General features: G+C 50.5%; 2 protein-coding genes and 1 pseudogene across 4 annotated transcripts; 2 read left to right on the forward strand and 1 right to left on the reverse strand.

The window, feature by feature from the left end:
• Window positions 1–24,414: 24,414 nt before the first annotated feature.
• On the forward strand, window positions 24,415–39,614 carry PHF24 (PHD finger protein 24). The gene is made up of 7 exons (XM_075560073.1): window positions 24,415–24,792; window positions 25,379–25,564; window positions 33,653–33,731; window positions 34,049–34,254; window positions 34,685–34,845; window positions 35,112–35,210; window positions 35,529–39,614. The coding sequence occupies exons 1-7, from the start codon at window positions 24,415–24,417 to the stop codon at window positions 35,623–35,625; spliced, it is 1,206 nt and encodes a 401-aa protein (XP_075416188.1). The 3' UTR covers window positions 35,626–39,614.
• On the reverse strand, window positions 28,545–30,790 carry LOC142460173 (WD repeat-containing protein 1 pseudogene; annotated as a pseudogene).
• A 9,587-nt stretch (window positions 39,615–49,201) lies between the features above and the next one.
• Window positions 49,202–58,662, forward strand: DNAJB5 (DnaJ heat shock protein family (Hsp40) member B5). 3 transcript variants are annotated; one of them, XM_075560076.1, is made up of 4 exons: window positions 49,202–49,324; window positions 52,583–52,827; window positions 56,164–56,765; window positions 56,930–58,651. In XM_075560076.1, the coding sequence occupies exons 2-4, from the start codon at window positions 52,617–52,619 to the stop codon at window positions 57,161–57,163; spliced, it is 1,047 nt and encodes a 348-aa protein (XP_075416191.1). In that variant the 5' UTR covers window positions 49,202–49,324; window positions 52,583–52,616; the 3' UTR covers window positions 57,164–58,651. The 3 variants fall into 3 exon arrangements, with proteins under 3 accessions (XP_075416191.1, XP_075416192.1, XP_075416189.1); XM_075560077.1 differs by lacking the exon at window positions 49,202–49,324 and adding an exon at window positions 49,454–50,106 and having other exon boundaries at window positions 56,930–58,653; XM_075560074.1 differs by lacking the exon at window positions 49,202–49,324 and adding an exon at window positions 50,121–50,310 and having other exon boundaries at window positions 56,930–58,662.
• Window positions 58,663–60,948: the final 2,286 nt, after the last annotated feature.

Here is a 60,948-nt window from a genome sequence, read left to right on the forward strand (position 1 = left end):
AGGATTGAGATTGAGATCAGGAAAGCTGCAGTCAAAATCAAGGAAAATATTCAAAATAAAAAACTTAAGAATCAGGAAAACACTACAAGAACAAACTGACAAAACAGAAGAAAAATCAGAAACAATACAAAAGCCGCAAATAGAAATCCAGAAGACTAATACAAAGCTTTCATAAATAGATAATGCATTGAACGAGCAAAGGAGCTGAACTGAATCAATGAAAGGCCAAATCTGTCCATTTGAAGACAAATCTCTAAATACTAGCCTGCCAGAGGAACAATCAGAAAAACAAAAGAAAAAAAATGAAGAAAGTATAGGAATTATGTAGGACACCATCAAGAATACCTTACATTTGACTGGAATTCCACAACATAAAAATGGTGGGGGTTTTTTAATGCAGAGTAGGCCAAAACAAGGCCAGAGGTCAACAGTGGAACAGATTATACGTTTAGACTGTAAGTTCAGGTTGAAGTTGAAGATAATTCAAACAAAGCCACGAAAGCCAAAAGATGACCTTGCGTATGTTCTACCTGAATTTTATAAAAAAAATAATTCAAGCATAGATCTGACACATTGAATACAAATGACAGAAGACCAGACAAGCTGTGGGGTATCATCAAGAAGATCATACATGAGGAAGCTGATGGTGCCTGGCTATCAAAAGATATAGCATCTACGGTCTTAAAGGTTTGAAGGTAAACAAGCGGCCATCTAGCTCAGAAGCAACAAAGCCCACACAGAAGCACACCAGTCTGTGTGATCACGAGGTGCCGAAGGGATCAGTTATCAGACATCAAAGAACAAAAAAATCATATCATTGTGTGCTTACCTCCCCAATATGATTGCTGAAGACAAAGCTGGTGCGTAAGCAAATGTGGTGAAGAAAGTTGATGGTGCCTGGCTATCAAAAGATATAGCATCTGGAGTCTTAAAGGCTTGAAGGTAAACAAGCAGCCATCTAGCTCAAAAGCAACAAAGCCCACATGGAAGAAGCACACCAGCCTGTGTGATCATGAGGTTTTGTAGAGATCAGGTATCAGGCATCAAAGAACTAAATGTCAAATCATTGTGAAAGAGGGGGAATGCAGATTGGGGACTCAAGACCCATCTGTAGGCAACTGGACATCCCCTTATAGAAGGGTCGCGGGGAGGAGACAAACCAGTCAGGGTGCAATGTAGCAATGATGAAACACAACTTTCCTCCAGTTCCTAAGTGCTCCCTCACCCCCCCCCCACTATCATGATCCCAATTCTACCTTACAAATCTGGCTAGACCAGAGGATGTACACTGGTACAGATAGGAACTGGAAACACAGGGAATCCAGGACAGATGACCCCTTCAGGATCAGTGCTGAGAGTGGCGATACTGGGAGGGTTGAGGGAAGGTGGAGTAGAAGGGGGAAACCAATTATAAAGATCCACATACAACCTCCTCCCTGGGGGGGATGGACAACAGGAAAGTGAGTGAAGGGAGATATCAGACAGTGTAAGATATGACAAAATAATAAAAATGTATAAATTATCAAGAGTTCATGAGGGAGCGGGGAGGGAGGGGGAAAATGAGGAGCTGATGCCAGGGGCTTACATGGAGAGCAATTGTTTTGAGAATGTTGAGGACAACAAATGTACAAATGAACTTTACACAATTGATATATGTATGGATTGTGATAAGAGTTGTATGAGCCCCCAATAAAATGATTTCTTAAAATAGAACATCGTTCATAAAGAAAGGCACCATTGAAGGAGCCAATAATCAACATAAGGAGGAGGATTACCTTGTCCTGTGAGGCTTGAGGAAAGGAGAAAAATATGAGTAAATACAAATAAAACTTAAATACACTTTTTAGGATAAAGAAAGATTTCCAAACAGTAACCCATGAACTTTTAAATGAAATCTGTGATTCTTTGATGTTTATCATACCAGTCTTAGCTTCAAGATAATCAAATGCCAATCCTAATAAATCAGCAGCCCCGGGCATATGCTTCTTGGGCAGAAGGGGTATTAAAAGTTTGTTGCCATGAAGATATAAGCTCTGATTAGATGTAATATCAGTTTAGCTGTTTGTTACATCAGGAAATTCCAATTAGCCCGATTCCTCATCTGAACAGTTTGATGGCCTCAGTTAAACCCTGGACAGAAGGCCATTAAGATCCCTTCAAGTATAAGCACTAGAAACCCACAAACAGGCTGAAGTATGAGGACGAGAGATAGCTGGAAGAGGCAAACAGCAAGGATTCGTGAATCATGGATCCATGCAGCTCTGTGGTCTGAGCAGCAGGAGGGAGCGGGTCTTCTCTCCAGGACACATTCTCACCAATTCCTAGGTTCTGTGCTGCTTCATCCTGAGTTTCGAGTTTCTCAGAGAGAGACTCTGACCAGACCAATTTTAGTTGGACGTCTGCCTCCGAATCAATTGGCAGCAACCAAGGACCATGTTGTATAAGTCTGAGAAGGCCACCAGGGCCTTGTCGCCGAGCAGTGGCGCCATCCACAGAGAAGGGGGGATGGAGTGTAGGCTGAGTAACCACCTCAAGAGGCAATCAAGCACAGATGTTTGCACGGATTCTCTTCTCCATGAGGCAACATCCGGATAGGACAAGGATAAAGCCTGGTTCAAAGGAATTCTGATTCTTTTTCCTCCATCAAGCCCATTGTTGTTGCATCAATTCCAATTCAGCAGTTCAAACTCACCAGCAGCTCCTCAGGAGAAAGATGAGGCTCTCTACTCTCATAAATGCATACAGCCTTGTAAACTTACAGAGGATCCCTCTGAGTCAGATCAACTCCGTGGCAATGCGGGTTTGGGTATGGAGCCTAAATAAGGGTTCCTGGCTGACAGTAATTAAGCTAACAGAAAGACCAATGGTTCAAATCCCCCAGCTACGCCGCAGGAAAGAAGATGTGGGCATCTGTTTCTCTATAGATTACAGACTGTAAATCCTATGGGGCAGTTTTACTCTATCTTCTAGAACCACTATAAGTCAGAATCAAATCAATGACAATGAATTTGGCTTTTGAGCATAACTTGTTTTCTGTCTTGTAGTCAATAGATGCTTGTCTCCATGCTGAGATTATAGCTCCTTTAGGTAAGGTACTGTTTTACTCTTATTTGTACCCTTTCTAATACTCTACTGATAGGGACCCTGGTGGCATAGTGGTTATGCATTGGTCTGCTAACCAAAAGGTCAGCAGTTCAAGGTCAGTGGCCACCAGCCACCCAATGGGAGAAAGATGAGGCTTTTTAGTTCCATGAAAAGTTACACTCTCAGAAACCCAAAGAGGCAGTGAAGCAACTCAGGGGCAGTAAATACTCAGCTCAATGGCCTGACACAGTATAGGGACACAATTCACATTTTTTGAATGAAGGAATTGATTCAAAGAGAATTCTATGACGCTAATATACAGATTCCTTTTCTATATAAGTTTGTCAAACAGCTTAGAAATAAAACATGCACTAAAAGCACTTCCAAGAATCTGCTTTCAGAATTATTGGTATGACCGGATACTTGTGCCTCTGTGTACCATTGAGGCTGCTGGAACTTGTGCCTCGACGTCAACTCTACACTGCTGCACTTGCGAATCCTGGGCTTGGGTTCGCCTGTTAGATCTCTTTCTTCTCTTCCTGACCCTCCTTCTCCTTCCAGAAGCCAGTCCCCTCCCAATTCTGCCGCCAGTGCAAGAGGCTCAGAGCAACTTTATGACCTTACTAAGTTATTGATGCATCTGACGTCATCTCCAGTGTTGGTGCACACATCTAGTAAAGGTGACTAAAAAACACTTCAACAAAATAAAAATAAATAAATTCATTAAAAATGTGAAGAAAAAAAGAATTATTGGTATGATAAAATTCTAAGAACTCGGGTGACACACCGGCACCCCCCACACCAGCCTGTGTGGAAAGCTGCTCTTTAATGTTCGTTTCTCAACAAACAAAAAAAGAGCTCCTGAGAAAGAAGTACTAATTTTAGAAATACATATATTAAGAGTGACAGGTTCTCACCTCTCTCCTCTCTCAATGCTCCAAGCACCTTGTTCTAACTCTTAATTATATAGCACCTGATTAAATAGACAAGCAGCCCTGGTGATCTAGTGGGTCACTCTTGGGCTAAGCACAAGGTCAGTGGTTTGAACCCACTATCCTCTGAGAGGGGTGAAGCTGTCTGCTCTTCTAAAGATTTAAAGTCTCAGAAACCCAAAGGAGCCCTTCTGCTCTAGCCTATACGGTTGTGAGAAACCGGACATGGCATGCCAGTGAGTTTGATTTGGGTTTATATGTCAAGCGTTTAGAATAGACCTAGTGTTTTGTTTAGTGGTGACAGAATGAACACAAGTCGTATAAACCCAAAAGAGCCCTTGAGGTGATTTGAGTCCAATTCATAGTGAGCCTATAGGATAGAGCCCAGGGAATGGCTGGTGGGTTTGAACCACTGACCTTCCTTCAGATTGGCAGCTGAGCTCTTGGCCACGTGGCCCTCCACGGTCACCTTATATTCCCTATTGGTTAAGTCCCATGATGAATGACTTTCTCTGTTTCTCCCACAGCACTTAGCACGGTGTGTAATAAATACTAGACGCTCAAAAATGACATGAAATTGAAGGCACAGGAAATGAAGGTATGTTTAAAAAGTGAATTCAATTAGTTCAAATGAGTGGGTTCCCAGCATGTTGTTTGCATGTCTTCGGGTATTGCTTTATATTTCCTCGTTAGGTGCGTTATGACCTGTTCTTGTTCGAGCCCCCCCTCAAAGCATCCAGCCTGGTCGGTCAGGTGCGGCACTGGTCACAGCCCTCGGAGCGGAGGGCCGCCTGACAAGCTCACTGTTTGAATAGTTGGAGGCTGCGGTCGCTGCAGCAAAAGTGGCTTGTGTTATTAGCTTGGCTGCTGAGGATGGAAGACCAATAGTTTTTTAAACAGAGCGCAGGGAGGGTAGGGACCGCCAAGTGGACGCTGGAGCCCGGCGGGATACTGCAAAGGTGGGCGCCCTAATGCCACGGCCAAAGGTCCGGGAGCGGGGAGCGGGGTGGTGGGAGAAAGAAGGAGGCCCCGTTCCCGGGCCAAAGAGTCACTCTCGCCCCAGGCAGGTACCCTACCACGCAGACCCCACCGGGGCTGCCTTCGCTCCGGCGCTGCCAACCCCCTCGTGTCTTGGGCCACCTCCTCCGGACGCCACTGACCTTGCTGCGCGCGGGCGGGCGGGCGGGCTGGCGCAGTCCCCACGCCGCAGTGCCGGGCGCTGGCGGGGACGCCCACTGGCACCCCCGCGGGCAACTGGTGGGAGGCGGAGGCCGAGCCCCGCCCGCGCGCAGAGCCCCCTGCCCGGCGCCCCGGGCCGCGGGGCGGGGCGTGGAGGAGAGGGGCGGGGCCGCGCGGAGGGGCGGGGCCGCGGGGCGGGGCGGGCGCCCACCGGCCCGGGGCGGGTGTCAGGCGCGGGCGCGCGCCGCAGTCGCGCGCGGCAGGGGGCGGGGAGGGTGGGTGTGCTCCGGGCGCGCGCGCCGCCGCCGCCTCAGCCTGCCGCGCCGCCCGCGCCGCCTGCTCCCGGCGCTCTGCCCCAGCACGCCGGCCCGCGAGCGGCCGAGGGTGGCCCGGGCCCTCGCGGGAGAGCCCGCCAGCCGCGGACCCGCGTCCGGCACCCGGACGGTCCCGGTAAGCGGGGGCGGGGGCGACAGGGACCTGGCGGGCGTCCCAAGGGGCGGGGCTGCGGGCGGCCCACGGGGGACTCCGAGGTGTTTGTGTGGGAGCCGCCCCCAAGGTGGCCTCGGTGTCGGAGATGGAGCCTGAGCGGCCGCTTGAGAAAGGAGTCCCTGAGGGGGCGTGGGGAGCCGCCCCCTTGCAGCACCCCTGTGTGCGGGAGCCTCCCCAAGACTCCCCGCGCCTAGGGGTCCCAGTGGAACCACAGTCAAAAGGGAGTCCGACTTGCGTCTGTGGAAGACCTTAGTGGCACCCCGAGCGCAGTGGGGATGACCCCCCAGGAAAGACCCCTTTCCTAAAAGAGGACCCTGCACTGCGCCCTAGAACTGCCCAAGGACCAGCATATTAGGGAGAGGGATCCTGCAGGGGTGCCCTTATGCACGAAGACTCTGGCCTTCACCCCCTGTGGTCTCACTTGTGAGCCCCCACCCCCATGGTGGAGAGTGGGGGGCCCCTGTGTGCCTATCACCTTTGCCTGTTGCCTCCTGTTAGGATGTCTTTGCACCCTGGTTACCCCCAAGCCGGTTTGGTGCATGCAAAAAATGCAATAAGAGCTCAGCTTCCAAGAGAGGGGCAGGACCAGAGAGACCTCTGAGGCCGGGCAGGAGATGGGAGGCCCTGGGTGCCACTGGCCGGAAGGAAGCCGTGGAATCAGGTGCTACCACTGAGGCTGGCAGGTCTTGGAAGAGAAAGGCCTTGGAAGGGAGAAAGGATGGGTAGGACTGGGGAGCACCAGCGTGCCAGCCAGGTATACGATTAACCATCTCATACAACCCTTCCAGCAGCCTTGGGAGAGTGCTTCTTTGGAGCATTAGGAACCGCAGCCTGGGAGCCTAAGTGATTCGCCCAAGGTCACAAAGCATAGAATGGTGACTGTTTGGGGGGATTTTATTTGGGAAGGATTATTAAGGGGAGACGGAAGCAATGGACGTTTGTTGATAGGTTGCATGACGGTGCCAACAGAGGGCTTGAGGAATGCTAGCTGCTCAGTAGCTGTGATGATTAAACAAATGGCTGAGGACCAGGGCTTGAGGAATTGACTTCCACCGAATCCCCAGATTTCAGGGTGTGGCTCTCATGCTTGGCAGCCCCGCTGTCATACTGCCTTGGGGTGGATCTTGACCTAATTGGGCCTGGAAGAGGGCTCTGGATGTGGGCTTTGCCCACGATTTGCTCTGGGGAACCAGGGGGAAGCTTCAGGAAATGCAGTCTCCTGAGGCCACACTCTCTGCTGCAGAGTCCTTGAAGGGGGGAGGGAAGGGGAGGGTAGGATCACACGCTCCTTGTGGCCCTTTCACTGTGCACCAGCAAGCATTGGTCCTGACACTCCTCAGAAGGCTCTTTGGCCTCCAGTGCTTCTGCATGAAGAGGGCAGTAAACACACAGAGCCAAGGAATGCTTATTGGGAGGTGTTTGTCCAGGGGGGAGTGGGGAGGGTACAAAGGTTCTGCATCTATGCTTGCTGCGCCCCCCAACCCCCAACGCCTGGATCTGGTAGCAGTTTCATTCTAGCTGAATCCCAAGGATGTGACTCTGAGCTCAAGGATAGATAGACTCGTGTCACTTATTGTCCAGAATGGAGTGGTGAGGGGTTAAGCCATGGAATTCTCCAGAGAGCAGTTCAGGCAAGATTTTCTTCCCTTCTTCCACACCATCAAATCGAGTGACAGCTTTCTTTAATAGAAGTGGCTTCCTTGGGCTCCTGGGCTTTCACAGTGAGGAGAGACCAAGCAAGTGAGAAAACCGAACAAACTGTCTTACCACTTCTTAGGTGTTGGGTTTTTGTTGCTGTTTTTAACTCATTGATGGCTGCCCGAAGCATGGGTGTGGCACTTCATGCACAGCTTAAAGGAGGACATTCTGAAAATTGCTTATAGTGAGTACTCCTCCCCTGGCAAAGTTGTGTAGAATGCTGTCAGTTCGAACCCTTTAGTTAAAAGTCATCGGGCATTTTTGAGAAAACCGGGAGCAGCATACCTTCAAATCATATCATCTTTGCTCCAATTCCGATATTTTGGGTTGTAGGTTTATTCATTAATTGATATTTAACAGAGTGCTCTTGGCTTCATATCTACTTAAGGTCCTGGAAAAGCCACCTGGTAGAGCAGATGCTCCCCAAATCTTGGACCTTGGATATAACCTCCTCAATCCTCCAGCACTGGGTGAACATTAACATTGTGAAAATCTGAAGAATCATGCCTAACTCCCGCTATTACAAAAAGGAGTCTGTGACTCAAATCACTCCAGATGGGCCTAAGAACGTTACCAGGTCTTAGGGGTAGGGGTGAGCGTGGGCTGGCGAGGGGAGGAGGATTTCCAAAGGGAAATGAAACGGTAGGGAATGGATCCCCTCAGGTTCATTTGAGCATCCCCAAAATGTGTCTGGATTTTACTGCCTAGATTTCTCCGTCTAATCTTCCACGTATTCTCTGGCCACATTCTTGGGATTTTCTTCCTCCCACATTTGCCAGTTTTTTTTCCTTGTTCTTCTCCTTCTTCAGATGGTGCTGCTTTTCCTCAAGCGCAGATAGGAGGACCTTCCCAGGTCCATTTCCTGCACCCCTCACATTTTGTTTCCAGTAACACACCTGTTCCTAAGTGGATCTTATTCATGCAAATAGTTCCCTTTCACTTGAGCTACAGAATCTATTATCTTCAGCCCCACATGCTTCTCCACAGCAGTGCTGTTTGGTTTCTGCTGTCTTCATTTCCCAAATTGATTTATTCGTTTCTGATGGGAAATCATTACCCGTTCCACCCCTCAATCTTAATGGCCACGTTCTGACAGGAACTGCGTATCAACTTTGGACCAAGAAACCAAGACCATCAAGGTCCAGCTGGAGACACGATTCTTTTCCCCATTATAAATTCCCACTCCATCCCCACCCCGCCTTTCCAGCAATCCCTTCAGAGACCCACATGCATTCACTGAGTGCTACCCACTTGCCAAAGCACTATGATAAATACATATGAGAGTTCTTTGTCCTTGAGGAGTTGAGTAGAATCAGCCTGCATTTCTCTAAACATCGTAAGAAACCTGAGGGAGAAATTACAGCTTTACAGAGAGCACCTACAGGAATTAATGTAGAATATTCCTTTTCCAAGGTGTCACGGAACTCAACTGCCATTGTCTGCCTCCTCGGCCAGCCACCCCCTGCCATTAACCTGCCAGACTGATTTTTCACCCATATGCTTTGAATGAAATGACCATACTCCTGGCTTCCTGTAATAAGCCGGTCCTTTAAACCATAGTTGTATGCAAATAACACGTGGGCTCTTACTTCTGCAGGCTACTCAACTCCCTCGCCCCTCAGCTTGCTGTGTGTGAGCTGAAAATCCAGTCTCGTTTGCGAAGTCCTTTTACCTCTGTGCGTTTCTATTTGGTTTGGAGAAATGTCCCATCTTGCTGCAGCCTCCTCACTTTCTCGTACTCTCACCCTGTCTTCCTGCGCCTGCTAACCAGGCTTCAGTGGCCCCAGAGGGGAAGCCCCAGGGATTTGCCACACTCAGATTCCTGTTAGGTCCCACGGCTAAGTGGCTAAGCGGCTAATTCAGTGGCCGGCCCTGGGACTTGTCAGGGCTCCCTGTGTCCTGGCATCAGGAAATCCAACGCTCTGGGTAGTGATTTTCTCCTGGGTTTTTTTTTATGGGCCCCTCCCTGAAATCCAAATACACAATTGCTCCTAACCTAATGTTTCAAGCATCCTCTCTCAAATAATTCTTTGTCCGGATGCTGTTCTTAAAGGAAAGCAGGTTTCCTTGCCTGTTTCCATCCACCACTCAGCCTGGCTTCATCCCATCTGAGCCCTGATGGGGTCCGCATATAGCTTCAGGCCTTGGCACGTGCTTTTGCCTCTTCCTGGAATGCCTTTTCTTTCCATATCCACTGAGGTAACTCCCACTCAGCTTTCAAAATTTAGCTCAAGCAACACCTTTTTTTTTTTTCTTAAATCCACCACGTATGCCCCCTACACAGGCACACACAGCATTCTCACAGGCTAAGTAAGGCTCCGTTTGTTCACGCTGCCAACAGTCATTAAGCGCCTGATCTGTGCCTGATGCGTAGTAGGCTGCATTCAACAAATATTTGTCGAGTCAAAAGACAAGGAAAGGAGGACAATTAAGGTGGAATAACTACATTAAATGGGGTTGAATCTGAGCTTTGGGGGCCCCCCGGGTAGAGAACAGAGGGTGCCTCTCTGTCTTGCTGAAAAACTCCGCTTGCTAAGTGCTATCACACTAGCCAATCACTGAGGGTGTGATGTTCCTTAACTGTTGCCCTGTTTCTGCGGGAAGTCAGCACTGTAGCTCTTAATGAAGACTCAGCCCAGGCCCCGAGAGGCCAAAGACCGTGCCACAATTGTGTTCCCCTGTATATTAGAGCTTTGTGGGCTTTCTCAGATATTAAACAACAGCGGGTCCTCCCTCACACCTTCTCCTTTCAAGCTGTAGTCACGAAGACAGTTTTACTCAACCTTCTGCTCCTTGTAAGCCCCCCAACAGAGTTCGTGTGCCGCAGGAGTGACTGTGTCTTTCTGGGTTGACGGAAGCCAGTGCTGGCCACTGGATAAACGGATAAATGGAGGGAGATGGAGGTGAACGCCAGGGAGATCCCTTGCAGGGTGTGCAGAAATGAGAGTGTGTCGACTGCCGCCAGGGTAACTAAATGGCTGGCTAGGACCAGACTCCAAGAGCAGTGGACTGAGGCACTGGATTCCTAAAGTAATAACCAGCCAGTTGGCCAGTTGGACTTTGGGGTGCCAGGATTTCCTCAGAGACCAGGAGTCTCCTGAAGAGTCTCATGGTTGGTATTGCTCTGCACAGTGCACTCAGCCTGTGCACTCTGCATTTTTAAACAGACCCTGGTTCTCTGGTTTTCCACACCCTTGTGGATGATCGCCTTCTGGGCTGAGGATCTCATACACTCGGTCAGACACATACTTCCAGGAGCCAGTGGTAGATCACTCTGAAAACGTCTACCTCGATGTGTTGATGCTGCTTGGTGCCGGATTTCTCCAGTGCAAACCCAGATTGGAAGGCACACTTTTTCAAGCTTCCTCCTCTTGCTTCTAGAACTTCTGTTCTCCTGTGGACCAGGCCATCATGCTACCGGGCACTTGCCTTTGGTAATGCTGATCTCTCTGATCATGATGGTTGGAGGAAAATGACTGAATTCCAAAATATAGTAGCTCTTCCCTGTGGTTAGAAAACCCACTCCAGATCAGTTACGTATGCTCTCCCCTCCTCTTCAGCCTCCATGTTTCCCCAAAGAGTGGATGTGAAGAGCAGGCATAGTTGCTCAAAGTGAGTTGTGAAGATCTGGTTGGATCCGTTCCTCTGCAGGAAGGGAGGGTGTGAACACTGATCTCAAATAAACTGTGTTGCCCGGTACTTGCTACAGCATTCATTCAACAAAGATGTACAGGCCATCTCTGTGGAAGGCGGTGAAAAACCGGGGTTCCTCTTCAACCCTTTTGCCTTTGGTGGTTTTTCCCTGTCCCTGCATTCAGAGGTTTCCCTTTACCTTCTTGCTGCCGAGGGAAAAGCTTTCCTCCCCTCCAATGTCAGCGGCTTTGAGCCTTTTCCAAATAGCTGCCATTCCCGTGTCGAGAACCACGCGAAAGCAAGGAAGTGCACTTCACATTTAAGCTACAGGGAGAGGCAACTGAGCTCCTAGGAGGGTCGCCCCCCAGACTCTCCACAGCTGAGAGAGCGTGTTGGAGAAGAGAGGCCTCACTGCCTGCCCCCGTCGTGTTCCTCTCTCCAGCTATGGCTGTGGAGCTGCCTCCTCCCCTTCTCCAACCCCTTCCCCAGGGGTGTGTGCAGGACCTCATAAGCAAAGTAAGCAAGGGTTGACGTGTGCTTACTTAATAATCTGTGGTAAACCGTTGCAAATGGGTTTTGATGTGATGGGAAAAATGAACTGTTCACTCCAGATCAGTAAGTAAACACAGGTAAGCACATACTTGCCTTGCTTACCGGTACTCTGGCCCTGTCGGGGATTATAAATTTGAGGACAGGCTTGCTTTGGTTCTGTAAGAAGGTGCCACACCTAGCAGCAGAACCTTTGCTGTTGTGGGGAGATGGGGAATTGTTCACTAGCAGCTAGTAAGCTAGCACCAGTCCACCCATGCTTCCCTCGTTTACCTGGTGCGATGTGGCTTTGCCGTTATACATCATCTGTCTGTCTTGTAAGAGGTGCTCTGCAGAGAATTGGGTGTGTCTTGCACGCACACATTCCAGGCTGCCTACATATGTCTCACTGCCTGATAGCCATCTCATGCCCGGAGGAAGATTCTAGTTGTCATCTGTTTTCACTTCCTTCCATTCATCCAGTCAGATGTCTGTCCTACCTTATATCCATCCCTCTGCTACATACCACCATCTGCTTGTGGCCCTTCAGCTTTTTCCAAGCCTTCCCCTAGCTACCAGAAACTCTCTGAAAGTCACGTCTGTCTCAGTATGACATCCTTTCATCCCTTTTCATCCTTGTTAGAGAGGCAGAAAACCCAACTCCACCCACCGGCAAAAGAAGCAACCATTAGTTGTGATTTGCAGCACCGAGGTGATTTGATTTCTTTTAACTCACTCTGCTTCTGGGACTCCTCCCTGCCTGGGGAGAGGTCGGGTGTTTTCTCACCAGGCATCGCATTTGCCCCTAGCTAATCACTGCCACTTGTGTCTCAAAAAAGCCGACTTGCTCGCATTAATGCCCTGCAGGTGCGCATCTTGGGTACTTGAGCACTCTTGATTTTAATCAGTCTGTCTTTCGCATATGAGGGGCCTTCAACAGTTCATGGAAATTGGAATTCAAAGATAATGGAATTTTTCCATGAACTTTTGGAAGCCCTTCATACAAAGTCGATCCTCTCCCACTAAATATTAAGGATTTTCACCTTGTCTGGTGTGCCCTCACAGTTAATTCTCAGAATCAAAGCCATCAATCCAAACTGATCTGGAGTCTTATTTGGATTTTGATGTTTTCTTTTTTAGTGATTCTACTCTTGACTCTGCCCTAAGAGGTGTGAAGTGACCTAAGAAATGGGGCCAGCTCTGGAAATAGGACAGCAGCGCTCCCAGAGCCTGTGACTGCTGCTGAGGAGTGGCATTTGTTTTTATTAGTTTGTTGTGTTGCTTGCTCGTTTGCTTTTTCCAGTTTTTAGGTTCGTTCCCTTTGCTGGTGGCTGTCAGCCTGCGTTTTCAGAACCGTCCTCTAGTCACAAGCTCCCAGCACCATGATAACGACCTCGTTAGTGCTGGAGATTAGCTTGTGGTACTTCCTGTTGTTATAACAGAGACTAGGTTGTAGCAGGACTGTAGTCCTGTGGCTAGTGAGCTAACACACGATTAGTCGATTCATTTGTAGAGTAACTTTCCTAATTGCCAGTCACTGTTCAATAATTCATATGATATGATCGGAGTCAACAAGAACCCTTAATATAGCATGCCACTGATTTTCCTCCATTGGATCATACTAGAAAGAGTGAATTTAGTGTAGAGATGTCTAAATAGGTGTCTCAACTTTCCCCCCAGCTTGTGCGCCTTTCTTATAAACTTAAAAATTGTGACTACCCCTAATATTCTAACGGAGCGTGTTGTTGGTAGACATCAGGTCGATTCTGCCTCCCAACAACCCGATGAGTACAGAGTAGAGAGACTCCACAGAGTTCTCCAGGCTCTGACCTTTTGGAAACAGATCGCCAGGCCGTCTCCACGGCACCTCAGGATGCATTTGAACCACCAGCCTTTCTGCCAGTCATCAAAAGTTTCCAATTCACTCTACTTAAGTTACCTCTGAGCTAGTAATTTCTATATATCCCTAAGAACCAAGAAGATCAGGTTAAGCTTTGCTCTTTTTCAGTCTTGTTGCCAAAAGAAAGCAATGACTAAATATTGTTTTCCAAATAGAAAAGTATATTTTAATTGATTTGCCTTTTCTATCTTAATTTCTTACTCTCCTCTTAGAGCTTCTTACCTGGGAAACAGTGGAATTACTCATCCTTGTTTAAATCTTTGCATTCATGCTAGATTCAATCAGTTTTTTCTCCCTCATTTCCCCCAAACCACTTTTACTTGCACAATTAATTACATGCACCATGCTGTCCAACCAAGACTACCATCCATCTACCAGTGTCCATCACTGTTCATAGGAACTCAGTGCCCATGAAGCAACAACTGCCCAACCACTCACAAAATCTGTTTCTCTGCATTTGCCCATTATAGAAATTTCTGATGATATAGTATTTATCTTTTTGTGTCTGACTTATTTTACTCGGTATATTATTGTGCCCATTGGAACAGCAGTCCAGAAGTCAAATGATGTATCGTGTTGAACAAATCTGCAAAAGACCTCTTTGAAGTGTGAAAAAGCAAAGATGTCGCCGTAAGGACTCAGCCGTGGTATTTTTCCGTATGTGCATGCAGAAGGTGGACAGGGAGCGAGGAAGGCTGACGGAAAATGATTGCATTTAGATTCTAGTACTAGCAAGGAATAGTAAATGTACGATGACCTGCTAGAAGAACAAGCAAGCCTGTCTAGAAAGGAGGACAGCTGTATGCTCCTTGGAAACGAGAGTGACAAGACTGTCTCAGGAGGGACCAGCCCCTGAGAAGGACTTCATGCTTGCTGGACTAGAGGGTGACCAAAAAATCGGGAGCCCCTCAACAAAATGGACTGCCACTGTGGCTGCCAACCATGGGCCTCAAAGCAACAACAGTTGTGAGGATGGCACAGCACCAGGGCAGAGTTTCATTCTGTTGTACAAAAGCTCTTCTGTGCGTTGGCACCGAGTCCGCAGCACCTAACCATGTTTTCAAGGGCCCAGGAGGGGTAACCCAAAAGAAAACGCAATTTTTTTTCAAAGCTATTTATTTAATTTTTAACATAACATCCTTATCACCTTTGAAGTACTCTCCATTATACTTAATTCATGTGTCAAATTTGTGATTCCATTCTTGGAAACATTTTTGAAACTCATCTGTGTGCGTGGCTGACAGCACCTCCCTCCTTTGTTTTTTTTTTTCCTTCACCTCTTCTGCATCTTCAAATTGCTGTCCTTTCACGTCCCTCTTCATTTGTGGAAACAAAAACAAGTCGCACAGAGCAAGGTCAGGTAAGTAAGGTGCGTGGGGCAAGAGAGGCCAGCTGTTCTTTGCCAAAAACTGGTGCATTGAGGTGACTGCATGAACAGGTGCATTGTTGTGCTAAAACCAGCCCCCATTCTGCCACAAATCAAGCCCTTTTGGCCACACACTGTTATGCAATCTTGTAAGAACCTCTAAATAGAAAGCTTGATTAACAGTCTGACCTGGTGGAACAAACTCCAAATGCACTATCCCCCTCACATCAGCGGAGCTTTTTTTCCATTTTGGAGGGGTAACCCCCTCGTATATCTGAATTTCATTGCTCTTGATGGCTGACTAATGTTGCATTTTGCTTATCCACATCCCTGTTGATGAATATCTATATGATTTCCACCCTTTGGTTATTATGAACGGTGCCACAATGAATATTAGCGTGTACATCTCTGTGCCCCCACATTCGCATCTTTGGGGTATACTCCATTAGGAACAAACTGAGTTCTTTAAGTGGAATTTGTGACAACCCAGAACAGCCACATATAACCTAGAATAGTGCAATAAAAGTCTTGCAAAAACCCGACAGGTTTTTCCGTGATCCAAAAGCTGCACGGGCGATCATGAAGAGGAATGGTTCAGTGATTTCAGAGAAAGGGGAAATCTACATACGTTAAAAGGGCGTGTTAGAATTGCCCATCAGTGAGACGTTTATCCCTGGAAGACCGCCTGTACCCCTAGGCGGGAATTGCTGGGTCATACAGTACATCTGTGTTGCTCTTGGTAAGGAACTGCCCATTCTTTCCACAGCAACTGCACCATTTGCACTCCCACAAGCAAGAGATGACGCTCCAGTTGTCTCCATGCTCCACAACGCTGGTTGCTTCCCTTTTCCTCATCAGAGGAAGTGCTGTCTCATAGTGGTGTGGGTTTGCCTTTCCCTGCTAACTAATAATATCGAATACTTCTTCACCTTGCTGGCCCTTTGTATGTCGTCTTTGGTGAAATGTCTACTCAAGCCCTTTGTCTGTTAGGTTGCCCTTTTGTTGCCTTTCTCGTTTATATAGCACAAAGATATTCAAATTCTTCAGTAATGGCCCGCCTTTTATCACCCTAACCAAATATTCCTTTCTATCTGTCCACAGAAGGTAGGCTCATAGCGGGTAGCTTTTTCTGCAGTCAGAGGTGTAGTAGGAGCTGTCTAGCTCTGCTTAAATGATCCTGTGTGGCTTTGTTTGTTTCTAAACTGTATTTCCAGACCCATGAAGACAGTGGTTCTCAACCTTCCTCATGCCAGACCCTTTAGTACAGTTCCTCATGTTGTGGTGCCTCCCCAACCGTAACATTATTTTCGTTGCTACTTCATAACTATAATTTTGCTACTGTTATTAACTGGGTGACCCCTGTGAAAGGGCCGCTCGACCCCCAAGTTGGGAACCCCTGCATTAAAGTGATGAAATCCTTTCAGAGAGTCGCTCTTCGTATTGTTTTATTGAAACACGGTAGAGAGGATAGGCCATCAGGGAACACCACATGTAGTAAAAGTGGAATTGCTCCACAAAAATGGTTGATTCAGTTATACATCTATAATACATACATATGTATTTTTGTTTCTTGGACCTGTGGTGGTGGAATGGATTACCTGTTGGGCTCCTAACCACAGGGTCAATAGTTCAGAACCACCAGCCACTCGAAGGGAGAAAGATGAGTCTTTCTTCATTCCCATGAAGAATGACAGCCTGGAAACCCACATGGGGCAGTTTTGCTCGGCCCTTATAGGTCCAGTGAGTCAGAATTAACTCAATACCTGTGATTTTTTTGGTTTAATATGTTTTGGGGGGGTTTCTTTTTTTTTAATGAAAAGGCAAAATCTCCTGCTTGCCCCAAAACCTCTACATAAAAGTAGAAGGGGGGGGCTATGATTGAAAAATGCTTTAAAGCAGAATGTGATATGCTTGATACAGTTCCTGTATGGAGTGTTCTGAGAGCTGTAAGAGCCCCCAATAAAACTATTTCATAAAACACAAAAAGAAGAGTGTGCTAGCATCCCAAGCATCAGGAGCACGGACTTGTCCTCAAGAGGAGGCCCTGGCGAGCAAACGGCCAGTGGGCTGGCGATTTAAGTCCACTCTGAGGTGTCTTTGAGAAAGAGCCCTGGCACCCTGCTTCCAAAACCTCAGCTGCAGCCAGTCCGCAGGAGCACATTTCTCCCAGCACACACCGGGCGGCCCCAGTTGGGCTTGGACTGGCCGCAGCTGGTACTGCTTTGAGTCCTCAAGTCAGAGAGCTGGACGGCATCGTTGGTTGGTCGAATCATGTTCATTCTGAATGCACCTGGTGATTGGAGGACCCTCTGTGTTTGTTCATTGCCTTTACCCACAGGGGACATTGAAGCGTCTCATGGTTCATGGCAGGTGGTAGGTTCGCACACTGAAGTTCAGTTTTTACCCTATCCCAGAAACGGGGACATTGGATTCCTTGGCAAGGCTTTCTACTCCTATAAAAAGTTACAGTCTCAGAACCCACTGAGGCAGTTCTACTCTGTCCTATAGAGTTGCTATGAGTTATAATAGACTCAGTAGCGGTGATTTTGAGCTTTGTGTGAGTTTTGTTTTGGTGTTTTATGTTTTTGTTTTAAATAGATTCCTTGTTGATTACATTGCAAAGAGATGCCCCAGGTCCTTATGAAAGATATTCCTGTATTTTTAAAGCTGTCACGAGGCTTATTTAGCTTTTAAAAGATTTTACATACATCTCAAAGAGACAATTTATAATTACAAGTTTACTAAATAAAATGTTCTAAAAAGAGATGGGACAAGTTGCTTTCCCTTTTTCCACCAGGAAAAGTTAGTTTCTCTTTTGAGGATCATCATCCTTATAAGGTACAGAGTCACAACATAAAATATATTTCTCTAGATCAGAGTTTTTGAAAAACACACCACATAAGGTTTCTGGGGGAAACCTACGGTCCTGAACATTTTGTAATTGTTATATGAGTCCTGGTGAAAACATTAGATTGAAACCCCACTAGAAATTAAAACAGAAATATTGAAGGAATAATTACATTTTCCAAATGAGAAAATCACAATGTTCAACAAGAGACTGCATGTGTGTTGTGCATTGCAGGGGGAGTAGGAGAGGTAGGCCAGCAGTCTCACCACAGAGGAACAAAGAAGGGAAATCTGAAGGGTTTGCCGAACTAAAATGCTCCTAACATCACTGCTAGCCTAACATCAGTTTCTAAGCTCCTGATACAACTTAACAAAAACACCGTTTCTCAAGCCATTACACCTTTACATTTTTAATCATTTTATTTGGAGCTCTTATAACATTCCATACATCAAGTGTATCAAACATATTTGTACATATATTGCCATCATTTTCAAAACTTTTTCTTTCTACTTGAGTCCTTGGTATCAGCTCCTGCTTTTTCTTTTCCACCCTCGTGACCCCTTGATAAATTATTATTATGTTCATATCTTACACCAACTGCTGTATCCCTTCACCCATGTTTCTGTTCATCCCCAGGGTGGGGTGGGGGGAGATAATTGCAATCAGTTCCCTGTTTCTCCTCTTCCCCCCCACCCCAACTTCCCCTACCCTCATGGTATCACTGCTCTCATTACTGTACCTGAGGGGTTTATCTGTCCTGAACTCCCTCCGTGTTGAGAGTTCTTATCTGTACCAGTGTACATACTCCAGTCTAGCCAGGTTTGTAAGGTAGAACTGGGGTCATGATAGTGGGGGGGGGGGAGCATTAAATAACTAGAGCAATGGTTCTCAGCCTTCCTAATGCTGCGAGCCTTTAATACGGTTCTTCATGTTGTGGTGACCCCATATGGGTCGCATCCGCATGTGAATGGACCCACCTGGAGATGGATAGAGGAGCAGTATCTCGGTTCCTAAGACCGTCAGAAATATGGTCTTATGCAACCCCTGTGAAAGGGTCGTTCGACACCCCCTAAGGGGGTCATGACCCACAGGTTGAGAAGCGCTGAACTAGAGGAATGTTGTGTGTTTGGTTGGTGCTATACTGCACCCTGGTTGCCTTGTCCCTTCCTTGTGACCCTTTTGTGAAGGGTATATCCAGTTGCCTACAGATGGGCTTTGGGTTTCCACTCTGACCCTCCTTGTTTGCATCCATGATTATTTTGGATCTTCTGATCCCTGATAACTGATCCCATCCACTCCTGATCACACAGATTGATGTGCTTCTTCCATGTGGGCTTTGTTGCTTCTGAGCTAGATGGCCACTTGTTTTTCAAGCCTTTAAGACCCTAGATGCTGTATCTTTTAATAGCTGGGCACCTTCAACTTTCTTCCACATTTGCTTATGCACCCATTTTGACGTCAGAGATCGTGTCAGAAATTTGAGCATCACAGAAAGCCAGGTTATTAAAACGAAGTGTTCTTGCATTGAGGGAGTACTTGTCCCAATGTCCGTCCACTACCTTAACTCTTAACATTTAAATGTATGTACATAGACCTATAATCCCTATCATTATATATTAATATATTTATATATGTACATGCCTATATTTATACCTCTATAAATGTTCTTTGCCTCCTAGTTCTGTCCTTTATTTATTACTTTCCTCCAGCCCCACTATCATGTTCGACCTGCATTCAGCTCTCAGTAATCTCTCTCGGCTACATTGCCCTTGAACAAACCCCACCAGGTATTCTACACCCCGTTAAATAGTTTTGACATGAAGGCTTAGTGATTGATCACAGCTCAGGTCACTTCCAGTTATAATCCTTGAATGTAAAGACTGATCAGTTGCTTTAAAAGGAATGAAGAGTAAATCAACTCCAATCTCAAGCCTTTGAAATATAAGCATTGACCACTTGGCTAAAAGAGAAGGGTGACTTATGGCTCAGGCAATTCACCCAATGAAGTGAGTTAAACTCAATGCCATCAAACTGACTGACCTACAGCGGCCCTCTGGACAGGGTAGAACTGCCCCTGGGGGTTTCCCAGGCTGGCGGATGCGCCCTCATCTTTCTCCTTAGGAGAGGCTGTGGGTTCTAACTGCTAACTCCACGGTTAGTAGCCACATATACAGCCCACTATGCCACCAGGGCGCCTGTGGGTAAAATACTACTGTTATTTTCACAAATTAAGGCAGAATCGCCATATTCTTTGTGTTACATTCAAGACTTTCACAGCTGTGATCTGCCTCCTTGTTTTAACAAACTCAGTCTGTATCTAGTTACAAATTTACAAAGAACTAGCAGACATGAAGTCTCTCAAAAAATGTAAGGCTAGATACCTGCCTTGGCTTATAAAGTTACTTGTAAGTCCTAACTTAATTTAACATGATCAGTTCTGTTCCCTAACCTCTTACTGGTGAAGGTGCTGCCTCTGGAGCCAGCTGGGTAAACATTCCTAGCAGGCACCATGCAATTCTCTATCTCAGGTAGAAATCTTGACTCGTGCCTGGTTCTTCAAACAGTTCACACTGACCCCAAATGGGGGGGGGAAAGCTGGATGGCTTCTTTAGAAAAATAGAAGTGAAAGTCTTTGTTTTCACTGAAAATGGAGTTTGTTTGTTTGTTTGAAGATCATTTTATTGGGGCTCTTAGAGTGCTTATAACAGTCCAGACATCAACTGTATTAAGCATATTTGGACATATGTTGCCATCATTACTTTCTATTTGAGCCCTTGGTATCAGCTCCCCTTTTTTCCCTACCTCCCCACTCCCATTTTCGTGACCCCTTAATAAATTTATTCGTTTCATATCTCCCTTCCCCCACAGTGTCTGTTGTTCATCCCTGGGAGTAGGGGTGGGGGTTATGCATCGATTATTATAATCAGTTCCCCCTTCCTTCCTACCCTCCTAGTATTGTCACTCCCATTTCTGTTCCTGAGGGGTTTGACCTGGATTCTGTGTGTCTGCACCAGTGTACATGCTCCAGTCTAGCCTGAAGTGAAAGACAGGACCCCCAGGATCTCTATATCTCCTCATTGTTGATTTTAATTCCCTAGTTGTTCCCCTGCCTGTGGTGTTGTTTGCTCACTGCTCCCTTCCCCCCAACCTCCCCAAGCCCCTCCCGAACCATCGGTCCAGTTGCTGGCTTCTCATGCCTATCTCTTAATCTTCTGGTCTAAGAACAGGAGCACCAGGCAGGTGATTATACCTGGACACCATCTTGACTCCTCTCACCAAAAATGGAGTTTTAAATTTAGGTCTGAAGTCACCAGTATTCAGATATGCCAGCACCTCGGCTTTGAAGATTCACACCCACATGAGAAAGACATACAGTCAGGTTGTCAGGTGTGTCTTCTCCCTCTCACTAAACTGATTGCTTTTCCACCTAAGCGTAGAGCACAGCTGGTGCTCATGAGGCATCTGTGCTGCGCCTGGGAACTAAAGGTCGAGCATCTTTCTCCAAGAACCATCTGGGTCCACAGACTCAGCAAATGCTTTCAAACACACATACACTCCTTCCCCCACCCCCAGGCTAGATAGCCTCTAGTCACATGGATTTTTTAAATAATTTAAAAGAGAACATAAATGTTCAGGGCACTCTCGTGGATTTTAAAAAAACAAACGTTCAGGGCATTTATGAACACAACTAATCCAGATGTTTATGACTAGGTGCTCTGGAAACACTCATTAACAGATATACCAGTAAAGCAACATGTCCTGGGTTACAGAACCACACAGCCAACCTGAAGTCACCAGGTTGCCAGCCCTAGAAAAAAAATTTAATTACATAATGTGCAATGTAGACAAAGTAGAAGGTGCAGATTGACAAAAATACTAAAATTATACACGTGTTCTTACAAAACTGAGATACCAACATGAATGTTTTATAACTTGGTTTTTTCACTAATATTTTCGTATATTTTGAACCTCTTTCCACATCAATAAATATACTCTATGCAAATAAATAAATAAACTCTATCCCACAGTACTCTTGTTGTGTCATCTTCCTCAGTACCATAATTTAACCACCACGACCCCATTGTCTCATATTTGTTTTCAGCTGGGGAGAGGGGATTAAACACACACACAATTTATTACTGTTCACAGAAGAATGAACACTGTAAGTAATCATTTCCTGGATTTGCTCAGTAAACCTTGCCTCAGTAAGCCTGCTTTGCCACTTCACCGTACAGTAAGTATCTCTTAAGGGATGAAGTAGGGGAGGGGGCGTAGAGAGTAAAGATTTCCCTATCGATCACTTTACAAAGTTCAAGGATATATGTTTCCTGGGTGATAATCTATGCAGGCAAGCTACAGGCAGGGTAGGAATTTTCAAGGCAGGGTTAGCACATGCAAGAAATATTCCTAGCCCCAGTATTTATCACATAAACATTTTTTGGTTCCTGTTTTCACTTAGTAAATAGAAGATTTGTCATAGAGTATGTGTACCAATACTTTGTACTAGCTAATTAATGTTTATGAAGTATTATCTATCAAGCCCTGATGGTGTAGTGTGGTTATGCATTGGACTAGTAACTACTAGGTCAGCAGTTCGAATCCATCAGCCACTCCACTGGAAAAAGCTGAGACTTTCTACTCCCATAAAGAGTTACAGTCTCAGAAAACTTTCAGGGGTGGTTCTGCCCTGTCCTACAAGATTGTTGTGAGTCAGCATCAACTCGATAGCAGTGAGTTGAGTTGAATTATTGTCTAGTAAGCATCTATTCTGTACAAGAGGCATTGCTAGGTACTGGGGATACATAACGTGCAGAGCAAAAGCAATATAGTCAGTAACCATACTATTGACTACGTAAAGACAGAGAAAAGAGCGCAGATTGTAGCACAGTGACCTGGGCTAGGTGGTCAGCAGGGACTTCCCTGAGGAAGTGATGACCTGAGCTCTGACAAGTGAGTCGGCTTCCAGCGGGGAAAGGAATGTTTCAGCTGTCCCAGAAGAGTGGAGGCAGGGCATGGCAAATAGATGTTTAAAGAAGGTCATTGTGATTGGAACACAGTCAAAGAAGGAAGTACAGCTGGGACCTGGTCATGCATGGCTCTGGTAAGCAAGGGATAATATGACGCCTAAATGTCTTTAGCTCAATATGCACAAAAACTAGAAGCCAGACTCCCTGCCTTCGAGCCAGTTTTGACTCAGCAACATTACAGGGCAGATTAGAACTGCACCTGTGGCTGGAACACATTACAGGGGCAGCAGGCCTCCTTCTCCTCCTGCGGAGCAGCTGGTCGATTGGAAGCTGACCTTGTCATTACCGGCTCCCCATGGAGCCCGCGACACCCCCAGAGCTGCTTCCGGATGTTCAGAGTCCAATTTCTGTGGATGACACGACCACTCTTCTTCCCTCTCTCCCATTGCCCTGGGTCCACTTCCTCGGTCCACCTCTAATTGATTTCCGTGGTACACTCAGCACCCTTCCTATGACCGTGTTTCCCATTAAGCCACCTACTCGCCTTCTGCTAGGCTCTGCCTCTCCCCCGACCCACGTCAACCTGCCCCCAAACAAACTTCCTCCCCACCCTTCCCAGGTGTGGTCTCCCCTCTCCTCGGACCCTCATAGCACTTTGCCTGACTCTTCTTGAACTCTGATATTAGATAGTGCGAATGTTACGACTTCCGTCTTGCCTATCTTCTGTCCCCGATAACGAGTCGTTAGTGCCTTGCACATCAGTAAGCCTTGATTAGGATGCCTGGAGAGCAAGGCCCAAAGGGCCTTCTCCAGCTGACTGCCACTGAGCCTGGGAGGTAGCAGCCCAACTTTGCGTGGCGCCCTGCTGCTGCAGAGGATGGGCAGGGACGACGGTACTCGGGCAGCTGGGAAAGCTTGTGGCCCTTTCTTGGAATGTTCAGAAAATCAAAGCAGAAACTATGAGGATGACGTCCGTGATGACTGACAAGGATCATCACAAGGTCTGTGACAAGTAAAGCCTCAAAGAGGCATCCCTGCTAATTCGAGGGGGCACAGGTGTGCTGGTGACCACAGGATCGCGGTGGCAGAGCTTCCTGGCTTCCGGCAAGGACCCCTGCACGGGGTGTGCACAGCACTGAACGAGGCCCAGGTTAGCCTGGTTTTGAGCCCCCTGGGGCATAATGGATCCAGTGCTTGCCTACTAGCTGCAATGTCAGCAGTTTGAAACCACTGGCCTTCTCCCTGGGAGAAGAACAAAAAGGACAGATTTACAGTCTCGCAGTGAGTCAGAATCCACGCACAGGAAGGTTAGTCTTTGGTTTGTGTGGGGTTTTGTTCTGAGAGCATGCCTGAGGTCTCTTTATGGGGCAAAAGAGATACTTGGGCTCCGAAGCCCCCAATTGTCTCAAAAGTGGCAGAAGCCTGGGATTGCCTCACCCAAAGTGGCCTTAGAACGGGAAAGAAGACAGAGGTAACCCTTTCACACTTGCTGCGTGTCAATTATCTAGTGTTGTCCCCATGACAGCCCTATGAAGTGGGTTGGGCAGATAGCTAACCATTTTTTTTTTTCGTTTCATAGCTAGGAAAAAGGCACAGGGCCATCAGAACAAGAGCCAGGGTTGTCTTACTCCACACCAAGTGCGCACTCCACCCGACCATGCGGCCGCGTTCTAGGAGAGGGAGAAACTCCTGGCGCTTGCCCCCTGGGCGAATGGTTGCAAACTGATCGGCTTGCCATGCTCGGCCATGAGCTGAGAGTCTGTGGCCTTCTGCTTCTCGCCCACAGAGCCATGGGGGTGTTGATGTCCAAGCGGCAGACCGTGGAGCAGGTGCAGAAGGTGAGCTTGGCTGTGTCTGCCTTCAAGGATGGGCTGCGAGACAGGCCTTCTCTCCGGCGCACGGGTGAGCCATCCGGGTCCCGCCGTGGCACTGTAGAGGGCTCTGTCCAGGAGGTGCAGGAAGAAAAAGCAGCAGAGGCAGGCAGCCCGGTGCTCCAAGAAGGGGGCAGAGCTAAGCGCGCAGCCTGGGAGCGGCTCCGAGACGGGCGTGGCGTGGAGCCCGAGGAACTTGACAGAAGCAATCGCTTCACACCCCCTGCCTTCACCCGCCCCACCAGGACGCTGGATGACGACAAACCTCCAGATATCTGCCTGGACCCCAAAGAGCCTGTGAGTGCCACGTGAGGGCAGGGTGCTCAAGAATTAGATCTTTGGAGGGACAGGCTGGTGTGGCGGAGGTGAGACCAGAGGACTTTGGCTTTCTGCCACCAGAATAAAGAGCTTAGTTACCTAGCTTACACTTAGTGAAAGGAGTGGGGAGTGGCTGTTAGGACACCACACCGTGGCAGGTCTGCCAACCCTCCCACGCCAGGTTTCTCAGCCACGAGTAGTTCTACCCGCTGGAGGGAATTTTCGAATGTGGGATGGGACCATTTAGGGGGTCACCGTGCGCAGGGCTCGCTGCTGGTGTGCTGTGCCAAGAAAACCAGGGATACCAAATGTCAGGCAATGCGTGAGACAATCTCTCACAACAGATTGCTCTTTGCAAAATGCCTGCGGCATCCCTGTTCAGAAACATGGTCACAGAAACCTGAGCGGCGGGAAGAGCCTCCTGGTTCTTGTCCTCCCAAGAGAAAGCTCTGTCGCTTTCCTGCTGCTCCAGAGGTCCAGCCTCACGCGAGGGTCTCTGTACGGGGGCCACGGGTCTTGCTGCCTGCTCGTACATACCCTCATTCACGCTGCTGTCTTTCCCCAGGTGGTCAACGATGAGATGTGCGATGTCTGTGAGGTCTGGACGGCTGAGACCCTCTTCCCGTGCAGGATCTGCACCAGGGTTTTCCACGACGGCTGCCTGCGCCGCATGGGCTACATCCAGGGAGACAATGCCGCGGAGGTGATGGAGACGGCCCACACAGAAGCAGGCTGGAGCTGCCACTACTGTGTGAGCAGGGGTGCCGGGAGCACAGCAGGGAGCTTGGTGCTCTTTGTGACAGCCCAGTTGGGGGACAGTAGTTTCTAGATTGTGACCTCAAGCCAGCCCAGATTCTCTCCATCTCAGCAGGGTCCCCAGTCAGGGCTGGAGACTTCTGCGTGGCGGGCCGTGGTCCTTGGGGTGTACAACAGCATCTCTGACTTCCCCCCATGACCTGCCCGTATGGCCCCACCCCAGTGTCAGAATATCTCCAGACATGACCAAAGGTGTTTGGGGAGACAGAATCACCCCCAGGAGAAAACCGATGAGCTAGAGATGCACTGCATGAGACCTAATGACTCAAACGCGATTCCTTGGTGCAAATGTAGTCGTCATTCACTGTGTTCATTTGAAAAACTAACCGGAAATCCTAACAAACTTGCTTCCCGAAAGGGTAGCTGACCTCGCAGGAAAACTTCTAAGCCCTGGGATCTTTACTGGGCTTACCACTTGGCTCTAAGGAGCATGTGTCGCTTGTTTCTGAGCTGGTCGTTGTGTGAATTAAAGAGCCGTGCTCTATTGATGCAGAACTGTGCGAATTATATATAAATGCCTTCCAATTTTGAATGAAGGACAGTCTAAGATTTCCCCTGAAAGTCAGATTCATATCCATTTCCCACCACACCTGAATAGAGTTCATTGTGTCACCGTATTGATCTGCCGTCCTGAGAGACCTTCCTAATTCACCCAGTTCAGAGCCAGGAGAATCAGCTGATCAGCCTCTTTTCCTGCCTCAAAAGGGGCAAAGTTGTGTCCTTTCTAGCAAATAATTCCCTCTTGGTGGCTTTGCCATGACATGAAGTCTAGAACTTCAGCCATTTCAGGCCCTTCAACCCCTCCCCCAGCTGAGACTCTGCTTTGCCAGCCGCACTCTCCCAGCGATCCTCTCCAGCACCCAGCACCCTGCCCTCGGCTCGCACACGCTCCAAATGCTCCCCCTTTTGCTCACGGTCACTCTGATGTAGATGGGGTCGAAGGTAGCTCCTGCCCAACCCCCCAGGAAGACACCCTTCCCTTCCCAGCTTTCTGTCATGACTACCTGCCATCATAACTGTTGTCATTTTGAGGTGACTTCGACTCAATTCCAACTCGTGCTGACTCGATATACAAAAGAAAGCACCACCGCTCAGTCCTGCACTGTTCTCACAGTTGTTACCGTTGGAGTTCATCGTGACAGCCGCTGCCGGGCCATCTCATGGAGGGGCTTCCTCTTTTTCACTCTCTATTCTCCCGAGCAAGGGGGCCTGTGCCAGGGCCCGGTTTCTGCTGATAACATGTTCAGCGTGCGTGAGACCAAGCCTCACCATCCTCATTTCTAAGGAGCACTCTGACGGCTCTGCTTTGAACACAGATGTGTTCATTCTTCTGTCAATCCTGGGACATTCAGTCGTCTTTGGCAACACCATACATCGTGTGAATCGATTTCTATTTGGTCTTCCTTATTCTTTCTCCAGCTTTCACATGCCTATGAGGTGCCTGGAAATACCCTGGTTTGCGCCAGATGCAGCCTAGTCCTAGAAATGACATCTTTCTGTTTCACCCTTTAAAGACGTCTATCTCAGTAGATGGGTGCAAAGTCTAGAATTTGGTTTCTGGACTGCTGCTTCCATGGATGTTGACGGTGGATCCAATAGAACTAAATCTTGACAATGTCAAATCTTTGCCCCACTTATGCGGTTGCTTTGGGGTGCCACTTTTGGGGGATTTGCTTTCTGTCGAGGTGCATTCCATACCACCCGCCGTTGTCTTTGATCTTCATCAGGAAGGCTGCCAAGTCCTCTTCCCTCTTGGCAAGCAATGCTGTGCCATCTGCATGGCATAGGTTGTTAGTGAGCCCTCTCTCTCCAGTTCTGCTACTGCCTCCGTCTTCACATAGTCTTGAATAAGTCTGAGGAAAGGATATGCAGCCTGACACACCTTTCCTGATTGCAAACTACAATAGTAAGAAACCCCTTGTTCTGTTCCGTGACTGCCTCTCGGTCTAGATTCAGGTTACAGCGAGCACAGTTAGGTGTGCTGGATTTCCCATTCTTCACAGAGATAGCCATCATTGAATGTTTTTGCATAGTTGAATGTTTTTGCATAATCAAATATACACAGGTAAACATCTTTCCGATAGTCTCTTCCTTCAACCAAGAGCCATCTGACATCAGCAAGGATCTCCCTCCCTGTATGCTCTTCTGGTTCCAGGTTACATTTCCGACGCTTCCCTGTTCGTGCAGCCTTTGTTAACCATTTTCTTCAGCCAAGTTTTACTTGTGTGCGGACACTGTTCCATGTGTTTCTCGTGCTGTTGGAGCGCCTTCCTTTGGGATGAGCACAAAGGTGGCTTTTCTTTAGTTGGTTGGCCAGATCGCTGTCTTGACGGCGGCAAACAGAACTTGCAGCATTGCATCCTTTTGTTTCAACACCTTAATCGGTTTCCATCAGATTTTTGGACCGTTGTTCTCACAATGACTGCAGTGCATTTTAAGCATCTTCCTTCAATGCCATTGCTTCCTGATCACATGCCATCTCCTGAAACAGTTGAACATCAACCAATTCTGTTTTGTAAAGTGGCTAAATAGTCCTCTCTCTCTCTCTCTGCTTGTTTTATTTTTCACGTGTAAACAGTCACCGTCTATAGCTTTCAGAAGGACCCAGACAGACCCGAATGCCCTGTGGGCATGAGGATCATCAATCCTCAGCAAGGAGGAGGGTGGGGGTGAGCTGCAGAAACATCCAGAGGAAGAGTGTTTCCTCGCTGTGGGATCGGGTCTAGTCCCGCTTCAACCAGCCCAAGGGGTGGGGCCTCAATGGCTGACTATCCTGCCTCAGTGGAGGCATTGTGGAGGTGTGCCCAGCCAGCCAGGCCAGGCAGCTGACATGATAAGACCAGCAGGCATCTTGGATCTTGACTCAGGTCTTAGGGTCACTTGGTGTCCCCATGTAAACTATCACCCCCATACCATCAGATGCCAAGTGCTCGTTGTCTAGGGACCAGGCTGGGCTGGCAGACCACCTTTGAGTGGGGGCTGTAGACAACATTTTCTGAGCAACTGTCGCTGACGAAGACCGTGACCACTGCGCTGGTGTCCCCCTTGGCCAGGGAGGGAAGGCACCGTCCTGGAAGCAGGCTGAGTCCCTCCACCACAGGCCCTTGTCTCCAACAGCTGTGCTCATTCTTCAGCTGGGAGTCCAGTGTGGAGTAGAGGCAGGTGTTCCTGTCTGCATTCCCAGTGGCCACCATGTACCACTCTGCCCAGGACGTCTGCCCAGTGCACATCACTGCAGTGTATCCCCTGGGCCAACCGCCAGGCACTTTGGCTGACCCTCAGCTTCACCTCTTGGGGTCCGCTGTCGTCCGCATGTGAGGCTGTGATACCCCAAGGTATCATCTGTGCTGCAGCTGACGAGCTAGCCAGCCAGCCCTGTCCAGTCATCCTCGGTGCCTAGTTCTTGTGACTTTTCCCAGGGAAGGAGTCCGCCTCCTCAGTCTCAGGATCCCAGTAACTGGCATGTAACTTTTGGCTGCTGGAGTCTGTCGGGCTTGCCACCGTCCCGTGCACCTTCAGACACGAGATTCACAGCCGTGACCCTGAATGACCTGCAGGGGCTTCCTCGGATTGTTCTTGTCCAGGTAGTTGATGTGACCACAGAGCAAGATGCTGAGCAGGTGGTCCTTCTGCCACAAGCAGCCCAGCTACTGGTCCAGGACGTTAGAGCGCCTGGTGAATGTGGTGACCACGGACTTCAAATTGACTTCCCTGGTCTTCAGTTTTGCCTCCAGAAGCAGAGAATAGGTGGGTGCTCTCAGGACTCTAGCTAATAGCATAGATCTCTCCATCGTGAGCCTTGCTTCCTCCCGGGGTAAACACTTTCTCGCATGTTTTCCCATCGTAGATGGTGATCTAGCTATTGGCATTGGTGGTGGTAAACCTGTACATGTTTGGGAAGAACCTCACACAGTGGCCATGGTCCCCAGTGGGAAACTTGAACTTAAACAGAGGCCTTTCAGAGAATGCAGCACAGTTACTGTCAGTGCCCATGGCCAGTTTTTAACTGCCCAGTCTGTTTTATACCCATGCTGTTGGTAACTTTGTTATACTCTATGATCTCACCCACAGAAGAGCCATTGTCCCACGGGAAGATGGCACCAGGCTGCTCCCTGCCTTCCCAAAGCACTACGATCTGCTCGCTGCCCTCAGTTCACACAGGGGCCTTTGCTCTTCCCAGGGGAGGGCTGGCACTCGCACTTAAGCAGGCGCTCCTTCTGCGTGGTCTCCCAACTCTGGAGGCAACGAGGAATTCAAGAGGCTGTTTGTTACTTGGCCGCCACCTGATGGGCATGCTCCATGGAGATGTCAGTGGCAGCTGGGTTGTTGATGGTGCAGGACTGATGTACTTTCCTTGGTGCAAAGATCACTGTTGACCTTGGGGTCACCATCAAGGGTCTTGGAGACCCTCCTCTCCACCTGGGAGAGTCTGGTGCACAGCTTCCTGGTCTTCTGCAGCATCCTCCTCTCCTGGTTAGCACAGCCTTCCAGCCAGTCTACACGACTGTGCGACTCAGACTCCCCAATGGCCCCAACAAGCAAAGAGCCTACAGGTGGTGGCAGCACTGGGCATGCCGGGCATACCACGCAGGCTGATGGTGGTCACTGCACCCTTCCATCTTCTTTTGAGGCTCCCTGTGTCCGTCACTGTTTTGCCTGTGGAATTCTTCAACATGAGAACTCAAGGTCTGCATTCTGTCTTCACTTCTCTTAGCTTGAGACGTGCTGAACATGTACTTCCCTTTGGGTTTCTCGCTCCAGCTCTGCGCGCATTCCCGGCTAACACTACTTGGCTTTGAAACCTGCTGCCAGTGCGCGTCCTTCCTCGCCGCTGGCATTTGCGTTAGCTAACCTGCACGCACCAGCAAGTGTCAGAGTCTCTGGTGGCATCCGCTTTGGTCTTTCCGCTGCTCCCTCCTCCTTCAAGGATGATGTCCTTGGGGCCCTGTCCTATCACTCGTCTGGTCTTCAGTCGTTAGTGTTCAGGGCCTCACATCTATTCGTGAGGGCGTGTCTGAGTTACTCAGGTGGACTGTGGCGCTCATGAGCTCGCTTTCCTTTTCTTTAGCTTCACCTTACACTTGCGTGGAAGCCATTGATGCCTCTTCTGCAGCCAGTCCCTGGCCTTCTTCTGAGTGATGATATGGAGCTTCTCTATCATCGCTTCCCACAGAGTCGATTTTAAGCCTGTGTATTCCACCCAGTGAGGTCCATGTGTGCAGTTACTGTTTACATTGTTGAAAAAGAGTCCTTGTCACAAACAGACTGTTGGTCTCACACAGCTCTGTCATGGGATCCCATTTCTGTCACCAAGGCCACCTTCTCCGATTACCGATCCTTCTTCTTTGTTTCCCACTTTCACCTTGCAGTCGGCAGTCATTATCAATGCATTTCTGCTACGTGTGTGATCAATTCCAGATGCAGAAGTTGGTAATGATCTTTAATGTTTTGTCTTGGGCACTCGTAGGTGGCATGTACATTTGAATAATAGTCGTATTAACTGGCCGTCCTGGCAAGTGCATGGACCTTATCCTTTCATTATAGCATTGAAATCCAGGACAGATCCTGAAATATTCTTTTTGACAATGAATGCAACATGATTCCTCTTCGATTTGCCATTCCTCGCAGAGCAGGCATCTGACTGTCCCACTCAGAACAGCCAATACCAGTCTGAGGCAGCTCACGAATGCCTCCGACAGGGATCGTCAAGTGTTCCGCTGCATGTTTTACAACTTCCAATTTCCCCGGCTTCCTATTGAGCACATTTCACATTCTGATTTGCAATGTGTGCAGCTGTGTCTTCTCGCTTGGCATCATACCATGTCAGCAAAAGAAGGTCCTGAGGGCTGGCCTCGGTGCGGACCTTCAACGAGACAACTCTTCCTTCCATCCTGAGCGTCTCTCTTCTGACACAGCAGCGGAGGTTCTGCTGATATGTGGAAGATTTTCAGCGGCCAGTGTGTCTAGAAGTGGGTCGCCAGGTCTCCCGTCCCGGTCTCTCTCAGTCTTGAAGCTGTGTCGAAACCTGCCCTCTGTGGATGGCCTGGCTGGCATCCACAATGCCAGTGGCACGGCTTCCCTTATCACAGCAATATGGCAAACCGTCATGCACAACAAACTGACACCATTCCTACCATCCTGCGCTGTGAGCCCGTCCCGGAGTCGTAGCAGCTGAGTCAAGTGTGAGAACTGCTCCCCGGGAGTTCCTCAGGCTCCGTGTTGACAGAAGCAGAGAACCGGGCTTTCTCCCTATCCCCGGATTTTCCAAAGGCTTCTTCAAACCCTTCCCCTTTCCTTCCTCCTCCTCCTAGCCAGGCTTCTTGACAGGACCTGCTCCCTTCCCTGAGGCTCCTCAGCCAGCGATTATCTGCCTTGTACACCCATCATCCTGCTGAGCTGTCTCTTCCCCAGGTCTGGACGACCCTGAATTGTCCGTTTCAGTGACTTGTCTCAGGCTTTTCTTCTCTGGAGACTGTGTCACTTCCTCGTGCCCCCCCCCTTTAAAAGTTTGCATACTTTTCTTGTAAGGATTACAAAAAATAGGGGACTTAGAAAAGAGGGAGGAAACCTGTACAATCCCTTCTTACTTGAATAGCCATTGTTACCATGACCGCTTGCGTTTTAAACTCTCCTCCTGTGGTCCCCAGTACCCTTTTCTGTACAGATTATTCTCCTCTGGCCATTCCTTCTGAAGTTCTGGTATGTTCCAGGCTCCGCAGGAACACTGCTCCTCGCTCACTGCACTCGCTCCCGAGTGACTCTCTCCACCCTCACACCCTGCCGTGCCCTCCATGTGCAGAGATCTGAATGTCTTATCTCTTGGACTTGCCCATCTTGGTGTCTCACAGGTATCTTATACTCAGTGCGCCTCAAAAACGAACTCCTATCTCTCCCCAAATGAATTCTTTCTTCGTTCTTTATCTCTATGGATGACAGTATCCCTCCATGTGCCAAGACCGTCCATGTCCCTCCTCCTCCACATCCAGGAAGTCAGCAGTTCTATCCCGCTCATCTCCTGCGTCTTGTCTCCACTCTTGAGGCCCAGTTTAGCCAGGCATCTTCTCTGACCTTTGATACAGTAACAGCCACCCAGACTTGGCTGCTTTCATCCACAGACCCAACCGTGCCGCTCTCCTCTTTAAAACTCTGTGCCTCCCCGGTGCCCGGAGAATCAAGGTCCAACATGAGGGGCTCAGTAACGAGCACTTAAGTCAATGCCTTCACAATCGGTCTTCTCCCCCAGCCCCTACCACCCACCTACCACCAAGACCCACGTGCCCAGCACTACAGCCACACTGAACACCTCACATATCGTGGCGCCTTTGGGGTGCCCAGCCTATAATGCGTGGTCAGGAAGTGTCCACTGAAACAATAGTTGGTTCTATATGAAATCCATAAGGGAATTCGTTTGAAATAGCAGAGCCTGCTCTTTGCTGGGTTTTTTTGGGGGGTGGGGGGTTCACCTCCTTCAGGGTGTCCAGCCCATCTAGTAATGTTACCAGAATGATGTGCCAGAGTCCGGCTGGAAGGCCAGTCGCTACGGCATCACCAGAGCTGAGAGCAGCCTCCTTCTGCTTTGGGAGCTTTATCAAGGCAGTCTTGTTCTCAAAACCCACCTGGGAATTATTTCAAGTGACACAATGCACTAGAGTTAGAGCTAAAATTAAACTTAAATAAAAAACGCTCAGAGCACAGGCTAACGCCAGAGCCAAATCCATACAGTGATGCTACCGGGGCTCACAACTCCACCCACTCCCCAGCCACCTTCTCCGTTGCACCCAGGAATCCCTAGGGTGGCTTAGAGCATCATTCAAAATCCACTCTCTGAGTAAAAGGGATTTGGCTCTCTAGGTTCCCTGGGAGATCCTGCCGCGGAGTTGGGCAACTCTGAGGGAGCCGCGGAGGAAGGTTGAGCATCCTGGGATGACCTTCCAGTTGAAACACTGTGTCTGTGGCTTGAGCGTTGGCCTGCCTCTCTTGCTGACCTACATGACCACTGACCCAGCTCTCCCTGCTCCCCCAGGACAACCTGAACCTGCTGCTCACGGAGGAGGAGATGTACAGCCTCCTGGAGACCTTTCAGCAGTGCAAAGTCATCCCTGGTGAGGCTGCGGGGCTGCAGAGATGGGAGAGGGGTCAGGCAGTGTTCCCCAGCACACTTTAGAGGATGAGGCAAAAAGGTGGATTCTGGAATTGGGGACTGTTGCGGAGAGGGAGCGGGACAGAGGGGGCATGGTGGGGGACATGGGGTAAATGGCCGCTGTTCCCAAGTTGTGGGCCAACAGAGGCACCCTGGGAAACAGACTGAACGAGTTCTGTGGGCATGGGGACACTGAAGGGTGCCCTGGATGCAAGTGGAGAGTCCCCAGAGGCTGTGGAAAGGGGATAGGCATGGCCACCATGGGGTGCTTCCCCACAGATTGTTCCCTGACACTGGAGGATTTCCTGCGCTACCGCCACCAAGCCGCGAAGCGAGGGGAGAGTGACAGGGCCCTGAGCGAGGAACAAGAGGCACAGGCAGCCCGCCAGTTTGCAGCGCTGGACCCTGAACATCGGGGCCATGTGGAATGGCCTGACTTCTTGTCCCATGAGTCCCTCCTCCTTCTGCAGCAACTGCGACCCCAGGTGAGGGCCCCTTTTTCGAAACTCACTTGAGAGTTATGTAAAGCGACACAACCCACTGGAAGCAGAGCCCACATGAAGCTGTTCTGACGAACAACTCTGAGCACAGTCAAACACAGGAGCCAAAACCATGAAGCAGACTTTTAAAAGGAGCTGGGTACGTCCTGAGATGCAGTGGCCATGGAATGCCCGCCCAGTGCTGGGAGACACAGGGCACTCTCTCCCTGAGCAGGGGCCAGGGCCAGGAATGGGCTCAGGTTCCACCCAGGTCCCAGGCTGGGGAAACTGTCCGAGGAAGAGGGACCCAGTGAACCCACTGAGAGCAAGGTGCTGCCAGAAAGGTCCTGTTGTGCACAGTGACAGAGGTAGCCCCTGGCTCTCTGGCTGGACAGTTTTACCTCCAGCTCTTCCTTCACCTGTGTCTTCTCACCAGAACTCTCTGCTGAGGCTGCTCACAGTCAAGGAGAGGGAACGAGCCCGAGCCGCCTTCCTGGCGCACGGCAACGGGGACACCATCAGTGAGGCAGAGTGCCGCCGTGCCCGCAACTCCTGGTTCTGCAAACACCTTTCAGAGGCTCCTTCCTGCAGCGTCAGGTCTGCTCCCCACCCGTCCCTGCCACCCCCCTCCTTTTGCCAGGCCAAATGCCCCTCTGAGCAGCCAGGTGCAGGTTCCCCTGCCCATTACACAGAGGACAGCAGTTTCTACTGGTCAGGACACTGCAGTCTCGCCTCCAAACTGTCGTCCCATGTCGGGAAAGCCCGGCTGTGTACTTCCCGAGCTTTGGGTTCACCTGAGGGCGAGAGGAGGCAGGCCTTTCCTTCCCCAGCCTGAGCACGCCCCATGTCATTGTGGCCAGCAGCATCAGCCACGTGGGCCCCATCACAGACAGCAGCCCGGCTAGCAGCAGCAGTAGCAAGAGCCAGGACAAGAACCTGCTGCCCACAGAGCAGGAGTCCAGGTGAGTGGAACCTCTTCACCTGGCTGTCTGCTCCCACACCCCTCCCGAAACACACCCAAGGAAGGGAGGTCGCGGCGTACTGCCAGCTGGCCACCGCAAGGGCTCGCCCCAGAAACCAGGTTCCAAGAGGGCACGTTTGGTGGTGCCAGGTGGTTGGGGCCAGCCAGCTGGTCTGCCGGCGTGGTTGCCACAAGCATGTCCCAATCAGATATGAGCCAAAACTTCCTGCGTTTTACTCAGGCCAGGCTACCTGACCCTGACCGGGGCTTAGGCATTGTAGCCAGCCTCCAAAACCTCTCTTCTCTACTTCCACTCCAGATTTGTGGACTGGCCCACCTTCCTGCGGGAGAATGTTGTCTACATCTTGGCTGCTCGCCCCAACAGTGCAGCCATCCATCTGAAACCACCAGGATAGCGTGGAACAGAGAAGCTCAGCTCGGGGACGGAGGCATTCTCTCCTTCTCCTGTCTCCCCTTCCCTCACCCACCCCTGGCACTAGACTCCTGGGGACGGTCCACTGCCAGCATCTTAGTCTGTCACTCAGCTTGAGGGCACTGAAGTCACCGTTCCTGACACGAGAGGCAGTCAACACACGGCCACAGGGAGAAGCCCTCAGAGCTGTGGCCACTCCGGCGTGAGCTCCACAGGCCATCAGGGAGCCATGCCCTGCCTTTGCCTCGGCGCTGACATCACAGACTGGGCCTGCCACCACACACACACAGCGTGCACACGCGCTCACACACACGCCGTTCTGCTCACACCTGCAGAGCTCTGGTTCTTTTTTTGTTGGAAAAGGACCAGAGTCCCTTTTTGAAGCATCTGGTGTAGATGAGGGATCTGCTCACCTCCTTTTGTGACCAGTCCTGACTTGGAATAGATAGGTCTCCAGCTAAGTGAGTCTTCATGTGGGGCCATATCGAACTCCTTTGTGCCCCTAGAGCTGTTCCAGGTCTCCTGGACCCTATAGAAAGTCCCCTGTCACTCGTGGGGTGCACTGTGTCCCTCCGGTGTGTTGGATGGGAAATGGTTGAAGACGACCACAGCAGTTCAGCCCACGACTGACTTCTAATTCCCGGAGACTAGTCAGAAGCCCTGTTTTTCAGATGGTAGCCAGCCCAAGCTCACAAGCCCAAGTTCAAGCAGAGCTTGAGTGGAGCAGGAGTCACCACCCTCTGTGTTACACGCATCACCCACTTGTGGGGTAGATGCTGCCCCACAGGTCAGCCACCACAGAGGTCCGAAGCCTGAGCTGTAATGAAACAAGATATGATGGAAGGGAGCGGAGAAAGCCCAGCCCTTCCATCTGCTCCAGTTCAACTCAGCCTCTGACCCAGAAAAGTATGCTGTCGTGTGAAGAACAGGGCTGGCCTCTCCTACTGCCCAAGAAAGAGCAAGTGCACAGAATCCCTGAGGGGAAACTCCTTCCAGCTCCCTGGCAGTGAGGCTAGGAGGGTGGCCACGGAGAGGGACAGAGAGACCCTGCCCAGCCTCCCAGAGGGAAGGACCTTTCCCTTCTCCTCATCCCACAGATTCTGCCTTGGTCCCTGCTTCTCCCCACTGCATGTCCTTTCCTTGCCAGGCTGGGGCCTGGCCTGCCACAGAAAGCCTTTAGGACTGCCACAAAGGCCCCAAGCCTGACCTCCAAGCCCCCCCCTAGGTTCTGGCCACATCTCCAATCAGGGCACCTTGTGGGTGAGCTGAGCCTTGCAATCCTGGCCCTGGGTTTCTTTATCCAGCCCAATGGCTTTGGTGTCTCCAAGTCAGACTCCCAAAAACTCCTAGCGAAGACGTTTAGTCAGACATGCAGAAGTAGCTCAGCACCCCTGCTCAGGGCACATCCTTGTCCTTGTACTAAGCTGGGTGGTTACAGCAAGAGTTTGGGGTGGGCCACGCAGAGTGGCCACCAGGGGGATGGGCAGAGAGCTCTGAGCCTCCCGTAGACAGTGCCTGGCTTCGAGACATGGTAATAAGCTGGGTTCAGATTGTTTGGGACTGAAATGAAGCAGGCCCTCAGAAGACAGATCTCAGCCCATGTGGATGGTCCTGAACGTCATCAACCCCGTGCTGTTTTGTAAATAGTTCTCTGCTGCCACCCCCAAGGCTGAGCAGCCGAAAGGGCCAGTACCTCCTCCCCCCCCCCCTTCCAAAACAAAAGAAAAGCAAGAAAGCACCTGACTCTGAGCCCCAGGCCGGCGTCTGCAGTTGCCAGCCCGGGCTTCTGCACTGAGGAAGTGAAAGCACATGAGCCAAAGGGGCTTTGGCTGGCTTACTCGCCTGGCAAACCGCCCTGTGTGTGAATGGCCTGGGTCACTTGATCTCACTCGAGGATGGGCATTTTGTGTAGAGACACGCTCTGGGCTCAGAGTCGAAAAGTGTGTTTACTTCTGCCTCCATCAGTCACAGTGACTGGAAGTCCATCGGTCTGATTCCCGGATGCTTCTCAGATCAAGGGATGCCCCCCTCCCTCCCTGGAGTTGCCCCTTCTAGCTTTCTGTGGGTCAGCAGTGCAAGAAAGTGTGTGGACGAAACGTGCCGGCCACATTGAGGACTGGCCAAGCAGACCCCATTTGGGGGACACTGCCCCAGTCTAGAACAGAGTTCCAAGCCCTCAAGAGTCCTAGAGGGCAGATGGCACAGAGGATCAGCCAGCCTCTTCTCTCTGGGCACCCAGCTTGTTACCAAAGGGGAAGGCCCACAGCGCCCCCTTTCCAGAGTTGGAGAAATCCCACCCCAAGCCCGCTACCCAGAGTCCTCCCTCAGCAGGGGCCCTCTGCAGCCTGTATAGAATTGCTCCAACTTTTCTAAACCTAATGTAGTCCATTCCCTCTGTCAGGTGATTCCATCACTGTGGCTGGCTGAAATTCTGCCAAGCATAAAAATTAGTGTCTGATTATTACAAGTGTAAAAAAAAAGTATTCTAGTCTTTGCTTGGCTCCCCTAAAATGAGATCAGCGTTTTTTCTCCAAGAATTGCCCATGCCACCTCCCAATATATATGCTCCTCCGAAGGGCCCGGACCCCTAAGCCCAGCTTTCCCTCTGCAGCCCCCTTCCTAGGCTCCCTAGCCCATAGGGTGGAGCTGCGGGAACAAGAGCCTCTCCATGTCTGCTCAATAGCTCCCTCTGCTGGAACCTGCCTCCAGCAGCTGCGGCACAGCTCTGCACCACGCCTCCTTTAGTATCCCAGGGATGGAGTTCCCTCTCTCAATAATCATTCAACTCTCAAGTGCTCTTTTACCTTTGGGGACAGCTGCGGTACAAACCAAGAGCACACTGCCTCTTCCTGTCCTCAGCCCAAGTGACTGGGACTGGCAGTGCCCTGGTTCTCCTTAAGGGATGTCCCCCTGGCCTTTGTTTAAGGGGCCAAGTCTAGGGGTTTCCCTGTTACTGTCAGCGACATGGGAAGCAGACTTACACTGTCTAGGAAGAAGAGACCCACAGGAAGGGAGACTAAGATTGTGCCTCGGCCTCTTCCACATCCAGAAGCACAACTTCACCCATTACAGGGATCCGCTTCAGAAAGCTCAGCAGAGCTCACAGGGCCCCAGGCCAAGCAGGACTGAGCGACCTCTAGCCAAATGGAGAACTGGTAGCAAACTCTTGTGATCCCACAAGCATGTCCCCTTCCCACCGATGGGAGTAAAGTTAGATGGATTCTTGGCAGTAAATTGCATTGATGCCAGGATTTTCAGTCATCCTAGCAGCGCCTATATCTCACCCTACCCCTCTGTCGGCCACTTTCTCCATGCCACTTAGCTTGGATTTGCCCCAGGAGTCTTGGCTCCTAGCTCTACCCAGACAACAGAAAGTTCATTGAGTTGGTAATATCAGTGTACCATGCCTACTCCCAGCAGGGCAGCCCTGGGCTCAGGCGGGAGTGGGCATTTTTCCTACTGTTGCTTTCTGTTGCCACTGCCATTGGCAACCTTGAAACGAACATGAACAAGTTACAGATGCAACCAGTGGGAAGGAAAAGGGGAAGCCCCCACTCTTTTCGGGGTCCCTGAGCTGTGTCTGCATCAATGCCTGTGGAACCCAAACATGTTCCCGTTTGTACTGCTCTGGGTTGGCCTGAGATCAAGGCAGAAGTTATGGGGCCTTTCAATCTCTGATGAGAGAGCCTTCCAGCAGCTTCTAGCCATTAAGATGGCCTGTGACCTCTCGCCCAGGCAAAATAGCTGGTGAGGGGGAGACAGACAGCAAGCAACACTCAAGAACCCAGCCCCCTCGGTCCCTCATGCCCTACCTGTGCTTTCCTGTGGACAGTGATGTGTCAGTGAGCTGAGAGGAGGGTCCGCAAGCCTGTCTTCCCACCGCTGCAGCTGCATGCTCCTCCCCTGGCTCGGCCTTCAAGGGCACTGCAGAAGGAGCTTTGCTCCCAGAGGCTGGCCTCAGGGGAAGTCAAAATAAAGAGGTTGTGATGTTATTTCGGCTTCCTGTTGCCTGTTGTTTAGTAAACCTGAACTTCTGTGTGGTTTTCTCTCCTTGGCCAGCTCTGGAGTCTGGTTAGAATACAGGCAGCTGCCTTCTCTTGGAAGGACACAATGCACTGTGGCGCTTTCTGGAGCGCTCCCAGACCTTGGCTTCCTGGGGAGGGGGCTCCACCACAGAGACCACCAAGAACTGGAGCCAGATTCCTCACAAAATGGTCAAAGCAGCAGAAACTATATTGCTGTGCCCCCCACCTCCCACCCCGAGACCAACACTTTCTCTTTGTGGTTCACCCACGAAGTAGGGGTGGTGGTTGGCTACATTTTCTCCTAATCAGGGCCCTTCCTGGTCTCAGCATTTACCACCCCCATTTTTCCAAAGTGTTCCCAGGTGATCAGGGTTAGACAGGAAAACAGGTGTGAAGCATTTGGAGGCTGTCAAGTGCCCGTTTGTCCCTTTCACCTGGAGCACAGAGCCCGTGTCTGCAGCAGGACAGGAGGCTCCAGACATACCCGAGCCCGTGTCTGCAGCAGGACGGGAGGCTCCAGGCAGATACCTCACCTCACAAACCAGAGCACAGGACTTCTGGAATACAAATAATCGCTAACAGTTTTGGAACACTGACTAGGTATGAGGCAGTCCTAAGTCTCTCGCAGAAACGAATCCATCTAGTTAATCTTCAAAACAACTCCATGGGATTTGCATGATGGATGTGAGGAATTAGGAAGAGAGAGGCTGAGGAAGTTTCTCCAAGTCACAGTCACTCAGCTAGAAAGTGAGAGAACCAGATGGCCTAACTTCAGAGTCCATGTCCGTAACCAGCTGTCCAAATGTATCTCAGCGATCAGCTGCTGGGTGGTCTCGCTGAACCGCCCACTTTGCGCTCCCCGGGACCCACCAGACCCAGGGAGCCAGGCCTGCCGCCATGTCACCAGGACCTCTGTCAGCCTGTCCACTTCTCTTCACTCAGGGCTCCATACACGTCTTCCCTGGAGTTTTACACACCAAGACTCCTGGTTCAAGGATAATTTAGTGAATGCCCCCAGACCTCACTCCTGGTCTCCAGATGCAGTGGTGCCAAGGATGGAGGCGGGGACAGAGGCATAAAGATGGACTCGTATCAATGAAACATACAACTTTCCTCTGGTTCTTAAATGCTTCCTCCCCCTATTATCATGATCCCAATTCTACCTTACAAATCCAGCTAGACCAGAGCATATACACGGGTACAGATAGGAACTGGAAACACAGGGAATCCAGGATGGATGATCCCTTCAGGATCAGTGGTGATAGTGGTGATACCTGGAGGGAGGGTAGAGGGAAGGTAGGGTAGAGAGGGGGAACTGATTACAAGGATCTACATATAACCTCCTCCCTGGGGGACGAACAACAGAAAAGTGGGTGAAGGGAAACGTCGGACAGTATAAGATACGACAAAATAATAATTTATAAATTATCAAGTGTTCATGAGGGAGAGGGGAGCAGGAAGGGAGGGGAAAAATGAACTGATGCCAGGGGCTTAAGTGGAGAGCAAATGTTTTGAGAATGATGAGGGCAATGAATGTACAGATGTGCTTTACATGATATATGTATGGGTTGTGATAAGAGTTGTATGAGCCCCTAATAAAACAATTTTTAAAAAATTATCAAGGGTTCATGAGGAAGGGGGGAGCAGAAGGGAGGAGCTGATATCAAGGGCTCAAGTAGAAAGAAAACATTCTGAGAATTATGTCAACAAATGTACAAATGTGCTTGACACAATGGATGTAGATATGGATTGTGATAAGAATTGTACGAGCCATGAATAAAATTGTATTAAAAAATGACTGGGCCTCTGAGGCCCCTAGTGAAGAACAGGCTGCCCCACCCTCGGTCCAGGGACCCTGTGGACTTGCTCCCCAGGTGGGCTGGAACATTCATCTACCCCATCCTGTTCTGGCTCAGGTGCACTGCTCTCCATCGCAAAGGGGAACTGTGGCTGCTAAAACTGCTGGAGGTGAAATAATGAATGTTCTTTTCCTCAGCCCATATCTGGAGGCACCTGTGATGCATTGGGCTCTAACCACAAGGTCAGCAGTTTGAGACCACCAACCACTCTGTAGGAGAAAGGAAGTGTTCTATTCCATAAGGCGTAGCCTTGGAAACCCAGTGCTTCCTCTGGGGTCGCTCTGAGTCCAAATCGACCTGATGGCAGTGAATGTGGTGACCTGGGGAAGACCTCAGGGGAGCAGGGTTTTGGGGCCCTGTTGGAGACTGGGATGAGTGATGAGAGTAAGTAAAAATGTTGCTACCAGGGCTGCAGCTCCTTCAGACACAAAGCAGGTTCAAGTACAACTCCACAATCAGGAGATGGTGGCAGACACGGTGTCTCAATAAGACATGTCTTAGACTCAACAGGTAGGCTTTCAAAAAAGGGGGGATATATTTTGTTCCATAGGGAAAAACAAACAGTTTTGAGATCAGGGCTAATATAAAAATTTTTAACAAAGCTCAAGTGGATATCTTCCCAAACCACTGAAGTTTTGCAACAAGTTTATGGGAATGCTGCCCCACAAGAATTCACAGGTTAGATGGATCAAGTGCTTAAAAGAAGGCCAGTGTGTTAGTCTGGGTTAGTCTGGGTACATTAGAGAAACAAGTCCACAGAAACTCGTGTATAAGAGAGAGTTTTATATAAAGGGTAAGAGCACAACAGAACATCCCAACCCAGTGCTGCCCAAGCCCACAAGTCCAACATTAACCCATATGTCCGCCACCAATCCACAAAGTCCTCCTCCATCTCACAGAACATACACTATGACGCCGACTGCAGGAGGAAAGCCGAATCAGAGAGCATGTAAGCATCTCAGCGCTGGCAGAGGTCTCCACACGGCTGCTTCAGCACCCTGGGCTGCATCGGGGTAGGTCCGTGCAGCTTCTCCTTGGGGATGTCTTGCAGGAAGTGAGCCTTGTCACCTGAAGCAGGGAAATGGCTAAGGCAGCTGCACCCTGGTCCAACCCTCACAAAGCAAGAGATCTGAGAACTCGAAAGGCAAGGCTCACTGAACCATTTATCCCTCCGCCCTTCAATTACCCCCACATGTGTTTATCGCCCAGGTTGGCACAATAAACTTTAACTATTATCAGCCAGGAAGACCTCAAAGATGAACTCAAGGCAGAGAGGTCACCTCAGAAAGTTACAGTGACTCTGAGGAGGGACATTTCAAAGGGGGAATTTTAATGGATTTTTAAGAGGACATAGGCTGACCGTGAGGGCCTTATTAGGAAGAAGCCCCACAAAAATTGAAGAAAGAAGTCAGTAAAATAACAGGGGAAAAAATAAAAAAATAAAAATAATAAAAAATAACAGGGGAAATTTTTTTAAACAATTTATTGGGGCTCATACAATTCTTATCACAGTTCATACATATACATACATCAATTGTATAAAGCACAGCTGTACAGTCTTTGCCCTAATCATTTTTTCTGCTCTTTTCTTTTTTTACATTTTATTAGGGACAAATACAACTCTTATCACCATCCATACATATACATACATCAATTGTATAAAGCACATCCATACATTCCCTGCCCCAATCATTCTCAAGGCATTTGCTCTCCACTTAAGCCCCTGGCATCAGGTCCTCTTTTTTTTTCCCTCCCTCCCCTTTCCCCCCTCCCTCATGTGCCCTTGGTAATTTATACATCGTTATTTTGTCATATCTTGCCCTATCCGGAGTCTCCCTCCCCCCCTTATCTGCTGTCCCTCTCCCAGGGAAGAGGTCACATGTGGATCCTTGTAATCAGTTCCCCCTTTCCAACCCACTCACCCTCCACTCTCCCAGCATCGTCCCTCACACCCTTGGTCCTGAAGGTATCATCCACCCTGGATTCTACAGGGGAAATTTTTACATGCAATACACACTCATTTTTCAATGACAGCAAGGGCTGGCCTATGAGTTTCACTGGGAAACCATGCCCCACACACCCTACAGTCATGATTTTACGTCTTTAGGCTTGTTTTGGGTCTAAAACTCAGAGAATATTTGAAAGAAACATGATTTGAGTCCTTTGAGAATGCTCAAATAGACATGTGCAGGCACACCAAAATGCGCGGACATCTTTGAGCAAAAGTCTGAGAGGTAGAAACCCCACCCTGAGAACTGTAGGGACTGAGGTGGAGCAGACGTCAGGGTTTAGATATGTTTTTGTTTAATAAAGGTCTCTATGATTTTGTGTAACAATACCTTTCTCCTCCTTTGACATAGATATGTTTTTGTTTAATAAAGGTCTCTATGATTTTGTGTAACAATACCTTTCTCCTCCTTTGACCCTTCCCCCATCCCAGGCATAGCTGGAGGTACTGCCAGTGGCCTCTGTCCACAGTGCTGAAGTCACAGTCAAGTCAGCTGGGGACTTTCAGTCCCTTTGTCTTACCTTTAAGTAAGCATTCATTGTGAGGCTTATAAACCCAAGCATTGCCATGAGACTTACAAGGTGTTGTCCTCAGTTAAAAAAAAAAAGAAGAAGAAGAAAACTATTTCAGAATCTTTGTCTTTAAGATAAATGCCGCACTTCATTCTAAAGTATTCAAGTACCACTTGCCATTGAGTCTATTCAAACTCATGACATCCCCATGTATACCAGAGTAGAGTTGCATTCCATAGATTTTTTTCAGAAATAGATCACCAGGTCTTTCTTCCGAGGCGCCCTTAGGTGGACTTGAACCGCCAACCTTTCATTTAGCAGCTAAACACATTACCATGTGCACCACGTAAGAAGTCATTGGGGCAGGTACAAATAGGCAAGGTGTGATTCACTGTTCAGAGATCAGAGAACGTGTATGAACTCAGTGTGGGTGAACAGTGTGAGGTGGTTACCCGAGATTAACTGATGTCATCTGAGGCTACCTGAGAAGTCCCATCAGAGGAGAGAGGCGGGCCAGTTTGTCTGTACACTGCAGGAGCACTGGGGAAGCTCATCGGAGCCAGGAACCATAAACTGGAGCCCACCCGCGACCACACTGATCTTTGTGGTTAGAATTGTATAAAGCAAAGGAGGATCAATGAGGGCATGAGGGTTGTTCTTGCTGGGGAGGACCAGCCCTGGAGGATGCAGAGAGCTGATGTCAGGGGGACGGTTAATACCATCTCCAGGGTAATATGGGGAGCTAGGTTTCTGCTGGGTAGAAAGATAACCGGATATGATGGTAAGTCATTAAGCTCTATAACCATATGACAGAAATGACAGGTGGGTGTTGCATACTTCATTAGGTATACAGGCCTCTGAAACACTGTCATGCCAATAAACAGCTCAGCACCCTCTGATGCTCACTACGCCTCAGGGTTGATTGAGCTGGAGGGAGTAGATCAGGACTTGATCCACAACTTTAAGGACCTACATGATCCCAAAGTTTTGGAATCACTAGGTTGGGTACTTTAATTTCCTAGGTCAACCGTAGTGCCTCCAATGCTGAGAATGGGCCTGAGAGAAAAGGCTCAAGGTCTCAATATGCCTGTTAGCCCCTTCACGGGTCCACTCTCAGGAATTTTATCCTTAGACCCTGATGGTGCATGCCCCCTGCTGGTCACCACTAGCACTCTCCTCAACCCAAGACAAGAAAGAGCTCCTTTGAATTGGAAGCATGATGGCACTGGTAAATTAGGTTCAGAATACAGAGGAAAAGGCAGAGACTATGACTAGCTTAGGATCTCAATCTGAAGCCAAAATTGGATCTCAATGGGAAACTTAAGTCTGGGCTCAAGTGTCAGCATAGAGCATGAGTCCCGTTGAGATGTTGAGTATGCTCACAGGAGGCTATCAGCCCATATCCAGAGTAACGAATGGATCAAGGCAGCGCGTTCATCCCCAGGTGAGACCACCAGGTATGGAGAAGAGGAGCAGGGAGGTTACCCAGGGCAGAGGTAGAAAGGGTGGGAGTGAATGAAGGAGCACTAATCTCTAAGGATATCCTAACTTTGAAAGTGGCAAGGGGCAATCTGAGATTCCCTTTCTCTTTAGAAAATGGACCTCATCATTCTGGTTCCAGCTTCTTGTATGTAAGCCCCAACTTCAACCCTGTAACCACCACCACAGACACATCATAGGCACAGTCTGGGCCAGGGGTAGTCCAAAGGACAGTCCTACAGCTGCAGAGAGCTAGCAAAAACTGTGGGGGTGGTCTCCTTCCTTCCCCCCTTCCCCAGTATGCTGTTTCTACTGGCAACGGGGCCTGGCATCCTCCCACACCCAGATCTTAGCAACCGTGGGAGCCCCTGGCAACTGCTGCCATGGTGACAAGACAGGGACCTGCGAACAGGCAGGGGGTGCACTTCCTCTGGGGCTCTTGGGATGTGCAAGATAAGTGCTTCCCCCCCACCCCCCCGCGCCATACACAGTCTGGAAGAGAACATGTGCTCCTGTCTGAACACCTCCTCATGGGACCCACCCTCAGGCCTGCCCACAGGTTCCGGTTCCCTCGGAGTGAGGACATGAGGGACACCTGGGGTTGTGACGTCTCCTTGGGAAGGAGGGGGCTTGGAACTGACTTGATCACAGATGCCTGCAGCCACCGGCAGACACAGTATCGGCATGTCAACAGCCACACACCCATCTACTCTTTGTCATGTCAGCACGGGCCCACAGCCATTTAACCACCCCTAGACAGCGACACACAAGAGAACGCACGCACCACAAATGACACAGAAGTGGGCACGCAAACACCATCACAGAGATGATCCCTCATTCACAGATCGCATGCAGACAGAAGAGTACAAATAACTCACAATCCCGTTTGCACACAGAGATGCCCAGGCACACCCAGACATCTGTGCACGTAGTCACAGCTAGCATTTGCTCGGCTTTAACGACACTCCCGCCTGAGAGCGAAGCACACTATGTGTGTTACCTTAATTAACCCTGACAGCAGCTCCATGGGACAGGCACTGCTGCTGTCTCTCCCCATTTTACTAAGAAGATGAGACAACTATGCAGCAAGTAACCTAGCCAGGTCAACAAGCAATCTCCGGACAGAGCCTGTATTCCTCCCAGCCCTGCTGCGCGTTCCTCCCACACCCCATTGATGCCTAGGACAAGGAGATGGGGAGAGCAACAAAGACCCAGCCAGATCACAGAGCCAGCTTCCCCATATTGGCCCGCCTGCCCCCTCCAGGGACCAAGCCTACACTCTAACACTAACAGGGGCCAGGTATGGAAGGGCTGCTGACTAAACCCTCTGCCTCCGTGTTGGCACAGGCAGGGTTGGAGGAGGCAAAAGAGGCAGAGCTGGAATAGGAAGAAATGGCGCTACCCACAGGCCAGGCTCCCACCAGTCTGGAGGTGGGGAAGCGAGAGCCCTTGGATCTGAGGCCCCCTCCATCCCACCTTGCCCATCTCCATCTGACACTATTCTATCCCCTCCTCTCTCCAACCCCTCTCCCCCTCGTCATGCTTCCTGCCCTCCTCTCCCATCCATTCTGCCCCCTGCTTACCCCCACCTCCCCTCCCTTCTATTCTTGGTTGCCCTCCCATCGCCCCTACCCCTCCTCCAGTTCATCTCCCCTAGTATTCCATTCCAAGGCTTCTCCTTTTCCCTCCTTATCGCACCTTCCCCCCCTCCATCCTCCCCACCGCAATGTCCTTCCATGGATGCCCAGCATGCCCACACTGAGTGGGGAAAGCAGGCAGGTAGGAAGAAGAGGCGGCCTGGCCCCGGTGCTCTGGATCCTGTGTTCCGCTAACACTCCTCCCACGGATTCTCTCCACACTCCCACCCCCGAGGCGCTCCCCACTGGCACGATCCCACTGGGGACCTAGCTCGTCCATGGAGTGCAGCTCCTGACATGGCCTTTCCTTTGTCCTCAACCCCCCAGCCTCCTCCCCCTCTTCACCCTCGGTTCCCCCCTGCCCACCCCCGTTCCCTCTAGCACAGATGGGCCTGGGAGACAGTGACGTGGGCGCCAGGCACCGTGTCTGTTCAAGCGGCGGCTTCCGCTGGCGGCCGCCTCCGCACCCCCGCCTGCTCCCAACCTCGAACTGCGGGGGACACGGAGACAGGATTTAATGAGGGGGGGGCACTACCATGAGGGATTCTGAGATGTCAAGGAAGGGCCTCCTGGGAGTCGAGATGAAGAATTACCGAGGGGACAGGAGCCTTGGAGACATGGGGTTAAGCACTCCACTGCTAAGCCTCCTGCAGCTCTGGGAAAGTAGACGTGTGGCCGAGCCAACCCCTTGCGCGGTCTTTGTGCCCAGTCCTACAGGGTCGCTGTGGGTCAGCTTCCACTTGCCCGCAATGGGTAATGGGACAGAGGAGAGCTTAGAAGCAAAGAAAGTGTAAGGCTAGGATGAGACAAAGTCACGAAGTGAGGGGCAAGGGCTAGAAAGGAGACCATAGGGTGGCGTAGTGGTTGCCCGTTGGGATGAGATCTTCAAGGTCTGAAGTTCAAAACTACCCGCTGCTCTACGGGAAAAGACAGGGCTTTGTATGCCAGCACAAGGTTACAGTGTCAGAACCCCACGGGGCAGTCCTACTCTGTCCCATAAGGTTATTGCTTTGATGGCTGTGAGGCTTTGTTTTGTTTTAAATAAGTAATTAAAGGAGTACTAAAATGCTGTCCTATGGGTTTGCTGTGAGTGCGAAATCCACTGGGAGACGGCGAGACACACACACACACACACACACAGCGAATTCAACGGGGAAGCAGGTTGAAGTCTGAAGGGAGCCAGGAATGGTTAGAGGGGGCGCTGCTCCTGATATTGGATGAGAGGGTTGGGTGGGGGTCGCTAGAATGAGGGAACCCAGAGTGGATGAGGAGGAGGGGCCTGGGGACTGAAATCGTGGAGATGCTGCACTTGGAGGGAAGCGCTAGGCAGAAGAGATCAAGGGGATTCTTCCACTCTGTGTGGCTCTGGGGGGGGGGGGTCGGGGGGGGGCGGTTTGAGATTCGGCTGGGCCTTGCCAGGTCACTCAGGATCCGGGCTGACCCAGGGACAGATTGAGCTCAGTGGCAGTCAAGAGTCACCTTCTGAAACTGGCCCGGGAACTACACCTCCCAGATGACACTCTTCCCTCTCTCCTTCACCCTCCTAAATGGAAAAAGGGGGGAAAGGAGAGAACGCCCAGTGTCCTAGCCAACTGGTGGGCGCAGTTTTTCTTTAAGGCTGCCCTTGACGTTGCAGTTTCCAGAAGATTCTCCCGGGATTCGAGCGCCGGCCAGTACGCCCCACCTTCTCAACCCAGAGATTGGACTGACAAGAGTTGCCCCAGGCTTGGGTATGAACCCCAACTGGAGAACCAATAAAATCAAAGGGCGCGTGGAGTGACCGCCCTGCGTCCCTTTCACCAATGACAAGACACGATGACGAAGAGGTGTGATTGACTGATCCCAGCGTGCACCAATCAGACCCACACCAATCGCGGGCCAGAATGTGTGCGCGTGTGGCCGGGTGACAGGGGAGGGGCGTGGGCGACTATCCCCGAGACACTCGTTGGAAGTTGTCCAATCACAGCAGCGCCTGGGCTGAGTGGCGGGAGGATGGTACAATAGGAGGTACGGGGGCGGAGCCGTGGGGGCGGGTTCCCCGTCCGGCTGTCGGCGGCCGGCGGGCAGGCGACTCCTGTCCCGAGTGGAGGCGGCGGAGCCGGAGCCGGGGGAGGGGGCAGCGGCTGGCTGACGACCGCGGCGGTGCCCGCAGCTCCTCACCGGTGAGGACGCCGAGGCAGGACCCCAGGGGTGGGGGCAATCGCGAAGGCAGGGATCCGGGGTGCTGGGGGGTTGGGACACGAAGGGCCCTGGGTGTCTTTTGCCGGGATTGGGGGTGTTGCAGAGACCTGGGGTCCGCTGAGGGGCTCGATGTCCTCAACCTGGGCTTGGCTCCCAGCAGGCGCAGCCTGCGTCCAAGCCGGGGGAGGGAAGAGCCGGGTCGGGATCTGCGGAGCGGAGGCTTTCTGAGCCGGCCTAGTTTGCCAACGCCGGTGACATCACCGACCCCCCTCCCCCGCCAAGCCCCCTCCCAGCTCCCGGGTCCCTCCTCTTCTCGCAGTGCCTTTTGTCCCGGCTGAGCCCGGCTCGCCCTCGCCCCGCCCGCCCCTCCACGGAGGCGGAGACTCGTCGTCAGTGACTTCATTGAGTAGGTTCTGGGGATTGGGGTCGGATCCTCCCCTGAGAGAGGAGCTCTCTGCCTCTCCGGCCCTCACAGAGGATCACACCTGTCACAGGTACACACGCTGCCACTCGCACGCACACGCTCGCACTGCCAGCCTCACTGACACAGCGCACCACACAGTCACTCACAAGCAGCCAGGCACTGCTGCACCTGAAAGCAGGTGGCCGCTGGACCCTGCCCCTTCATTCCACACCTGGGCATCAAGTCGGACTCCTGCCGAACCCGAACCCGACAGGCCTTGCGGGGCAAGTGCCTCCGAGACAGAGGAGGTGGCGTCCAGAGCTGCAGAGGTCCAAGCAGGCTCCCGGGGAGCGGCCAGAGGTGAGGGGCTTGGCTGGGCATGTTTAAGCGCACAGTGCTCTCCTGCCCACCCCCAGCAGCACCCCCACTCCAGGAGACCCGAGGAGCTTTCCGAAGCTTCCCGCACTTCTGGGGAGAAGACTTCTTAGCCAGCTTGATGTTTAAAATTCAGCTGGAGCCCTTAAAACTTCGAGCGTGGACGCTGAATGGGTTTGTGAAGTTTCGGTAAGTCCCTCTGGAGAAGGGCACTCCTGCCCATCTCAAGTCACATTCTCCCGCCAGCCATCCCTCCACTGCCTGCTGCTGCTTCCGGCTCATCCCTCGTCTCCTCTCCATTTCATCCCCATTCCAGACAAGAATCCACCCTTCATCTCTTCACAAAAACCTTTCAGGCGTTCATTCCCCACAAGCATCTCCGCCCCGACTTCAGCCCTGCACCTCAGCCCTAGACTGTCTCTCCCTTTACACCTGGCCAGACAGGGGCTTTCATTTCAGCCATTTCCAAAGTGCTCCTCCCCTCCCCCACCATCCCCATCAGCACTTTATTTCCCATATCAGCCATGTGCCCTCCCAGTACTCTGGCCATCTTGCCCCATCTTTCATCCTGGCCTCTACATTATTCACAGCTCTTCATTTTTCTCCATCAAAGGGCTCCGTGTCATTCCAACACATGGCTTGTGGGTAAGGGGAGGGAAGGGAAGAGGGGGGAATGGGAAAAGACAAGGAGATGGTACCTGAAAGCTTGTCTTGTGGGTGCAGAGGCCAAAGAATGCTGGGGTCTAGTGGGTCCCAGGAAGGGAGCAAGCTGGCCAGGTGGAGAGGTCATGCCGGGACAAGAGAAGGGGGTGGGGTTGAAGGGACTGCCCACTGCTGCTATTGTTCTCTGGGGGTACCCTCTTGGGGTGCTAGGCTTCCCTCCCTGCTCCCAGGGAAAGAATATGTGGGCGAAGGCAGAGAGATGGCAGACCACCACCACCACTCCCCCGCTCCCTCTCAGACAGCTTTTACCGCTGCTTCCGAAAATGGCTGCCCTCCCCCAGATGCTCTTTCTGCCTGCCTCCCCCAACCCCAGCCTCCCCCAGCAGGCGTGACATACTGGCAGGGGGAGATGAGAGTGTACCCAGCTTTATGGAGCTTTCTCTTCGTCAGAGTGAGGTGACTTCTAGAACCATGAGTCAGTCCAGCCCCCCGCAGTAGGCCCTGTGGGAGCAGGAGCTAGGGCCAGTGTCCCTGCCTACCTGGAAGTTTAGAAGCCTTCACGCTACCTAGTCATACAGCCCTGCCAGGGCACCCCCATATACCTTGCTCCTGGGAGCAGACAGAGGTGGAGAGATGGGCCCTGGCTGTGGCTGCCAGCCCAGGACATTGCTAGAAGGACTCTGGTCCTCTCAGCTTTGGTGGGAGTTGGTCAAACCTCAGAAGGGCTAAAGGATGGCTTCTGGCCATTCCCCCAAATAGCTCCAGCTAAAGGAAAGTCCCCTCCCCTCAGACCCACCACCAGACTAGAGAGCTGGAAGAACTGGAACCCTCTCCCCCTACCCATTCTCCTTGCACCTAACCAGAGGAGTAGGGGGAAGAGGACCTGGCACTGACCTGGATCCTGAACCACTCACTGGGGGCTGGTGAGAGGGAGGGACTGGTAGGGACAGTATTTTAGAAATGGTGATTAATGCTCAATTGTCTCTTAATAGGGTTTAAAGAGGTCTTGTCCCTGGGATCTTGTGATCCAGCAGCACTGGTGCTTAGGCAACACAGGCATGCCTTCACACACCAGTCTGTGTGTGGACATTGGGAGAGGAGTAAAGAGGATGGTTACCCTGGTTAGGGGACAGACAGTGTCACCCTGTGTTCATAAAGGAGTTAGGAGCAGCAGTTTCCAAAGGCTGTGAATCACCCTCTGATCTGAGTCACATGTGAGAGGTGGGGTGGGGGTGGGAGGACAGGGAAGCCTGGGGTCTCCACTGGCAGAAGGTCTCCAGGCACCCACACCCTGAATCAGCCTGGCTAGCCAGGGCTGCTGGCTAGATCCCCAGGTCTGTCCCCAGTCCTGAGCCACTGCCCCAGCTGCCCTCAGTCCGGGCATCACGCCTGAGGCATGGCGTAGGAGACCATGATGCATGAGTGACCTCACCCAGTACACTGACCCTCACCAGCTTCTGCATGCAGTCTGTCAGTCCATGGTTGCTGCTTCTCTTAGAAGGGCCTCTAAGGACTGGCCCAAGGACCTCCGCTCAACCCAAGAAGTAGGCCACAAGCTGCAGCTTCCTGCAGGGGGAATTAGGAGCTGAGGGGAAATCACAGAATTCTAGCATGGCAGAGCTGGAAGGGGTCATCTAATCCAAACTTTTCATTTTCCCAATGGGGAGAGGGGCCCAGGGAACAGGCAGGACCTGCTGAAGGTCACACAGTGAGTCACTTAGGGATCATAGGATCATCAGGAGCAGGACTGAGGCAGAAGGAACAGGAGCATTAGGGATTGGCCCTGGGTTTCTTGCAGAAACAAGGAGACCAGTGCTGGTCCGGTGGCTGTGATGGGAAAGGATTACTACAAGATTCTTGGAATCCCTTCGGGGGCCAACGAGGATGAGATCAAGAAAGCCTATCGGAAGATGGCCTTGAAGTACCACCCAGACAAGAACAAAGAGCCCAACGCTGAGGAGAAGTTCAAGGAGATTGCAGAGGCCTATGATGTGCTGAGTGACCCTAAGAAACGGGGCCTGTATGACCAGTATGGGGAGGAAGGTAAGAGGACAGTGATCCAGCATGCTGCTGGATCTTTGTCCTTGCCTGGGGCCCTGGGTGAACCAGTTATCATAGCAAGGAACCGGTAGCTGAGGGGTTGGGTGGGGGTGGGGAGGTAACGGAAGCACATGTTCCAGCACTGACACCCAGAAGATAGAAGAGACCACCGACTATTGAGTCTGTCCACATTTGTCCCCACCTCCTGCTGCCCCTCTCCTTCCGCAAGTTCAGGCCTTCAAAAAACCAACACCAAACTCACTGCCATCCAGTGGATTACAACTCACAGTCTCATAGGGACCCTATCGGACTAGGTAGAAAGCCTCCTCTTTGGAGCAGCTAGTGGTTTCCAACTGCAAACCTTGTAGATTGCAGCCTGACACATAACCACTGAGCCACCGGGGCTCTACGTTTAGCCCTTACAGAGGCCTAAAGATTGAAGCCAGAGCTAGAGGCTTTCCCCCTTCTTAGTCCTTATTAGTCCTGCCCGAAATCCCTGCTGCTTCATTGGCTGGTGAGGATGGTTGAACAGAAGGGAATGAGAATGCTTGGCTCCCAAAGGATAGGACATTACCATCCATCAGCATAAAAGTTTGGCCCTTACGCAGCCTGGGAATTAACCACTGTAGCTCTGAACTGCAGAGAGAGTTCCCTCTCCCTGCCCACCCCAGGCGGGTCAGCTTTGCCTCCCAGAGGAAGTGGCAAGGCCCCAAACGGGGAAAGGGAACTGCTGCTAGCACCCTACCCCCTCCCTGGGGTAGCCAGTGGCCACGCCAGGCACAGGGCAGCAGGAAAGGACCAAATAAAGCTGCTGAGAAGGTGGCCCCTCCCAGTACATCCCACGGGCATGATGCAGCTGCTAATTCTGGGCCGGCCCCTCAGGGCCGCATGCCACCCGCCAGCCACAGGCACCTGTCAGGCTATATTAAGAGCCGCTGTCACAGCTGAGGACTCTCCTTCCCGAGAACTGTCCTTCCTCCTCATGGCATCCACCTTTCTTTAACACCCCCCCCTTCCTCCTCTTCAAAATGAAATGGGTTAATGACATGTACTGTTCTTTATACAAAATAGGGGCTCAAAATAATGTTCCTTGCTTTATTTCTCTGCCCCTGCCCACTCTGTCCCCCGTTCTCCCAGCCCCACTTCCTCTTCCCTAGGCTGCTGTCCTCCCATGTTCCCCTGCTCACCTCTTACACTGGCCAGCTCCACGGGTCCCTGCCAGGCTCTCCAGTATGCTCCCCGCGAGGAGTTTTTCTCTTGGGATGGAGGAGTGCAGATGAGGGAGACAGTGTGGTGCAGACATCACGCCACCGTGTGACCTGTCTCGGAATCTCTCATTCCTCCCCTGGGCCTCACCAGTTTGTTTAGGAAGAAGGTGGGCATTGGGAGAGCTGCCCAGAAATATCACCCCTCCAGCATGTCCCAGCATGAAGGGCAAAGCACAGACCCCATACCAAGAGGGCCCTGAGGGTGCAGCGCAGCCTTAAGTGGGCAGGGGCAACCTCCAGGGCCTGGGGAGGGAGAAGCAACCTTGGAAATGTTGGTTACATTTCTGTCCACCCCACCCCCTCCCAAACAGCCAGCCAGATCAATTGTGCACACACATTCTGTGAGCAGCCCTGGCTGAGGACAAGTTGTTCCCAGCTTGAAAAGGAGTGGTGGTAGTAGATTAGGAATCCCTGCGGAGAGAAATGACTCCCTGCTGTCCTGGGTAGTCCACCCTCCCTCGCTCCCCGATAATGATAAGGCTTGTATGATGGACTCCTTCCCAACACCGCCCCTCCACCCTCTCTGCCCCCCGAAAAGAAATAAGACCATGGGTATTGAGCAAGGCCCTGAGCTGCTGTCACTTGGGCACTCCAATGAAACTCAAATCCACCTTTCTGGTCCTTCGAGATACGAGGTTAATTAGACTCAGACTTCCAAGGCCAAGTGAAGTTCTAGATGAAAGACCTCCCAGGGAAAAACCCTTTCCCCAAGCTTGGGTTTTGCCCCGCCACCACCCCCCAAAAAATCCAAACTTACATATTCTGGATCAATTCTCAGTGTTAACACCCTCCCTCATTTCCCCCCATTCTCTTCATCACCTCTGCTACTCTCCCTCCTACTCTTCTTGGCTGCTTCCCAGAATCTGAGCCCGTTGGCCCTTTAGAGCCCCGGGACAGTGACTGAACTGTGTGTCAGTCAGTCCATTCATGCATTTTGGTTGCTCTGGCACTCAGTGTAGAGTGGAGGACCAGCCCGTGTCTGACTCCAGGGAGCTCCGTTCCATTGTATTCTGTCTGTACAATGTGTGAACAGGACCCCTGGAGTTGGGCATCTTTATGATCCCTGAGTGTGAGAATAAAACCTCTGAAAACGTTCTAGAGAAATAGCTCATCGCCAGTATTCAGCTAATGAGTGTACCTGCTGTTTGGGGCCCTTGGAATTTCCCTTTCAGGCAGGAGTCAGGGGAAAGGCACCACTGCTAGAAGCAGTTGGCTTTTTCTTCTTGTCCGTGTCCCTGTCTTACTTACTAGCTCCCTGTGTTCCGAATCCCTGGGTGATTGCCTCTTGCCCTCTGTGTCTCCAGAGAGAAGCAAAAGTTTGAGTGCTGGGACAACTTATAGTGTGATCCCAAATTCACCGCTTTGTGAGAAGTAGTTCAGCCATAGGTACATGGAAAAGATGACCAGACGGGAGGTCACATTCTATAAATCTTTTAGTTCTGATTTTTTCTGCCAATTGGATAACAGCCTCTGAATCTCAAGATATGCACCATTATTAAATATGAAAGTAAAAATGAACTCTGTAGAAGCTTTGCTTCCTCTATTAGCATGACCTCTCAGGGAATTAAAAGTCGGTGTTCTAGGCCTAAGAGTTGTGGTGCATTGGGCTGCTCACCACCAGGTTGGTGGATCGCATCACTAGCCACTTCACAGAAGCGAAAATGAGGGTGTCTGCTCCTAGAAAGACTTGCAGTCTCAGAAACCCTGAGGATCAACTCGACGCTGCCCTATCTGGTTCTCGTGATGCAGAATCAACTTGATAGCAGTGGGTTACTTTGGTTTCCCTAAGCTCAAGGAGCCCTGGTGGTACAGCATAGGAAGCACTGAGCTGCTAACTGAAAGGTCCGCTGTTCAAACCCACCAGTCACTTCATGGGAGAAAGATGAGACTGTCTGCTCCCATAAAGATACACATTTCAGAATTCCTACAGAGCAGTTCTACCCTGTCCTGTCAGGTCACTGTGAGTTGGAATCAACTAGGTGGCAGTAGGCGGGTTCCCAAAGCTCATGGACTAGAGGATGGCAGATGGAGCCAGACGAACCAACTGCCCCTAACTTTTCCTTCCCTCTAGGCCTGAAGACCGGCGGTGGTACATCAGGTGGCTCCAGTGGCTCCTTTCACTACACCTTCCATGGGGACCCCCACGCCACCTTTGCCTCCTTCTTTGGTGGCTCCAACCCCTTCGATATCTTCTTTGCCAGCAGCCGCTCCACTCGACCTTTCAGCGGCTTTGACCCCGATGACATGGATGTGGATGAAGATGAGGACCCATTTGGTGCCTTCAGCCGCTTTGGCTTCAATGGGCTGAGTAGGGGTCCACGGCGAGCCCCAGAGCCACTCTACCCTCGGCGCAAGGTGCAGGACCCACCCGTGGTGCATGAACTGCGGGTGTCCCTGGAGGAGATTTACCACGGCTCCACCAAGCGCATGAAGATCACAAGACGGCGCCTCAACCCTGATGGGCGAACTGTACGCACCGAGGACAAGATCCTGCACATTGTTATCAAGCGTGGCTGGAAGGAAGGCACCAAGATCACCTTCCCCAAAGAAGGTGATGCCACACCTGACAATATCCCTGCTGACATCGTCTTTGTGCTCAAAGACAAGCCTCACGCCCACTTCCGCCGGGATGGCACCAACGTGCTCTACAGTGCCCTGATCAGTCTCAAAGAGGTAGGGCTAGTGGCTGTGTGTGTGTGTGTGTGTGTGTGTGTGTGTGTAGATGATGGTGACGGGTCCAAAACTTCCCACCAGCTGGGTTGTTCTTTCCCACTTCAATCTTTTTCCTTCCTTGCCCTGCACTCCCACCCTTTGCTGACGGCCTCATTTTTCCCCAGGCGCTATGTGGCTGCACCGTGAACATTCCCACCATCGACGGCCGAGTGATCCCTTTGCCCTGCAATGATGTCATCAAGCCAGGCACTGTGAAGAGACTCCGTGGGGAGGGGCTTCCTTTCCCTAAGGTGCCCACCCAGCGGGGAGACCTCATTGTTGAGTTCAAAGTTCGCTTCCCAGACAGATTAACACCACAGACAAGACAAATCCTCAAGCAGCACCTGCCCTGTTCCTAGGCTCTGCTCACCCAGCCCAGAGTCTACCACAGCAATACCCCCGTCATCCCACTCAATGTGCACCCAGTTCAACGTCCACTGGACACTTACAACTTTTTCTAAACGCAAAAAAAAAAAAAAAAAAGCCACTGGCTTTCAGGAAAATGATCCTGTCCCTGATCCCTTTAAAACTGGGCTGTCTTGGGGGATTAAGGGGAGTGGGGGAGAGCTGGTCCAGTCCAAGGGTCAATTTTCATGTCACTAACTTTGAATCCCTCCAGTCAGTGGCTGGAGAGTGACCTGAGTGCTACTTGAAGATAGATTCCTTGTCCAACGCCTGTAAATAGCATGTCCTTCCTCTCTCCGCTTTGCTGATATCTGTCCTCTCCCTTCTCTGTGTCCTCCTCCTGCTGGGGGAGGAAGAGAATAGAAAGGATACTGCTTTCCCCGACACACACCCCCCAGATCACAGTGTCCACCCCTCCGAGAGCCACGGTTACCATGCCCATGTCCATGCGCATGGCTTTCTCACTGAGAGCGGTCTGTGCCTCGCTGGGGTTACGACAGGAATAGAAGATCACAAGGCGGTACCCTGGGAACAGGGCCACTGAGCACGAGACACTTTTCACTTGGGGCAGGGAAGTGAACAAGGCCTTGGCAACCTCCCGATAGCTCCCCTGCCTACACACCAGAGTAGCAAGTTCTGTCCTCCCTACCGCTCTTGGTGCCTGCAAGTGTAGAGGGAGGGGGAGGGGAGTCCTGCTGTCTTAAGGTTAAGAGCTGGCAAGCAGTGTCCATCTCCCAGTCTTCATCAGGGAGGGAAAGGGCTTTGGGGGCAGGTGGCAGCTATTCATTCTCCATCGAGATTCAGGGTCACAGGTTTTTCCCCACACCTCTGAACTCAGGGTCTAGCCACCTTCAAACTTCCAAATCCCACTTTTGTGATATGTGAAGCTAATTCTTTCTTATCCATCTTGGAGGCTGTGTGGGGGAATTTCCAGCCCTTTTATGCCTGTGTAACCCCACCCCACCCCCACCGTTGTACAAAGGTGAAATCGTGGAGGAGCTGGGCGAAAGGCTTGTTCAGACAGATCCTGGGATGGGGGTCTTTAGATTTTCTCACTTTGACAAGCCCTTGAATGTTTTTATAGTAGTTTTTTTGTATTTTTTTGTAATGACAGTATTATGGAAAAAAATAAAAGTATTTTAAAAATAGGACATCTGAGCAGGAGCAATGAACATGGAGTGGGGGTGGGTGTTCAGTGCCATTGTCAACACTCCTCCTAGTTCTTGGTCACTTTCGAAAGACTCAAGCAGGCCCTCTGAGAAGCTGAAGCTGAATCCTCTTGGCTCTAAGCCCCGCCTCCTGGACTTCCCTAACATGCCCTAAATGCAGCATACCATGTGGCTAACAGAATAACAAATCTATTTGAAAAGAATAAACAGCTTCTCTCCAGGTAATGCTTTAGCAATAAAGTGGGAGACCCTTCATTGTGGGGGCCATATGCAAAAAAAAAAAAAAGAAGAAATAGTATTGGTTATGAGAAAATGAGATAGTCTTCCTCCAAGGATTTGCTAGCATGAGAACTGAGATCTCTACAGGAACTGAAATTTTCCCTTGAGAGGAAAATATTTGAAAAACATTTTCTCGAGAGGTTAAGTTTTCCTCCTGAGAGGAGGAAAAGGACTTTCTGGCTGATTCAAAGAGACACATCCCCAAGGATAGGGCCTGGGGTAGTGGAGAAAGTGCCCTAAGTACCTGGCATCCTTGGCCCATGTTGTTGTTAGGTGTCATCATGTCACAGTGACCCAAGTACAACAGCACGACACGCCGCCCGGTCCTGCGCCATCCTCCCCGCTGTGGCTTCATTTGAGCCTATTGTTGCAACCACTGTGTAAACTCGCCTTGCGGAGGGTCTTCCTCTTTCGCTGCTTCTCCACTTCACAAGCATGATGTGCTGCTCCAGGGAGTGGTCTCTCCTGCAACTTGTCCAAAGTGAGACCAAGTCTCACCATCCTCCTTCCAAGGAGCATTCTGGCTGTACTTCCAGGATAGATGTGTTTGGAAGGTGTTGAATCATGGCTGATTCTTGAAACTCAATTTTCCAGGGATGTCTAGCCTGGTCTCTGACCCACCTGTCCCTGCTGAGACAACTCTGGCCCTCAGGACCTGCTTGACTGAACATGTGTAACTTTCCCTTGGTCTGGGTAGAAAACACCCCAGTAGTCTCAAGAAAGCCCATCTGAGACTGCCTGGGACTGCCTTCCTCCTGGTGCTGACTTTTCTGTGTGTGGGAAGTTTCTAGCTAATGCCCAGATGCTTCTCCAGGATGGGGCCCCTGACAAGTTCTCTTAGCACAGTGTACCCACTGCCATGAAGACAGCTCTGCTGTCAGCTGGACTTGGGCCCCCGTAGAGGATGACACTCACTGACTTGGGCTGTTTTCAGGGATTTTCCTGCTCCTTGCCATTTATTCCTGGGGGGAAAGCCACTAAAAAAAAAAACCCTCACATTTTCAACCAAAGCCTGTTTGGGAGGAACTTGTTCTTTCTATGAGAGCCCTGGTGGTGTAGTGAGTAGTAACCTACTGCTAACTGCAGGTCAGCGGTTGGAAATCACCAGCTTCTCTGAGGGAGAAAGATGAAGCATTCTACTGCTGTAAAGAGTTAAAACGATCTCAGAAACCCACAGGGGACATTCTACTCCGGCCTATCAGGTTGCTATAAACCACAGTTCGGTCTGGTTTGGGAGTTCCTATGGCAGAAAACAGATTATCTTGCGGACAAAATGTCCGGGGATCTCCTTGTTTGGGAAGACAGAATATTAATTCTATATTCCCGATTCAATCCTCTCCTATATTAAGTCACCTATGACTGTCCCTCTCTTCAGGCTAAATTCTTGTCCTGGCTCTTCCCTGAGGCCTGAAACTTTAGGATCCATGGTTTCTCCTGGGTCACAGACTTCCCTCTGGCCTCCACATGGATATGTGTGTCTTGGGAAATTGTCATACCTCTAATGAGCACACTCTAGGGATGAAACCATGAGACCTTTGAAGCCAGGCTAACTGAGGAAAGGAGAACTTGGATGGACAAACTCTAAGGTTCACTCTGTAGCTCTACCTTCAATTGGGATTGTACCCTTCTTGGAGGCTGCATGGAGAAAATGTGAAGCCCTTTATGTCAGTTGAAAGAACTCTGGTGTCACACTGGGTTAAGCACTTGGCTGTTAGGCAAAGGGCTTGTAGTTTGAACCCAATAGCTGCTCCCAGGGAGAGAGATGAGGCAGTCTGGTTCCATAAATATTTACAGATTCAAAAACCTGTGGAGCAGTTCTACTCAATCCTACAGGCCACCATGGATCAGAATCAACTCCTGGCAGTGGATTCAGTGAGCTTATGCCTGTGACCACCTCCCCTTTTCTAATGCACACACACAAACACACCACACACACACACACCCTTCAGCCAGGTGTTGGTGTAGGGCTTTTATTGGGCTTCCTCTCACCTGATCTGACCTTACCTTGAGCTTATTTCCTGTGAAAGCCCTTTTTCTTTGGGTAGATTGTTAACTGATTAACCACATTTGTCTGATGTGAAGGATAACAGGGCAATAGTAGACTGAAAAGAACTTAAAAGAAAAAATTACAAAATGAAATGTCCAAAGGGGCTTTGAAAGGCTCTGGCATATTCCTTAGAATCTAGAACACTGCGTTCCGGGTGCTCACACAAGACCTCAGGCTCTAAAGCTCCCAACTCAGATTGACTTTGAGTGTCTGCAAATAGGAAGTGTAGGTAAAACAGAGTAAC

This window comes from Tenrec ecaudatus, chromosome 10, assembly GCF_050624435.1.
Source record: "Tenrec ecaudatus isolate mTenEca1 chromosome 10, mTenEca1.hap1, whole genome shotgun sequence".
Taxonomy (NCBI): domain Eukaryota; kingdom Metazoa; phylum Chordata; class Mammalia; order Afrosoricida; family Tenrecidae; genus Tenrec; species Tenrec ecaudatus.

Excerpts from the sequence above, each read along its gene's own strand:
- DNAJB5 (XM_075560074.1), top strand. The coding sequence starts at position 50,126 with ATGTTTAAGCGCACAGTGCTCTCCTGCCCACCCCCAGCAGCACCCCCA. Across the intron at positions 52,828-56,163 it reads TGACCAGTATGGGGAGGAAG|GCCTGAAGACCGGCGGTGGT; the intron begins GTAAGAGGACAG and ends CCTTCCCTCTAG. Across the intron at positions 56,766-56,929 it reads CCCTGATCAGTCTCAAAGAG|GCGCTATGTGGCTGCACCGT; the intron begins GTAGGGCTAGTG and ends ATTTTTCCCCAG.
- PHF24 (XM_075560073.1), top strand. The coding sequence starts at position 24,415 with ATGGGGGTGTTGATGTCCAAGCGGCAGACCGTGGAGCAGGTGCAGAAG. Across the intron at positions 33,732-34,048 it reads GCAGTGCAAAGTCATCCCTG|ATTGTTCCCTGACACTGGAG; the intron begins GTGAGGCTGCGG and ends GCTTCCCCACAG. Across the intron at positions 34,255-34,684 it reads TGCAGCAACTGCGACCCCAG|AACTCTCTGCTGAGGCTGCT; the intron begins GTGAGGGCCCCT and ends TCTTCTCACCAG.